The sequence below is a fragment of the Dreissena polymorpha genome, chromosome 9 (assembly GCF_020536995.1).
Source record: "Dreissena polymorpha isolate Duluth1 chromosome 9, UMN_Dpol_1.0, whole genome shotgun sequence".
Taxonomy (NCBI): domain Eukaryota; kingdom Metazoa; phylum Mollusca; class Bivalvia; order Myida; family Dreissenidae; genus Dreissena; species Dreissena polymorpha.
This window is the reverse complement of record NC_068363.1, coordinates 22780245-22852333: the sequence shown is the minus strand read 5'-3', so window position 1 is coordinate 22852333 and position 72089 is coordinate 22780245. Positions and strand designations below refer to the sequence as shown.

Below are 72089 nucleotides of genomic sequence, written 5' to 3'. Positions count from 1 at the left end.
CTGCCTGTTTTGAAAGGAATTACCCTAGTAATGCACGCAATTATGAGAGGATAGCCCTAGAAGGTTAATGACCAAACATTAAACAAGAATAGTCGATTTAATAACCTAATCGAATATTTAATCGACAGACAATACGGTTTGAGCACGGTCCGTTCGACAGTTGTTGCAATGTGCGTACTGATTGCTATCATTTACAATATCGTGTATACGACTGGTCGTCTGTTCTGCTGTTTTTAGATATAAATGTGCATTGGATTTTGGTATATTTAACAATAACTTAGTTTAAGCTTTAACACGCAAGTATAGACGGTTAATTAATAAACATCATTAAATATTGTTCATTGTAAGTTAAATGTTTTAACAACTGAAAAAATCAGATTAGGATAAATGTGAGTTTGGGCGCAAATGGGGGTAGGGGGGATTTGCATCGGTGCTATTTCTTTTATTTGAAATATTAACATAGAGCTAATTTAAAAAGATACATCAATTATTGACTGTTAAATGACGACATTATATAGATACGTTTGCTTTTGCATATGTGATGGTTATATTTAGCAAATCTGTATGACCTACAACAAAGTTTTTAACATTTAAGTGAACATTGGGATGTTTTGGGACTCGAGGTTACTATCAGCAAATCTTAGGTAATGGTATGTAAAAAATAGGGCCGAATTCTGACAATATAAAGTGGAGAATTACAGTCGAACAGCTAGATATAGGTGATGTAATAAATTATTTAGGTACACCAAATGTGCAATATCAAATTACACGGGTTCACTACCAGTCATAGCTGATTATGGAAAGGTCTTAACGCCCTAAATGTGTTAAAGAATAATTAAACAAAATTTTGTATGCCAACTTTTTGATGCATTTGTGATGCATTGATGCATTCCTAAACTAGTAGATGCGAATGAGAGTGATCGACACGTTGACTCAATTAGAAAGGTAACATCTACAATTCGGTATAATACTTCTCTAAATAAAATAGTCATGTTGCAGCTTGTGAGTATATGGGAAAATTTAAAGGTATCAGCCTACATAAACAGATACGTAGGTATAAAAACGTTATGGTGTAAAATAATGTAATAAAATAACATATCCATATCGCATTTTAACGAACATTGTAAGAGTATGAAGGAAAATGAAGAGTTAAAACAACTGGGCTTATAAACGGGAAAACACCGTTGGATACGGAGGGATTTTCATACGTAAGAGACACTATCCCTCCTGTTAAATTCGATATCTTAAATATTGTGTTTAAGTTAACGCTTAAACGGTAGTAGATATTTTGAACACTATTGATTTAATGCAATAAATAATAGAAATTTATTAATGAGGACACTTAATTTAAACGCGCGTTATATTGTGAATCGTATCTAAATATGTTTTTACCGATTTGCGATTTTGTCTAACCAAACTACGATACTCGTCTCATAAATTATCAATTCAAACATAACAGAATAGAACTATCTCATTGCTTCTGCACAAAATACGCTGCAAGTCATTTTTTATAAGATTATTATTCTAATACGATATGCATTGCCTCCCATTCGCTGGAAATAAGTGAAAAAACAACACATCACGATCGAACGCTAATTCAAATGTGATCAATATTTACGTAATTTGTTTATTCTTTATTAGAAGCAACTTGTGATTGCTATGGTAATAACCTATTTGGTTATATAAATTAGTTGTATTGCATTAGATCGCTACGTCTTTGTAATAAGTATCCACATTATTCATTTTTCATTCGGCATTAACATGAATTGCAAAATAGCTATGCACTAAGTAAGAATATATAATACAGTTTATTATGTTTAGTGACTAAATGTCTGATCTATTGGAAAACTTTGTTTCCGAAACAATTTGGCAAACTTTGTCTTGCTAGCTTGTCATTTAGGACATTGTTGTAACCTAAACATTAAGCATACTTTTTCCGGAAAGCTTTTTTGCCAGTGACACTTTTCTTTATGTACTTTTACATTACACATAATCACACTATTTTGTTTAAACTGTTTAAGTTTGTAACGATACAATTAATATATAAGCATTTGTATAATAAGGTAATTTAATGTTACAAAACGTGCGTATTGGTGTGCAAGCCATTTACAATCTATCGCATATATTTTTAGTTCACATCCTTCAATTATATAAGTTCATAATAATGATTAATTTTTAATGCATACTCGTCAACTTCCAACATTAATATTTACTGAATTGCCCCATTCATTATATTAATTCACACTGTTAATCACAATATAAACACATTGAAAGTGAATTTAATTCCGCATTTGAGTATTATTCATAACACAAATATGTACAAACTTATATCTTAATATACACATGTAAGCGGTTGTATATTAACCATGCCCATATATATGTGAAGCTAGGAGGGAGCTCGGCGGCGGACAATGTCCAAGACGGGACAACAGGCGAAGATAAGTTGATGATACGTATTGGTTTTCAAACTTAAATCCATCCTGATTCATAGTTACAAATGTACTGGTTGGTGTCAGCATCTTTATCTCACGTGACTTTTTTAAATACACAATATGAATAAAGAAGAAAAGTTGATATGCTTACTTGAGTAACGCATTTATATTTCCCTTGTTACGTCCTTTTCACACTACTTTAATCATTAAACTAGTGTTTTAATTTAGGAATTTCTTTCATCGTATAATTTTAGTTGTAAGTAACAGGAATCAGACAACTTGTAATTTTTTCTTGAGTTTTAATATTACTTTTTTGATTCATGCGATCAATTATAAACATATTGTAATGCTCGAATGATTTAAAATTGACTTTACTTTTGTATTCGTTCACATTTTGCATTATTTCTAAATGCGTATATACATTTTATAAAGATAACATGAATTAGGTTCCTCGTTATTTAGATTGTTTGAGTCCAATAATTAATGTATGGAACAATTATAAGCATACAATCAATATGATTTTATTTTACATATATCTGTACTAATAGTAATTTAAAAAAAAAATATGAACATTCCTCCAACATCAATTCTCTCTTGAAATTAGCAACTATCGTAGCACATAATTATATTTTATTGTCGAACATCTTTACCTTTTAGGCATATTTTGTGCTGTGTTTTTCGGGTAAGTATTATTAATCAATTTTAATACACAACAATCTGAGCGAAATACATAATTACGCTGCCACACACAATCCCATGATACGATAGGACTGTTTGTATGCATAGTTGTATTTGACTGTTGCGTTAATAAAATAGAATACTGCAGGTAATTGACCGAGTTTAACGGTACGTTTAACCACTTTGCTCTTGGTGTTTACGTTTATTAAGCTTACACAATATAATGTAATCTTACGTTCCGAGACATTGATTTTACGTGAAAAGTTTTACATTTCGCAATGTACGATTCGTAAGACAGGAGCGGCGATTTCGATGAAATATTTTCGCATAATACCAAAACCGCGACGATACGTGGGCTTTCCCCAGTTGTTGACGTTGCTGTGGCATAACGTATACAAGTTACGTTACAGCGAATATTTTTCATTTCGCAAGGTTTAATGTGTCAGAAAATAGCGCTGATTTCGATGAAATAGTGTTGCACAATACCATATCCATATACTTGAAATTTCCTCAGATTTTAACGTTGATGTGGCACAGCGTATAAAAGAGAGGGTAACATTTCAGTCATTAACACATTAACAATGGAAAGCGAACTAAGATTAACAGAAATATGAATTTATGCGTTAAAGCGTTGTTATCGGTAATTTACCTGCTGGAATTCTACCACTGTATACCGTTGACAAGTGGATTAGGTAAGAATATTTTTTTTACTTCTTATATTTATATATCAATTTATATCTGTTTAACACAGATTAGTTTAATAGTTTACTTTATTTTATTTTGTATTTCAATATTTTTACTTTTCAACGACTATGCTAACAAGAATTTACGGTGAAGGAAATCGTTCTGTCTCGGGGTTTTTGTGTCGATAATGTTAACAGTGGATTGCCGCGAATCTGGTAAACCTGGTTCCATTGAATATTATTCCGACAGACAGGAGTAGAACTATTATTATGGATGTGATTGCGTCATCTTTTGGTCTGATGAAAAACTGAATTACTAATTCTGACCATGTAATTTGTGACGAAGTATTGAATTAATATATATTAAAGTAGACGATTTTTGTATGAATTTAAATAGAATATTAACCAAATAATTATATAACAAATTATCAAACAGTAATATCTATATGAATAATAACATCGATATATGCGTTAGGATTAGTTTGACATATCTCTTCCACAATTTTGTTATTATATTTGATTTTATCGCTGAAGTATTTAAATAGTTCACTTATTGATTATAATTTAACACCTCTACATTGTAACGTAAGTGCTAAGTATAACATACAGTGAAGCAAATCATTATGTCGCGGATTGTTTTCGTCGATAATGTTAACTGCGGATTGCCGGGAAAATGGTAACTATTGTTCCAGCGAATATAATTCCGAAATACAGGCGTGTAATAGTAATGTAGGTATGACTTAGGTGTCTGTTGTTTTTGATGAAAAGCTATTTAACTAATTCTGACTATGAAGTTTGTGAAATATTATTGAATGGATGTAAGACGAATTTTGTAATGAATTTGAAAAGAATATTAACTTAAAAAAGGATAGTGTAATAGGCAAACATCAAATGTATTTGTGAATTATGCTTATTTTCTTAAATATATTTAAAAGTATATTAACCAAATAAGTAGATAACAAATTATCAAACAGCAATATCTTTATGAATAATTACACCGATATCTTACACGAACACAGATAATAACTTATTAAATATATTTCTTTCAAATTATAACGTGTCTTATAAGGATCTTATTCTGCAATAATCTCAGAAGAGTTACTGACCCTAATCGCGATATAAAGTAACGATCACGCTCAAAACTATCGAAAATTTCGTAAAATAAAGCCAACCCATACACAAATCATTGTTCATTTTTGCAAAATAAAAAAAAATAACGTTAGATGTTGTCTGGTAACATTGATTTAACGAGATACAAATTGTCGTTTTTATTTGTTTGTGCCACAAATAATTTTATTTTTATTTCTTGAGAAATATCTGAACATTTACGGGCGAACGGGAGATCGGATTTGGTCAGCATCGGAAGCATGACGGCAGCAGATTTCTGGGATCGCTTGTATAAATTATGCAAATGAACGCAACCGAATAAATATGATTTTGACTCGATATCATCCACAAAACGAAAGTGACATCGTATAACGATATTTAGATGCTTAAAAGTTGCCGAATGTTTGTATTTTAACGTGTTTACACCAATGTTACTTGTTTTTAGGGTCTTCCTATTGTGCATGACCAGCGTATGGTACTGTTTGTGGTTGAATTTTTTATATAGCATAATACAGCACGTATGTAGTATTGGTGAGCGTGATCGTGGTTTTAAATGAGCGACAGCCGGTACAACACGTTTCTTGTATTACACATACCGTATCTTATATTGGAGCTGTTTATTGACAAAACCTATATAAGTAAAGACAGTAGGCATAATACATATTTTTTATCATAGTCTGTGAAAAGGTGCAAACAGGTTGTGTGTTGACATAATTATACACACGTATTTTATAAACATTTCAAGTATAATAACTTTACGCTAATTAACTGTATTTTCTTAAAAACCTGTGTTTAGACGTGTAGGTTGTTCATATAAAATTGCTTAATTTTAAAATCGCAAATAACACGCACATCAAAAAATGCACGCGTTTACCTTACACATCTTCAGTAACAATTATTTCAGAATGTCCGCAGTGCATTCACGTGGGATTTAAGCTGATCAACATGCCGTCCGAGGTCTCTAGCATCGTCGATCAAATGTTGGGGACCATTCTGGCTCAGTACAGCAACCCGTCATGCCAAGGGAACACAGTCGCTGCTTAAATGTGCCCCATTTCCTCTGAAAACGACACCCGTGCCTGCGAAAGCTTTACATTTAAATTGAGCGGAATCGGGATGACCGCTGCCGATCTTCCTGGTAGATAGAAGTTTATTTTTTAACTTTATGATTGAGAAACTATATATTGTGTTTTATTTCACAGATGCTAAAACACAAGTATATTTTAAATTTTAAATGAATTTTGCACATTTTTACTCCGTTTTGTACATTATTTTAAGTTTATATATTTGAAAATTTATGGACATGTATAACGTTGTAGCGTACAAAAAACACTTCCTCCTAAATGTTTGAATCGCATTGACTGTATCAGTATTAATATTGTTCATATGTTTTAAGGAATTTAAGAAGCTTTATTAAAATTAATGGTTTGTCCATTGCATAAAAGATGGTATATACTATACATTTTTTTACCAAATGTTTTAATTAAATACCATAATACAGTCCAAATTGTATGTTTGTATGTTATAACAACGACAACAAGAACGAACATTTAAGATTTAATGCAACATAAACGCAGCCAATTAACACCATGTAGTTAACCAATTCAATGTTCACCAACGATGTATTACATTGTTAAAAATATTAATATTGTATCATTTCAGAGGCGGGTATGGAGATATCCGTTGTGTCCAGAGGTTGTGGCATCCATAATGGTGTTGAAACCCCGAAATGCACACCGATTCTTGACATCGTCGGGGCCGGACAGAATGTGGCGATTCTATCACAGCTGTCTCAGTATTCCGCCATGTTTCAGAATGTTACATACAATGGGCAGTGGTGTCAGTCAGCTAATGGCTCAGTGATGCCATAAATTGTGCAATAATCCTATAAACGTTGAATTGGTCTTTTAATTTGCTTTTTCATGATGCATTTGCTTTTCAAGCAATATGAAATAAACTCTTGTTTACAAATATATTCCACTTCTAGTAGATGGTTTTTGTTAGTTCTTTCACGATGCTCTGCAAATGGTTGGGTTGGTAAGTAGCGAGATTGAATCTTTAACTTACGATACTGATATTTTATGTATCCCGTTATGATACCAACATTTACCAATTGCTACACTCCGTTTGATAGTGTTTGGTGTACAGTGTTTATTTTCACGACGATAAATAATATTTAATGGTTGTTTTTTTTCGTTTTCAACTGTTTACGTTTGAATTAAAACAGAAAAATGCATATAACTATATTACATAACTGTTATACCACGTGAATGATGAAGATAATTCAAGGTTCTTAGGTATTTTAAGACTAAGTAACTAAACATATCTCTATTCAATAATGAATTAGTAGTCTGTACGTTCATGACATCATGTGCATGCCACACGGCAACTTTTATTGGAATTAATAATATGATGACACCATATAATAGAATGAACACAGAGGGTTGGCGACTCTGTAATTCGTGAACAGTGACTGCTAAAGCATGCATACATACTTGATAACTATTGACCTTCAAAAATATATTTCCAAATACTTCAACATGACAAACACCTTTATGCAATATAATGTTAAATGAATTTGAATGTAATCGTATTCGAGTGGAATCAATTAAAAATTACATACGCCGTATTGACGTTATACATGTTCCAACCACCGAACATAAATATCAAAAGCAGCCACATAGTATTTGTAATTAATGCTTATATATACTGGTTATGATTTTCTTGTTAATGTGTTTGAGCCCCACCAACTACCATATAGCGTTTGCATTATCAGAACCAGTGACCTTAACGACCTTAAACCTAGTGTAGCAAGTAAAGAAGAATTAGTGAACATACTTAACAATTGAGTCACATACACACCACCATCAAAGCCAACGATAACAGAACACACTTATATACACTTGACGTAATACTGCTACTAGTTCGGGAAATAAACTTCGCAGTTTAATTATTTGTATTGATTATTTGGTCCGTAGTTAATAAATTGCATAAACATTCGCAATGTACTAGTTTTTTTTCAAAGCATCTCGTTCCTATTGTATACCTTTACATTTACTGAACTTTGTAGCATAACAATTCTAATTTAAATCGCGTTGACTACGGTCAGTAAATGATCCTTTTAAAATTAAGTTACTAATGGCTAAACGTCCAAAGATATATGTGCATTCACTTATTGAAGGTGTTTCAGTTGTGTTCTTATAAAATTTTGGAACAACATCACGTCACACAATTCTCAAAACGATACAGGTGTTAATTTGATTAAACTATACAGGTGGTATTGTGGTAAATCTGTGGTTAATATTGTGTTCTGCAAAATTACTGTACACTTTTGCGGTTTTATTTATCTCGGTATTTATGTCCGATGTCGTGCTAAATGGGCTTTATTAATGGAATATAATTCGTTATTATCATCACACACGGAAAATAGTGACATTCTATCTGCGCTGTTCAATTTTATGAAACTTTGCCAATAATTTAGAACATTCGTTTATTCATTGCATTCATTTATTTAGTACTGATTAAATTGATATGTAGTACTTACACAATTACAAGTGAAGATTGATTTAAGTAGATAATATTAAACAGATTTGAATAACATTTTGAGCTGTGTTTGGAACATTGGATTAAGCAATATAACCAAGCAAAATTCCATATGAAGAAACGCGAGTATCTTTCACATACCTTATACAGATTAGCATATTGGAGATTCGCTCAATTATAAGGGAGTTTATGCACAAAACACGAGAACTGTGTCTGACTGCATCAGATGCAAACTTGACAGATGTATACAAGTGCGGAATCATCCGTGCATGCACTATTCACATATGTTGGTTACAACGCACGCAAATCAAACACATTTGCGAGGTTAACACGTCACATGGCTTCAAGGTTTTCTATTCATATATCTTAATTAATTCGCGTACGGCATTTAATTAGCAACTTAAACATGTAGAAAAAATATTTGTATAACAATTAACTTCAACGATATTGAACAATTGTAAATGTTTTGATGCTCACGAATATTAAGCAGATTGAAACTTTTATTCTGACATCTTGTATATGAATAGCTACGTTAATATTTACATACAGTTATATTTATATTTCATTTGAATGTAATAGAAAATTAAGTTGCACCGGGTAGCGAACACTAATGTCAATTATCGGATGATACAACACTTTGGAATATTATATTGGGGATAGGATAAATGCTTCAACGGCAATTTATTTTCACCTAAAAAATCTCTACTGCGTTTTGATGCAAGATCAAAATTTTGGTTATCACGTTTTCTGGGCGACTCGTGAATTGGTATTCTTCCACGCTGTACATTTGGGGACTTTTCTAACTCAACATTTTTCAAACTTGAATATCTCAGTAATGAGCTAAGAGTTCAATTTAAAAATACACATGCCATCATTCGACTAAATTATGTGCAAGATAACGATACAATAATTCATCCGTGACAATGGGCGCTTTTACGCGTGAGCTGGCTGTGGTTTCATCGTTTTACACGTGAACATGGTGAAACGCGATGTTCCTAATCTCGTTTAAATTTCTTCATGTAAGGTGAGTTTACCTTCCCCACTAGCTGAAGCATCCGATCGTCACGGATGAATGATTACATCGTTTGCATGCACATACTGTAGTCAAATAATCACATGTATAGTTATAAATAAAACAATTCACTCATAACTGAGACATTTAAGTTTGAAAAAATGCTGCTTTCGAAAAGTCGACAAGTGTAGTAAGTACAACGCTTTATAATTACAATTGAATATCAATTTCATAATCATCGGTGGGTTTTTACACATGAAAAACATAACATTAAGACAGTTGATATATTGTTGCAAAATACAAGTGCGTGAAAAGACCAGACGGTCCGCACACGCAAAAAAGAATGTGATATCGATAACCAACGTTGTTCTGCTGTTAAATGAAGGCAATGTATTGCAGACACATTACTTTAACGGTATGTGTTATTCACATTTTGTATACAAACATTGCGAATAGTTCTTTCACAACTGAAGCTTATTAATGCATAAAAGTCGTTCAGTTCTAATCCTCTGCCATACCTGTTAAAAAGATAGCGTTGACGAATATCATTATACCTTATACAATGGAAGAATGCATAAAATTCACAGTCAATAAATAAAATATTACTATCGTTTAAGCAATATATACACATTCTTTGTTCTCGGTGAATATTCATACGTTTACCTACTGATATTCTAAGTTTATAAATGGAATATTTAAGTTTTGAAAATTATTTCTTATAAATAGAAGGCATATCCATAACTAAATACCGTTCAACACTAACACGAGATATAATTATGCCAATTCTGGGTATAGCAGTCGATTAGTCTTTGTTTAAACATACCGATACATACATCATTTTTTCCAATTTTCTGAGAGATCCAGGCATACCCAAAACCATGCTCGTATAACAAAGTTTTAACCTTTGTGGCCCAATTACATCTTCAACGGCCATCATGTGGTTTTAACATAATATAATACTGGCGTGGGTATCTGGTATTTGACATTAGCAAATTAAAACCAATATTGTATGCAATTTGCTTCATAAAATACACAAAGTGGTAACGTGTCACATACTTCCAGCGAAACCGAGTTATTAGATGTTCTACATGTACACACACAAATATATCTTTCACAAAAATCATTATGGACAGTTGCAATTGTGTTTACATAGAAATAACCCTATGCCTGCGAGTGGAAGTAATCAGTAGTTTTATAGTTACACGTTTTATCTTTGAGATTAACATCGGCGTTCCCGTTATTAAAATTAATATTTACCTTTACGCATGAAAAAAGTTCTGTATACATAGCCTTGAGGATGCGTAAGAACTTTCCATAAAGATCTTTGTTATGTAATACCTCTTTTTTGAAGGCTTTTTTGAAACGATGTTTAAACAATAGAATCTACCGCCTTGTTTAGATAAGAACTTGTGTGCCATAGCCTTTAAACCACCAGTATGAAACTGGAAAGAGATAGTTGAATTCATGAACAAAAAACATTTTGTGATTTGTGTTACAGTTCGGGGTACAGTGATTCGGGATAAAACTCAAATTGCTGTCGTGGATTTGAAAATGGTTTTGAAATTTTACACATGTGAAGCCATCAGTTCCGAATTAGGCAGAAGCCCAGAAAGTAGCTGGCACCCTGTTGATGCTAATGTCAACATGTCTTTAAATGGTGGCAATTTAGATAGTGTCTCCATTACAACATTGATTTTTCTTGCTATGTAGTAAGCCAAATGTAGCAACATCTTATTATAAATCAGTGTAAAAATGAGGATTTATATACACTGAGGATATACATGTTAAATGCCGTCTTTTGTTAATAGAAAGGAAATTTAAATCGTAAGTAATTCTCCGTTATGAACTACACGCTGCATAATTTCAAGTGTAAACAAATATTTTTACACATTGATCAAAGCCACGAGAATCACCACGATCACACAGCGAACTAAGATAACGGGATTTATTGCACGTTAACATTTATATTAGCGTGTTGATAGTATACAGTTCGTGAATAGTAGTGTCCCCACCGATTTCATTCTTTTGCTATGAATACTACTACGCCTACTACGACGTCGACAAAGAGGAGTTGCTCTGTTCTTTCAACACTCGACACCGTAGGCGACCAGAAAAGAAATCGCATACTTAGTGATTCAATCGCAGAGGAGTACCAATACACCATAGACACAATGCCTCTAGACGCACCTATTGATAAGGAGCTGGTTGAAACCATATCCAGTGCAGTGAAACAATCCGTTACTGAAAAAATGGAAACCATCCTTAAAGAACTGATAGACTCAACAGTAGATGGTGTTGTATCCAGTCTAAGAACCAGAATAACCCTGGTAGAAGAAACAAATGAAATCCTCCATAAGGAAAACAAACTGTTAACATATCATGTCTCTGAGCTACAAAAGAATCGAAGCTGAACAGTACAGCCGTAGAAACAGCCTCAAGATCTCTGGCATTTCCGGAACCCGCTTCAGAAGCTGGAGAGTAAACCGATAAAATTGTGCTAAACCCGCGTAAGGAACATGGTGCAAACGTCTCCATTAATGAAATTGACAGATCTCATAGGTCCGGAAAGCCGGGAGGTGCTAAGCCCCGCCCAATACTTGTGAAATTCATAAGTTACCGGGCTTGTAAAAAGTTGTATCAAGTGAGACGGGAACAGTGCAAAGGGCGTGAAGGGTGTTCGTAAATGAAGACCTCACAAAGGAGCAAACGCACATTCTTTTTAAAGCGCGGTCACTTGTGCGATCTTCTAAACTTGAAAGTGCCTGGTTCCAAGACGGATCTGTTCTGGTAAAGATCGCAAGTCAAGTCGGTTGCAAAATCTACCTAGTCTACAACCAATCTGATCTCGATAACCTCATCAAGATCCAACCCGACTCTGATCACTAGACTATTTTGGTGAGTGTACACTGTGGACCTTTACTGCCCTTCAAATTGTAACGCTGTAACTCCAATACATCTAAATATAAACCTATTAATGTAAATGGCTATAGATTTATTACGGTTTATGAATGCTAATGTTATTAAATTAATAAAACATATGAAGCAAACTCAGTCACAACGAAGAATCTTTAACAGTCGTTTGACCAAACATATACATGCGTATACTATATTTTAAGTTGATCCCGTAAAAATGTTATGTTAGGTGATAAACTTGACAAATATATTAAATATCGTGTTTCCTAATGAGTGTACAATATGCAATAATCAACTTGAGATTATGGCAAACTGAATAACATGTGAAAACTATTTCTCAAAAGGTATTTGCATTTGAAAATAATTGTTCAGTGGTGACTTATATAAAGTATACGTTTATGCGAAATATTGCGAAATAACATAGATTGAACAATATCAGTTGCTGCTGTTAAGTGCCACCTGCATCAGCATAGTACTTGCTGATGTTAACAACCAAGGGAAGTAACTGCAATAGACATATCAGAATTTTATACCGGATTTATTTCCCTGCAACAGATATTTCAAGGCTATTGCCAAAAATTTAAGTATATTAAAGACTGGTACACTAACACATGAACTTAAATGTGGCAACACATAGTACCTGAAATTAAAGGTTGCTATTAGAGGAACATACTCAATTTTCTGAAATAAATGGTACTGTTACAATTAAAAACATTCCTTAAAGCAACCTGTGTCAATATTCTTTTGGAACATCTGCAATTGAACAATACATTAAAATGACTGTAAAATAAGGTTAACACATCAAATGGCGAAAAAACATGAAATACAATGTTATGCAATAGTAGCCCTAATCACCATATATGAATGTTAACATACTGTCTCTGTGTTAGACACTCATCTTAGATGTCTGTAAATAATCAGTAGAAATTAGAATTTCAGACTGAAACAAGATACATGTAGTTCATCTGAAACTTGACAAAGATCAGACCTACAAAATAAGACATCTGAAAAGCATTTAACATCATTTCAAGTTATACAATGAACTGAAAATACATTTTTAACTGGTTGAGACTGTGACATTCTCCTCTGTCACACAAAATAAATGTAACACTGGGGGAAATTCTCTACATGTGCTGTAATTGGGTGAACCCAATCTCCATACCAATATGGTTTTCTCCGTTTTCTCTGTAGTCGTTGTGGAAACACTGGCTATGCAGCATGTGGTCGTTGTGGTAACACCGGCTCTGCCGAGTGCGGTCTTTGGAGTAACACCTGCGTTGGAGCCTGTGGTGTATTATTTCTGCTCGGGTCTGCAATCTGAGACTCGGACCTATGACCTAAGGATAAAGATTGGTTCTGAGTAGACATAATATTACCTGAAAAGTGATACTCAGTATAACTGTGAGATTTAGACCTAGCAAAACGTATTCGAACTAGGTGTGTCCCGCTGAAAATCAAACGCTAGGGTAGACCTACCAGTAGAGTTATTACTGGATTCACCGTCACAAGTAGCAGGTCAGATGCTAGATGGTAACTCTGGTCGGGGTAAATTGACACAAGGCTGTGGTAACGATCTCCTCCTAGGTGGTATGAAATACCTCGGGATTACCTCAATTGTCTCGGAACAGCTGTATGACTCGGACTCGGATGGACAGTTGATTTCCTTTGTAGTGTCGACTTCCGGTGTTGGTTTTTTTTTGTCGTGGAATTGGTGGCTCTGTTGTATCCGGGATAGTAACTTCATATGGGATGGAGTGCAGAGGAAGTAGAAGATTCCTATGTAGGGTTTTCACTGGTCCCTTGCCACTCTCCTTCTTCACTCTGTAGACTGGTATCTTCTGGTTTGGGATGTCCATCACAAGGTATGGTTCTCGCTGCCAGATTCAATTTAGGCGTCACATTCTTGATGAGTACCTTGTCACCAATCTCGAGCATGGAATGGCGTACCTTGTTATACATCTTCTTGTGGAGCCCAGACTTCTCCTCGGAGTTCTGCTTGGCTGTTTGTCCAGTTTTTTCTTCAACTTGGCTGCATAGTTGTCCTTGCTGATGGATGGAGCTGTGGAGTCCTTACCCCAAGGAACGCATCTATGACCAGTCTCGGGTGTCATCCAAAGAGAAGATAGTATGGTGAGAAGCCTGTGGACTCATGTCTTGTGGAGTTGTAGGCGTGAACCATGGGCTTGACATAATCTTTCCAGTTGGACCTCTCGGCTGGATTTAAAGTGCCTAACATCCCTAGTAGTGTAACATTGAAGCGCTCAGTAATTGGATTTCGCATAGGATGGTATGGTGTAGTCCTAGTCTTCTGCACTCCTGCTATGTTTCATAACCCATTTATGACCTTGATCTCGAGTTCCCTGGTCGCTATGTAGTTTTGCTTGAAACTAGTAGTGGGAGAATACATTCTCGAACATGACTCTAGTCTTGGTCTGTGCAGTCTGGTTGCGAGTTGGTATGGCTTGGGCGTAGCGATTGAAGTGGTCTGTGATGATAAGGATGTTCTCGTTTCCAAACTTGGACTTCTCAAGCGAAAGGTTGTCGATGCATATCAGCTCCATGGGATGAGTGTTTGTTAATGGTTCCAGGTGTGCTTGGGTTTTGGTAGGTGATTTCCCCATCAAGCAGTTGGGACAGGTTTGAACCTTCCGCCATTATCCTTCTCCAGGCCTGGCCAGGAAAACCTCTGCTTCACCAACCAAACTGTTCTGTCTTGCCCTTGGTGACCGACATCATCATGGAGTCATTTCATGACCCAATCTCTGTAGCTGTAGGGTAGAACTAGCTGCCACACATCCTGACCGTCTATCTGACACTGTCTGTATATAATACCGTCTTTGATTGTAAAAGACCTCCTATGTCTGATGTACATCTGTATGACCTTGGATTCCTTTCTCAGTATGTTGTCGATGATGTGGTATATCCTGGAAATGGTAGGGTCTGTCTTTTTGTCCTTCTTCCAGTCGACCTCACTTATGCCTGTAGCTTGGTAGGTGGGGTCCTCTGTGTCTGTCCCGAGGTTACCATTGTCCTTAATGACGAAATATTCTGCAAGTGGATGTCCATTTGTCCTGGCTATTGTCTCGGAGCACAGGGCTTTGATGACATTTGTAAACATCACCTCTTCTTCTTGAGCTGTGGTCGTCTGCTAAATCCATCTTCATCACGGTTCAGCACGCTTGCCTTGTACACGGCCTTTAAGTTGTAGTTGCCCAGTGCAGCTAGCCATATATGTCCTGTCGCATCTAACTTGGCTGTTGAAGATACATAGGTTAGCGGGTTGTTGTCGGTTCCCACAATGAATGTGGAACTTTGTGCAGGGTAGTTCCTCTCGCTGGCACGAATACCTCTGCTGGCATAGCTGATGACACGCTCCAAACCGTCCTGTTCCTGATATAGTACGGCGCCAAGACACTCTGTAGACGCATCGACAGAAACGATGAACGGTTTAGAAAATATAGCATATCCAAGCACAGGAGGATTGGTAAGAATATGTTTAATAGTTTCAAAGGCCTTCTGCTGGTCGTCTCCCCATATCCATGGAGTTTCTTCATCTTGGACCTCTTGGAAGCTTTGTTGGTGGGAAGACCAACAAGAAGGTCGTTCCGCGGCTTCACAATCTTTGCATAGTCCTTTACAAAGCGTCTGTAATACCCTGTAAAAACAATGACAATTCTCAAAGACGTTTTTCCTTGTTGAACTGGCCAAGTAGTCAAATATGATGTTTTCTCAGGGTCCGTATGAATTCCGTTAGAGGATACCACATGGCCTAGATAAGAAAATGAAGTGCTAAAAACTCACACTTAGAAGCTTTAAGTTTAAGACCATGGAGATGAAGACGTTCAATGCAATCTTCTAACCTGATGACAGGATCTTAGAAATTCTGTAAAAAAATAAGGACATCATCTAAAAAGATAAGACACTCTCTAAGGTTTAGATCACCCGTATATGTTTCCATCAGTCTCTGAAAAGTACTTGGAGCATTTTTTAAATCAAATGCCATCCGCTCACATAGGTAGAAGCCAAATCCTCCTACTGCAAAGGCTTTCTTTTCTTTGTCTTCCTCTGCTATTTCAACCTGCATGTATCCGCTGCGTAAGTCTAATTTTAAAAGAATTTTAAAAGAATTTTTTAATTAGCAAACGAACTTAGCATATTTCCAACTCTGGGTACATTGTACGCATCTTTGATGGTTCTCTTATTTAGTTTCCTTAGATCTAAACAAAAGCATAAACTGTAATCTTATTTTCTAACTAATACTATATTGCTAAAATATGGTTATCTGCTTTCTTTGATGGCTCCGCAATCAATCAGCTCCCGCAAGTGCTGTCTAACGTCTTCGAACATGGGTGGTGGTATTCTCCTGTAAGGTTGTTTAAAAGGTGTTTCGTTATTAAATTTGATATGGTGCTTAACTAAGTCCGTCTTGCCAATGTCTGTGGATGATTTTGAAAAGATAATCTCCTTATTCCTAACACTTTTTGGGCTCGAACATAATGTTCTTCAATTATGTTCTCTTTATTGACTTTTATACCTAATTCCTGTAAATTTCTTAACAGTTATAGGAGAAGTCACTGATTCAGGTTTCCGTGATTCAACATCTTTGACTTCAGAAATAGAACATATATTTGTGTTAGGTAATAATCTAATAGGTTTACAAGTAATATTGCAAACACGAACACGAGCTCTGGTAGTAGTACCTTCACCTTCAAGGGAAGTAACTGTTGGACATATAGTCAATCCAGATAATTGAGGTTTGTCAGTTGCCTCTGTAAGAACTGTTTTGACACCCCTCTGTTTCCTAACAAAACCTGACATTGTCGAACATTCATTCGAATAAATGACTATCGGAATCTTGTTGGTTGTCTTTACTGAAACAGAGTTTGTACAATTCAAAGCAATGCTGTAAGAATCTTCTGAAAATGTATCCCTGTTACAAAAACGCAAAAACCAATAATACCGTGTACACTCTGTCGGTATTCCGTATCTGGAACAATTAAAATAGGTAGAGTAATGCTGGGTTCTAAAATAGAAGGAATTAAAATATCACCCTCAATGTAACCTAAATATGGTAAACTTGTACCTCACACTCCAACGATATCTAAATTGAAACATTACACACTGCATAATTCTGGTTTCGGTTCAAGCGAATTGTATAATGACTCTGAAACTTAAGTTACGATTGACCCACTATCAACAGTTACATTTGTCGCCATCCCACAAACACCTGATCAGGCCTCATTGGCTTTTCCAACCATCCTGTGTGCTAACAAACTCGTCTGTGCTATAGGGCGATTTCCAATATTGACTTCCCAATTTGTCCAAGAACTGAGGAGTCTACTCTGTTGGGTTATTTTGAGATTTGTTATTATTATGACAACTCTCTCGCTGGCTGTTTCCACCACAGTATCTTACTCGATTTCCACCACGGTAACTACAACGATTTGCACCATGATAATTACCACGATTTGGTGTATATCCACCTTGTCTGTTCTGGTGATTGTCCCTAGAATAAAATTCATTATTACTGGAACCTGCAGCATCGTTTGGATTCTCTTTCATCTGTATTTTAAGAGAAAGCATTTTGTTCATGAGTAACGCCATTTAACTGGAAAGATCATCGAGAGTTTTCTTGTCTACTGTTGTGGACTGTTGAGCTGTATTAACTGTTGCTGAAGTACTACTATAAGGTGACACCTCATGCTCCAATGAACGGACCTCTTTCAATAACCTATGATTATCAAACATAGAGTCATATATAGTTCTGGTCAGTAACTTCTCGTCCCGTAAACCTGTCCAAAATTTTGAACACAACATTTCATTTCTAGCAGCAGAAGTAACATGATCGCTTCATACTGCAACTTTTAGTAAAGCTTCCAGACGACATCCGTGTGCTGTAACATTTTCTGAAACTTTCTGAGACGCATTATAAAATGTCTGCACAACAGATTCATTAGTTGAAACTTCACCAAAAAGAATTTCAAGTTTATCTAATATATGTTTACTTTTTGCATGTTCACCAAGTGAAATAAGAGCACGTCTGGCTGTATCGCGTAAAGACCTGTGGATAACCTGTAAAACAGCATGTTCAGGTAAATTCTCTGAAATCAAACATATGGTTTCAACCGCCATTCATGATATGTCTCATCGCACTTCATAGCTTGTTGATTACCTAAAAAATAATGTAGCTTTGGCGTTTCATTCCTGGGCACCTGTAAATGTGAACCATTTTGAGTATTATTAAAAGAATGTTATGGTGAACTAATTCCACTAATAACCTCTGTTCAGTGTCTTTCTAGGTCCGGCAGGACCATGTGTCCGAAACCCAGGTGTACCTGTCGTTAACGACGGTTTCTGTAAAGAAGCATATTTTTCTTTTGTTAAAACAACATAATCACCACTTTTCTTAAGTGCCCATAAAATCTGCTTCAATTGTGTCTTTGACAAAATGGTATCAGCATCTTCCCCGGATCCATCGGATCCTTTCTTGTCCGCCATTGTTTATACCTTCAATAACTCAAAGAGCACCAACTGTATAACAAAAATACACTACAAAATAAATATAAACAATTAAAAGTACATGTATGAACACTTAGGGCATAGCTGGAATAGGAAACTAATTAAACGTATAATGCTTATGAGATTTGAAGATAGAATTAAATATGACCTAGTCTCCACTATAGAATATTATCCTTGAAGAATTACTCAACAATTCTATAGCAATAATATAATATCCGTGAAACAAAATTCCAAATGCAGTATTTTCCCAGGTATCAATTTTCCTTACAACTCTATAAAAGTACACAAGACTGAACTGTATGAACAATCAGCACGATAATATTAGTTCAGTCACCAACTAACTGCAATAATACCATACTGAAACAACTTTAAAATACTACCAAGATTTAAGACATATTCTTACCAAGCACAACAATTTTACAGAAAATCTGCTATACTATTTATATCAGACCTTCGTTGAAACACTAAATGTAGTATATTAAAAGTACCCTAATCATTATATAATCTAATACCAATAAAATAAGATAATACACTATCTGAATTATACAGCCAATTATTATTCTCGGTGTTAACGCAATAATATTTTCAGGTGCAACAGTCAATTAATGGAGCCGCACAACCGATGTGCTAAACAATACAAACATTATATGGGAAGTGTACGCTGGTCTGATTTAAACGTAGCTATAACACAAATAGAAACACAAATTGACACTACAACACAGAACATATATCACTTACCTCACTCGCTCCTCTTCTCAATCATACATCTCTGAGGTAGGTGCAGAGTAATGTACAGAACGAGTGCTCGATAGTTGGGCAAGAATAAATCAGGCCGAAATACTGGGACACTCAGTTAATCAACATTCCCTAAAGTTTGCGAAAAATTATCAGGCACAAATTTCAAGAAAAATGCTTACAATTTACCCTTAGACACTGTGATTAAAAAAAATGATGTAGTTTTACCTTAAAATACCTTCTAAATCACACTAAAAACAATTCTAGCTAAACCATTAATTTTCCACTTAGAGAATGTTCAACTCAAAATTTTACCACGAAAACGTGTGACAAAACAACAAATTAATTGGCAACATGAAAATTAAATAAAGTACAAACCTCACCGTCACTATACTCAATACTCAATTTAAATCACACAAGCTTATACCGATAATCTACAGGAGTTACCTGCAAATATATATATAAAGTTCAGAAATTCACAGTTCCAAAAGTTACACGTTCCTCTGTCGTTTCTCCGCCGTTCCTCCGGAAGAATTACACGTCGTGATAATCGCTCCAATTAATACCGTAGATAATCAATGAAAAGTGCGCTCACTTAAACAATCACTAGCTAGCTTTCAATTTCAACACACCCTGATGCATCCTGGAATAATAACCATGAATCCAAAATGCCAACGAAGAAAGATATGGCAACGAACCTGACTCCGTGAAATTCCGACCTCTCTCGTCCGAATCTCCAAAAACGGACTTCTACCTTGCGCCGATTTCGGCTCGATCCTGGGTAAGCCCATGGATTTGCATCCTGCTGGTACCCAGATCAAAGTCCCGAAAACGCCACAAAAACTTAATCCTGGTTTCTTCAGGCTCAGGCTTCTTCATAAAATAAACATAGACTTTCAAATACACTTCATTTATTTGCTGCACAACAGAACACGCTCTGTACCTTAGTATAAGTAGCGTATACAAAACGTATTTTGTTTTGTAAAATTGAACAGCCATTTACCATTCTTAATTCATTTATTTGCTTCTTTACAGAAAATGCTCTTTATATCTTTGTAGCGTACAACAAAACCTCTATTTTGTGTTTAACATATATTCTCTCCAAAGAGGAGCATATATACGTAGGCGTATATATTTACCGTATTCTCTTTGAAAATAGTTTATACGCAAGTCTAAACAAAAGGGCCTATCAATTTGCTTTTTAGCAAATGTTTTATGCTAATTATATCTGTTTCATATAGTAAAACGTATTTTGTGTGTGACATATATGCTCTCTTAAGATGAATATGACTATGTTAACTGAAAGCTTTACTTCATTTTGCTAACATAAAGTGTACGTGTACTTTTAACTACAAAATCCTACTAAGCTGCGGATGAGTAAATAATGTTTTCAAATTATATTTTTCAGCATTTCATTACCATACACTGACCCCTTAATTTGGCGTAGTTGTTAAGCTACGTCCATTCCCATTTTTGAAAATATTTGCTGCTCATCATTGTAAAAAGATGTATGCTTACTTATATTTTGCATTTTATACTTCATTACTGTTAAGATCTGTGTCTTAACATATATAGTCTAAACCATGTTCATTCCATTTTTTGAACATATGTGCTGCTCATCATTGGACAAGGATGAATTCTTACTTAAATTTGTGAATTGATTGCTGAATTTATGTTAAGATCTGTGTCTTAACATATATAGTTGTACATCCTTTAGATGCATATCCCGAAACATTGCCTAGTAGTGCGACGCATTCGAGTGATTTCTGTTTACATGGTTATCACTCACCGATCCGAACGGATAGACCGCTTAATACGACATTTACATACATATTTATATTGACATGAAACACTAACATACACACGTAGACATGATTTTGAACCAAACGGACAAGAATGTGTATGAATTGAAATAAATGTATGCAATAAAAAACCTTCCACCAAACTCCGATAACTCATACATGAACTTAATAGAAACCTTTTTTAGATTAGCGGTTGACACTGGCATACACGATATTATTATTACTGGTGATTCTAACTGAAATACAAACGCTTTACTTTAAAGACGTAAATGGACGGATTACGTGCCAAAAACAATCTAAAACAGATCATAAACGACACAGCGCATTTCACAGAACATTCGACATCTGTTTTTGACCTCATATTCGTTAGTAATTCCAATTCAATAATTGCATCTGGTTATGGCGAATAGTTTCTAAACCAAAACATACGGTATCACTGTCCAGTTTTTGGTATAGTTAACCATAATAAACCTGTTCGCAAAACACTACGAAGACATATATTTAGCCAAGGTAATTATGACAAATTGCGTACATTAATCGCAGGCATACAATGGGAACAGCTAGTAGATGAGGATAGTAATATATACACAAAAAATGTCACGCACGCTAAATGATGCTGCATTGAAGTCTATTCCGAATAAAAATGTTTGTATAAGAACACGTGATGCCCCGTGGATGAACCATCTGATTAAGTCCACAATACTTTTTCGAAAGAGGTTGTATCACAAAGCCAAAATGTCTAACTCCGGTATTCATTGGGAACACTTTCGAACTGTACATAATCAAGCTGTTTCTCTTGTCCGAGAAGCCAAAACACAATATTTTGAAAACCTAAGCAGCAAATTTAAATCATATAATGTCAATTCAAAAGATTGGTGGAAATCTTGCGAAATTTTATTTCTCCCCAAGATCATATAATAATATTATTTCTACGTGACGATATAACGAAATATCTTATCACTGATGAAACAGATAAGGCCAATATGCTCAATGAATATTTTGCATCTCAATCTCATATTAACGATAATAATCATGAACTTCCATCAAGCAATATCCCGTGTGTATATACATTGAAATGCATTACTATAATGAAGTATTAGACGTCTTTAAGAGTTTGAAATAGGGGAAAGCCTCTGGTCCTGATGGAATTGACAATCGAATTTTACGCGAATGTATAAAACAATTAAACATCCCGATTCTTAATCTTCTTAATGCTAGTCTATCCAAATGTGAAATACCAGAAATTTTGAAAAAAACAAATGTATGTGCAGTTTTTAAAAAAGGCGACCCATCTTTGCTATCTAACTATCGACCTTTTATCTATGTTAAATACTATTGAAAAGGTTTTTTAGAGGTTACTCTACAAGCACATATTTAACTTCTTATGTGGAAACTCGTTTTTCACCCAATCCCAGTTTAGTTTCATCCCAGGGACTCTGCCGTCAATCAATTAACTTACATCTATGACAAAGTGTGTAATGCCATGGACAATGGCCTCGAAGTAAGAGTTGTCTTCTTTGATATAAGTAATGCTTTCGATAAGTTTTGGCACAAGGGACATGACCTATTTAAGGATAATTAAAAATAAGGTGGTCAAAACCCAGGATATGCTCAGCATAATTACAATCCAAGCAACGTGGGCGATGAAGACCCCGAGCTACTGTAGCATTATTAAAATCCAAGTCAGTTTGGGGGATAGACCCCGAGCTTTTTCAGCATTTGTAAAATCCTAGCCAAACTGGTAGTCAAGACCCTGAGCTATTTCATCGTCATAATTATCCAAGCTCGTTTGGTAGTAAAGACCCCACCCGTTTTCAGCATAATTAAAAATCAATCCAGTGATTTGTTCAAGACCCAAAGCTATATTTTAGAACTTTTTAAAACCCAACTAGTTACGGTATAAAGACCCCGAGCTATTTAAACATAATTAACATCAAAGCATAATTGTTTGTCAAAACCCCAAGATACTTCAGCAGTTATACAATGCAAGTCAATTTGATGGAAAAAACGAGCTATTTTAGCATAATTATTATCCAAACCAGTTGTGTCGGTAGAAACAGAGCTAGTTCAGCTTTATTAAAATCCCAGCAAATTTTGCGGTAAAGACCCCGAGTCATATTTGCATAATAAAAATCCAAATCAGTTTGGTGGTTCATTTGTATAATCAAAGCCAGTTTGTGTGTACTCAACTCTTTTACTACAATGCGGATTATGTACAATTGCACAGCTGATTTTACTAAATGTCCATTACATAGTCAACCAAGAAAGAAAGAATGACAATAAATATGGTCAATATATAATTAAGGCCCGCAATCGTATGTAACCACTCTTTAACTTGTTGGTGGTCAAGAACAACAAGTCATTTTAGGTGTAATTTTCTCAATATCTTATGTGTGCTTTATACCGTCCTGTTCAACTGTTTCTTTGAAAAGATAATGCAGGAGACTCTTCATGACCACCACACCCCTATCACCATCGGTGGAAGACCCATTTCCAACTTGAGATTTACTGCTGACATTAACCTCATCAGTGGCACCATCATAAACCTTCAATATCTCACCCACAAACTATATAAAAAGCAAAAGCTAGAAGGATGTGGTTCAGCACGGAGATGTTGAAGATCATGGTGAACCGCACGATTTACACCGGAAACGACATGAACATAGAAGTAACAAGCTTCAATTACTTGGACCAAACCCTGGTACCAGTATATCTTTAAGCCGAATAAGAAATGCTATGTCAACAGCAGCGATGACCAGACTGAGCAGGTTGTAGACAAGCAGTTCCATTAGCTTCCGCAGCAAGTAAAGGCTCTACAAGTCCGTTTTAGTCTCCATCTCATTCAACGGCTGCAAGACCTAGACACTTCACGCGGACACAACATGTAGGATACAGGCATTTGAACATAGATGTCTCAGAAGAATCATCCGCATCTCATATACGGGGCGCAAGACAGGCGAGTACGTCCGGAACATGACTGCCACGCTAGCTGGTCCACAAGTGCCCCTACTGGAAAAGGTCAAACCACAAAAACTGGCTTGGTTTGGACCAGTCACGGGAAGGATGATGATGACATGGATAAAGAAATAATTTGTAGTATGTTTAATACAGATACGTTCATTGAGAAAAATTTCAACAAAATGTACTCAACGCTCACCTGGTATGCTTTTGACCCGATTATTTTGCCTTTTTCTGCCTTCACTTTGTAAATAAACGAAAGAGTGCGACCAATACAATAGCGTAATGAAAATATTCACAATGACGTCACTATACCTATAATGCTTGCTGTTTAAACGAGGTTAAAATATAGCTAAGTTAAAAGAACGAGCGTTATTTCGTCAATGCAGTTGAATAGGAAAACTACGGTGTATTGTGAGAGAATCAAATGGCAACTCTGCTTGTATATGTTTATGTTTTGTCTAGTATTTAACTCGCTTGACATGCAACCTTTCTTCCTTTTTTCAACCGGCAGAGATGCGATTAATGCATGTAGATATATTATTGTGTTTTTTTTTTCTTCAAATAAAACGTAATGCAAACAACGCACACATTTGATTTGTTGTCCATGGATACAAATTCATTCATTTCGAAATGTTTTATGTTTGAAGGACAAAACATGACGCGTATTTGACATAAGATGTCTGTTCATACGCGCGTTGTGCCATTGATATATACACCTATACTATACTCATGGCACACATGCATTGTACTTAATCTATTTACTCAGAAGAATACCATGCGCCTAAAGAAACTGATGTCAATACGTTTGTTTTTGCCCTTTTTTCATATTTCAGTATTGCTTACTATTGTAGTAAAACGAGTCCTTAAATTCGATAAATTACAAAACGAAAGAGTCACAAAAATATATCGTGATATAATATGTGTCACAAAACAAAGGGTAGTTACGGTATTACTAAAGCACATTTTGCATAGACGCCGCAGTATTTTACTAGTCGAATAAAACTGTGTATTAATGATTGAATCATTGACAGTTTGTATGATACACTATTTCTCGTATTTAACTCGTTTTAATCAGGAACTTACCTGATGTTTTATGTTATAATAAGCTCACAAGTATATCATACAAATATTTGACTGGACTGCAGATGCGCAACAACATGTAATAATACGGAATTCATCTTGCAGTTGTGATATTATTAATCTTATTTTCTGATGTATGATATATGTGAAAAGGTAAATACATATACTATATCATATTAACTTGTCGCACGTTAAATAACTCTATTTTTTATGTTGCTTGTACCTGCTTGAGTAACCTTTGAAAGGTAACTATTACATTGTATCGTTCAATTGGTGAATGCTAATACAAAGTAACCAGAATCAAGTAACAATACCCCATACCGTCAGGACACGGCCAACATGCAAAATATTGAGGCGTTTATAAAATAATTTAGTTTCGTTTGATGTTCACTCAAATGAAAACGACCCTGCTTTGAAGTGAAACAACAACTACACAGTATTTATTTAAACCAAAAAACTAGGTATGCTCGGACATATACTGTGCCAAATATGGATAAAATTATGGGTATGGTGTTCGAACCGAAATCATAAAGCGTTTTAGGATCTTTGTAATGGACGTGATATAAAGGCTTCTCTCGAGAAATAATATAATATATTGGTATATAAGTCACGGTATCCACTATATAGAGGGAAAAACAAAGTAGACGTTCAAGACCATTTTAAGTTTCTTAATTTCATCTGTATGTTTTCTGAAGTCATTCAATGTCAGCAACAGTCCGATTACGTTTCTAGTACGTTAAATCATTTAAAAACCACCACTCCGATTGGAATATCTCGGTAGATCAGTATTGGACAACACATTCATCACACCCCTGTGTCCTGTAGAGTTCAAATATAATATTTATTAGTTAATGTCAAAAGTTCGTTACTTATACAAAACCTCGTGACATAAAAACATAGCAGTAGAGAACAAAACTCCTTGCCACAATCAGAGCAACGGATATAGAGAAAAGAATACAATGCGTAAATGTTAAAATCAACGAAACGCTAAAAGCGATGTGTAACAGTCATGCATATCTATCATGTTTGTTTATGATTCATAAGGGTTAAGCAGAGCCTTTTCCTTTTGCGGAATAATGTGTCCACTTTGTGCGCTCATTTCGAATATTACCGATTATTTCTATTTTTTGGAGTTGTAACCTTTAAACTGTTAACTATGATAAACCTAAGAACAAATTACACTTCTCAAATCCATCCAAACACAGTAGTTGCAGATCAAACACTTATCTAAAATATTGCTCAGTTTGCGTTGGCTCAATTCGCAACAGTAAATTAGGTTAAAAAACAAAAACCCGTGTACCATACTGATTCTGGCCTGGTTTCCGTTTTTGATTATTCAGTATAATAGTCCTCTCATTTTATTTTTGTTTCGAAAATGATGATATTTTCTATAATTGTTGAATACGTTATCTTTATTCACGTTATATACACTCGATCGAAATCACTTGACTATATACGTGATGACATCTGACCATAGACAAGTTCAGATTTGGTTGGCGTGTCATTATGAATAATTGAGGAAAAGTCCACTATGACGCTTGTGTTTGCTTTTTCTATATACATCGTACACTTTATTCAATAGAAGTTCCGAGTACTGAGTTTTACGGCAGATGATGCTTTTATATATCAGTGCACGTGCGAGACAATAGTTCTGTTCGACTTACTGTTGACATAGCAAACTTGAATAATGTTTCAAAATACAACCATAGAGTATGTACGGTAGGGCACATGCTTCACAATGCTATTCGTTTGCGTGCTTGAATAAATTGCTTTGTCATATTATAATCAATTTGGATCAGGTATCATGTAAGACGTAGTTTAAGTTTAAACATAGTGATTGCATTACAATAGCGCATTCCAAATACCCGTAATTAATACTTTAATAATTTAATAAACTGCGTAGAACAGCGGTTGAGGTCGCATTAAAGGTTCTCTTAAGGCATTTAAGTGATTTCGACCAATTGTACTCTTCGGTTTCTTACAAATCAAAAGAAAACTATTAGCTGTTGCGACATTATGTTATTTGTTTAAACTTTATTTGTGAAATACCTTATTTTAAACTAAATTTTTTTTATACCAAATTTGCTTGACTCAAAGTAGTACGATAATATTTGTCGGATTAACACGGTCAGGTTTATTGTATTCTGAAATGCATAGTTTAAATGATTCATTGTATCCGTGGAAAACTCCAACCTTACATATAGCGGATGATACAACATGTAACCATATCCAGCTACCGGTATTTTGCATCTAACTGAGCTATATGCATTGTTATGTGCAATGTTTCAATGGCCCCACTGCTGCAATAGAACTTTGGTGATATCTGAAAAGCGCTGTTGTACATTTTACTCCATTTATAGAGTAACATTTCATCGGAGTACAAGTCCCGTCGGAAAGGGTCAAATAAAGGTTTCAATATGTAGCAAATTTGATTCGATTATTATTTTTAATCTAGGCTGTTAAGAGATGTTTGGAATAACATAAACGACACATTATTCGGAACACTAAAAATCCGCCTTTCTGTTAAAGTGTCGTCATTAGTTTTTTATCCATGCATGGTCAGTTTTTTGAAAATATACACAATGCGTTCGATATAACCACATGGAACATACATTAATTTATTAAAAAGGAAAAAAAAATAACAGACAATATGACCACTAATGTAAAATCTTAAAATGTTTCTGTGTTAATCGAAGTGTGCGAATGGGCATTTCGGTAAATTGATATAACATTAAAAAATTAAGTTACAATGTGTTGCATATGAAGATACAGATTTTAAATAATACCTCGTGTATCTTTTGTTTACCCAAACTGATGTCGAATAAACTGAGGCATAAATAATCACTTCATAATACATATTATTTCATGGCAGTAATAGTCCGTCTTTAATTCAAAACCTAAGTACAAAGTGTCTCTTAATTAAACAGCACTAAAGATTATATTAACAATATAACCAAAATAATTCAAAACGCAATCAAAGTGATCAATATACCATTAGCTAGTTAGTATTGTTTCTATTGGCAGAATACATGATTTGACCCTAGCTTATTCAATAATTATAGCCTTATAAAGATTTACGACCGCGGTAAAAACGTTTATTAAACTTTAAATATACCAATTGTTGTGTGACCGGGCGGGCTTTATATCTGTGGATTACAATTACACCAATTGTTATCTCTTCGTTGCGTATGCATTGATAATTATTGGTGCATGCAATAATATACATGTTCTCGTGTTACTGAAGTGAACATATCAACACCCGGCCTTGTAGTTATATCCAAAAATACACATTGATTTGCATATGACTGGCATTTGTTGATAACCTTTTAAACAGTAGACTCTTGTTTTATCTCTGAGATAATGTCATTAAGATTGCAGACGACAGTAGTGAAACATTCGGAATAATGCTTTTACTTATATGGTTATGTATCATTTGACATTAGTATAATATATATATACTTATCAATATAAGTGACTTTGTAAAATTATCGTTTAATACATTTAATTAATACCTTGCATCAAAACTATTAATTATAGAAATTGTTTTTAAAATAGTTCAAGCTAAAATTCTTAAATAAAAAGTTTTGAGATTTCATTTGATTAATAAGAATGAACATTTCATTAACTGGGTTATTAGTTTCTGAACATTTTTATTGAATTCATTGTAATCTTAATGCTAATTATTTGTAAATATAAATTGATGAAAAGTTTAGAATAACAACATTTATACGGAAATTTAGTCTGCGTCATTAAGTTACATTTAACATGATCTTATGGAGTTAAATTGTTTGTGATTTACAACTTTTACGATTGTTTATAACGGCATTTGTCAATTGAATTCGGACAGTTTATATAGACACATTATACAAAATTACAAACTCAAAAGGGATCAAGATGTCATACATGTCTTCGAAAACTCTTGAATAGGAATCGACGTCCCAACGTTAAAGGAACAGCAGTATGTATTTATTTAATCTATTTATAATAAAACGTGAATACACTTAAAACCATGACGTGTTTTAATTCAGTACACATGGCAGAGGTAGTCGATGAACGACTACTGTATGCAGATAATTGGGCGTGTATTTCAACAAATATATCGTACTGAAACGGAACACTAGAATTTCAAAGAGCGATATGATTTAGCAGAACACTTTATGAGTTTATTTTACAGCGATGAATTTGGTAGACATGTACCACAGTTCAAATTAACATTCTTTACGACGAGTAATTACAATAATTCGCTTTTTGTCTTTTCTAGAAAACTGTAAGATTGTCAGACTTATGATTTGATCTTACATGACACAAAGTTTAAATGATTTCATACGAATTTTTATACGTGTGATATCACACGTATGCAAAGTGCTCGTCTTTGGGCATTCTTGGAATTTATTTTGGACCATATCCAATATACGATTATTTAGCTGCCTCTATAATTGTATTATTAAGCGTAGGAAATTATTAAGTTATACAACGCATTGTGCTATTTTTATGAGGTACAAACATTTATTCAGAGTCAGTCTGGATCAAAATAGCACTGTTTTAACAACATATTCTATACCGCTGCGGCCGGAACGTTTTTGAGGTCAATGAACGTCGCACACGCATAGTGTTACATATATACAATATATAGTATTTGCAATAAATTAACTCTGCGTGTGCATTGTATACAAACGACTCATTTTGACATTTATTTTGGCCATTCGAATATTATTATTTGTGTATGTTTGTATGGTAATCTGAAATAGACATATCATCACCACTCTAGATTCGCGGATGATGTATTGCAAAAATCAATCTCTACTGAATTGAGTGACATTTGTGACTACTTTCAATATAGCCGCGTTTACGAAGTTATTTAACAACCATAAACAAGTATGCATAACAATTGTTTTAAGTTATTATTTTCGCGTTGCATTTTTTTAGTGCATGCATGTGTATTGCATTCTTAATCTTAAGTGTTTACTTAAAAACAAAATCCCGATTCATACTAATCAGAAGGAAAAGAAGTGTATTGTGTTTGCTTTATTTATTTATTTCGTTATTCTAAAATAATCACAAGGCAAAGAGGTGTTGGATATAATTTCCGTCTTTAACGCATTTAATCACGCAAATGAGACATATCTTATATTTTCCTTAAAAGATCGCAACTAATATTATATTTCCATATTCTTGAATTGGTTCAAATGTGTAGTCATTACCCTCAAATTGTGTACAAAAACTTTTTTACATGGCGATTTATTTTTTTGTTGTTTTTGACACTGGTCTAGTGTTTGCTGTTTTTTTCCTAATTATTTAACTTTGATATCGGACATCGAACGCAAAATATATGTTAATTGGATATTTTCATTTACATCGCATTTCATCAATATTGAAAAAAAAACAATGCCATTTTAATTAAGAATTTGCCGAAAGTGTTTTAATAAAAATATTCAACATCTCATTCAAACATTACTATTATTCATACATACAATGATTATAAACAATTGAAAATTGCATGGAATTCACAACACAATATCATATTAAGAATTTGACTTTATACATATTTTCAGTGGATCACATACAAAGAGAGAACAGAGGATCTGAACATAAGGTAAACAGTTGATAGCTGATAGCAAAACAGTATAAATATATATTATATTAATTTGTTGTCTATTAAGTTCCATTCCCATTATAGATTCATCTTACAAAGCAATCTACACGCAGAGTTGTCTTTATTTGCTCCCATTTTGATCCAGCTATGCTGGTCCCCGTCAAATGTCTGCGTGGAGCTTGCTTACAAAATACATCAACCAGTGAAGTTGATGCTTTTAATTTCTTCAAATGATATTCATGCCTTCTTGTTACGTGCCTTAATTGATAGCCACCACAGTAAGAGAGCATAATATCAATATGCTACTTAAAACCGAAATAATATATTTATATAATTTAATTGAAAATTTGTATGAAGCAGCATGAGTCTTGTTCATGGAGTTATCTGTTTATAACTAATGCACAAACAATTGCAACATAACAATGTTTAAAACAATATTTATTGAACTATTATTAAATTGTCCACTGGGAAGTCATATTTGACAAGCGCAGAACATACGATTTGAAAATGTGGAGATTAATTAGCATATACAAATATATTGCAGCAGATCATTTAATTCCCAAATAACACATGAGGCGAATTATATTTTCAACGTCATCTTTATTTGTCTGCAATTAAATGTATAAATGCAGGCAAACATGCATTCAGGAGTTGAGAAAAATGACAACACGATATAATGTGTATTCATTTTTAGAACGTGTTGTAAGCGTTAGAGGTTTTGTGTATAAGTCGTCGTTATACACCAATATTCATAACACAGCATTACGATTGTAAACAAGAAACCATTAACACTAACACCCGCTTTTCACAAGGAATTAGTGTCAAGCTTTTGATTAACTATATTTTTTTCATTGTTCTCATTTTGATGTTTCGTCTTTGACTAATACAATGTTTAACGTGCAATGTATAATTATTATGAATAACAATTTGCAGGTGTTTGACGACCCAGTTCATGGCCATATTTCACTTCACCCGTTGTGTGTGAAGATCATAGACACACCGGAATTCCAGAGACTGCGCTTTATAAAACAACTTGGTCCCGTTTACTTGGTGTATCCAGGGGCCTCGCATAACAGATTCGAACATTCACTCGGGTAATGCTAACTTATTCGACGATATGTAAATCACAGTAATATCATTAATATACACATATTAACGATATTTCTACAAAAACCGGACATACCTTTTACGCTTTGGGATCAGTCTTTCTCAATGCATTATAACTAATGTTTACAGATTCTTCTACCATGTTTAAATGTTAATACCTTCGTACATCTATATTTTATCACAATTAAAACATGTGTATGTTAAAACTCTAAGAAATCCCACACGAAACAAGTCATGGGATATAATTGATACACTGCATATTGTTCAATGAAATTAACATGCGATGATGTACATTAATGTCAATTTTTTCTGTTTCAAACGTCGTATGTACGTTTGTTTTACAGGGTTTGCCATTTATCTGGTCATCTTGTAAAGACTCTTCAGAAACGACAACCGGAGCTTCAAATTTCCGACGAAGAAGTTCTTTGCGTGATGATTGCTGGACTCTGCCACGATTTAGGTATGATTGGTAAACCATTTAAAATTCTGTCTAGGATATGTCATTCCGATATTTTATAACAATTATGAATTCGTCAATCAATCATGTTTCTTTGAGTGAAAAAGTGCATGATGCCATGCACTGTCAGTGTAAATATATTGCAAAAACGTAAACACTATTACGGCGAAGGCTTATATTCAAAGCGGTAGCTCTGAGAAGCATAATCTATATCATTAGTGTCTAAATTAAAAGTTTGAAATACTGTATGAAATTACTTGGAATAAAAAGAGGATGTTGAACAATAACAAGACTATTATGTAACTATTATACTGTGAATATTTAAAAACAAACTTATCATTTTGTCCGATGTGGTAAAATCGTCGAAACACACAATCTGCTGACACACTATTAAGGATCTTGCTTCCAAATTCATGAACAGGTTCCACACAGTGTGAACAAAGGATACAGATTGTGTTATTAGAAAATAAAAAGAAATGAACAGATAGAAGTTTTTATTATGCTAACCCATGGAATCGCATATGTTCATGTAGTCATATTTTATTCATAGGTCATGGGCCTTTTTCCCATTTGTTTGATCAGAGGTTCATTCCCTCCGTGTGTCCTCATGAACATTGGAAGGTAGGTTTATGTATTGTGCTTACAGTTGTAAATCACTCGCTGGTCATTAAAATGTTAACAGAAAATTAGTATTTGCTTTTCTGTGTGTTCGGTACTTTTAAAATCGTTTGTAAAATACGGATGATTGGTTGCTACAAAATTGATCAATCTTAATTGGGAGTTGGACCACATAAACGAAACATATGTACGTTAGATATGATCCAATTGAAACTAAAAATGTGTCCGTATAACACGGTTGCCCCCACATTCCAAGTGTGTTTTACATGTCCACTGTTGGAAAAATGAACATTACGACGCAAGCTAACATTTTGAGTTGCGATATAATAATGAGGCAAGGTTGGACGGAAACGAGAAAATTATTGCTCCCGTTCTGTGAAATTGGGATTACACTAAGTCAAATCTGTTTTAAATTATTAAGTTTGATTTACGCTTTTATTCAGCATTTAATCAATGATCATACTGGTAGTTTATGTATGGCATACTTACATGTATGCGCAAAATTTATTCTTTTTCAACAGCATGAGGACGCCTCGGTAATGATGTTTGATCACATGGTAACAGAAAACAAGTTAGAATGCGAATTTGATTACAATAAAATCAATGCAGATATGAGAACATTCATCAAAGATTTAATTCAATGCAAACCAGAAAAGGTAAAGCTACCCATGGGTTGCCATGTGTTGCATAGTTTTAACAAAAACATATAAAACTCAATTAAACGTTATTATTATTTGAATTAAAAATAAACACATCTATGTTATATTCACGTGCCAATACTATATTAATTATCAAATGACTTTAATATCAAAAATGTTGTTTAAAGTTAAAATTAAAAAAATGTTTTCAATAAAAACGACCAGAAAATAAATAACAACTTTGTTATACAAAAATAATAATTGTGTTTGCTCTTTTATAATTATAAATGGGCCATCCAGAACCGAGATGAAAGGAAGGGATTTTTCTATGAGGTAATGTCAAAATTGATCGTTGTGTTTAGTATGTATCTATAACTTGCCCTTTTTGAAACACATGGATTGTTTTGGAGATGAATATGTTAATGACATGGAAAGTGCCACTTTCACATTACTATAACTGCATACGCGTTAAATTTGCTTGAGTCTGTTTATAACACAAAAGTACCGTTATTGAACATAGTTATTATTTTAATTAATATTTAACGTAGTACCACCAATTGTGTCTTAACCAAAACGCTGCACAATTATGCGTTCCGTTTCTGACAAAAACATGTATATTGTGTGTATATGGTGTTAAAATTAATGTTTATAAAACACAGTAAATGCACGGTTGCTGTAATAGACTGTTCTTAATGTTTGAAGATTATTTGCAACCAACGGAACGGAATCGACACAGATAGGTGTGACTACATCGCAAGAGACTGTTTACTGCTTGGGATTCGAAGCAGCTTTGACCACAAGCGTTGCATGAAATACGTCCGTGTTAGCAAAGCACACAGTCCCGCCACAGAACCGCAGCTTTGCTTTCGAAACAAAGTAAGCATGTGTCACAGGTGTGTTTTATAAGGACAACAAAGTCCTGGCGTAGGTTCTTAATTATATTTGTACCGTATAAAACGGGCCTTTAAAGATATAACATCTATTTAGAAATATATAAAAACACGCTAACATTAACACACAATACAAAGATTTCACATATCAATATCACAATGAACCTTAATGGGACGCGCTGCGGAAAACAATACATATACATACAATACATATACATTAATAATATAAAGAATAATATAACACAGCTTACCACAGCGTCCATTTAATTAAACATTATAACTATCCTTTATAGCAATTATAAAGAGCACTAGATATCTAACCCTCTTAACTTGTGAAATTTCTGAAGGGTTGTGAGGGACGAAGGCATTTGGCGGTGAAGGAAGAAAAGGGTGAACGAACAACCAAATAAGAATCTTTTTCTCAATCTTTCTTTCATTCAAACATAAAACGTAAAGAACAATTGGACGGAAACGTTAATTATTGCTCACACAAAAGCAAGTGCGACAATTGGATAGCCTCTGCCGACTTCGTAGATATACATTGTTAAATGTATATATCCGAAGTATTTGATTCAACCAACAACAGCAGACGACACAATGGCAAACAACCTTTGACAAAGACAAACGAGGGCAAACGGAAAAATCGTCGCATGCGCGATGACAAATATACGTTTGCGTGCACTTTAACTATGGAATGGCGTATTCAAAATCAATATAGATGAAAACTGACATATAGAAAATGTCAAACTGTGACATTCTCCTCTGCTAAAAGAAAAATATCTCCTGACATTTCATTACGCTTCAACTAAAAATACCCACAATATCTACAAAACATACAACTGTATAGTGCCCAGTATGACCTAATGATTAAATAATCAACTTGAGGTTATGACAAACTGAATAACACGTGTAAACTATTTCTATAAAAAATATTTGCATTTGAAAATAGTTTCTTTCAAGGGTGACTAATATCAAGTATACATATTTGCGAAACATTGCGAAATAACATGTCGAAAAGAATTGAACAATACAAGCTGTTGTTGTTAAGGTAGCCACCTTCATCATCTTAGCACTGGCTTATGTTAAAGACAAAGGGAAGAAACTGCAATAGACATATCAGAATTTTATACTGGATTGATTTTCCTGCAACAGATATTTCAAGGTAATTGACCAAAATTTAAGTATATTAAAGACTGGTACACACCCACTTGAAATTAAATGTGATGACACATAGTACCTGAAATTAAACTTGCAAATCACTTATCCTTAAACATATTCATTTTTTGTTTAAATAAATGTAACTGTTACAAGTAAAAACATATCCTATAAACATACTGTGCCAATCTACTTTTGTAACATCTGCAATGGAACAAAACATTAAAAAAAACTATAAAAGAAGGTTAAAACATCATATGGCGAATAATATAACATAAAATACAATATATGCAATAGTAGCCCTAATCAACATGTATGAATGTTAACATACTATCTCTGTGTTAGACACTCTTCTTAGATGTCTGTAAATGATCAGTAGAAATGATAATTTCAAGCTGAAACAAGATTTAAAACTGAATAAAGATCAGACCTATAAAACAAGACATTTGAACATTATTTTACAACTTTTCAAGTTATACAATGAATTGAAATTACATACTTAACTTATTACAACGGTGACATTCTCCTCTGTTACACAAAATAAATGTCACCCTAGGGGAAAAATCTCTACATGAGCTTTAATAGGTTGAACCCAATCTCCATACCGATCTGGCTTTTTCATTGGTCTCTGAGGTCGTTGTGATACCCTCGGCTCTGCAGCATGTGGTCGTTGTGGTAACACCGGCTCTGCATAGTGCGGTCTTGGGAATAACACCGGCGCTGGAGCCTGTGGTGTATGAATTCTGCTCTGGTCTGCAATCTGAGACTCGTACCTATGACCTAAGGATAAAGAATGGTTCCGATTAGACCTACTATTACCTAAAAAGTGATTATCAGTATAACTGTGATTTGAGACCTATAAAAACTTGCGTTATACGAACTAGGTGTGTTCCGCTGAAAATCAAACGCTAGGTTGGACCTACCAGTATAGTTATTACTGGATTTACCGTCACAAGCACGTGAGATGCTAGATGGTAACTCTGGTCGGAGAAAATTGACACAGGGCTGTGGTAACGGTCTTCTCCTAGGTGGAATGATATACTTCGGGCTTGCTTAACTTGTCTCAGAACCGCTGTCGGACTCCGACTCTGATGGAAAGCTAATTTCATTGGTCGTGTCGACCTTCGGTGTTGGTCTCTTCTGTCGTGGTATGGGTGGTTTTGTCATATCCGGGATAGTATCTTTATATGGGATGGAGTGCAATCTTTTCTTCAACTTGGACTCAAAGTTGTCCTTGCTGTTGGATGCAGCTGAAGAGTCCTTCACCCATAAAACAAAGCATCTATGGCCAGTCTCAGTTGCCATCCAAAAAGAAGATAGAGTGGCGAGAAGCCTGTGGACTCATGTCTAGTGGAGTTGTAGGCGTGAACCATGGGCTTGACATAATCCTTCCAGTTGGACTTCCCGGCTGGATTCAAAGTGCCAAGCATCCCAAGTAGTGTCGCATTGAAACGCTCGGTGACTGGATGGTAGGGTGTAGTCATAGTCTGCTTTGTTGCATAACTCCTTGATTACCTTGCTCTCGAAGTTTCTTCCATTGTCGCTATGTAGTCTTACTGGAAACGAGTAGTGGGAGAAGAAATTCTCAAACATGACTGTAGCCGCTGTCTGTGAAGTCTGGTTGCGAGTTGGTATGACTTTGACGTAGCGAGTGAAGTGGTCTGTGATGACGAGGATGTTCTCGTATCCACCCTTTTTCTCAAGCGAAAGGTAGTCTAAGCATACCAGCTTCATGGGATGAGTGCTTGTAAATGGTACCAGGTTTGCTTGGGCTTTGGAAGGTGACTTCCTGCCCAGGCAGTTGGGACAGGTTTGAACCTTCCACACTACATCCTTCTCCAGGCCTGGTCAGAAGAACCGCTGCTTCACCAACAAAAGTGCCCTGTCTCGTCCTTGGTGACCAACATCATCATGGAGTCCTTTCATGGCCCAGGCTCTGTAGCTCTCTGGTAGAACTAGCTGTAACACTTCCTAACCGTCTGTATAAATTACCGTCTTTAATGATAAAAGAGCTCCTATGTCTGAGGTACTTGTGTATGTCCTTGAATTCCTTTCGCAGTTGGTCCCTTCGGTTGTAGAAATGGTAGGGTGTGTTTTGTTCATCCTTCCAGTCGATCTAACTTATGTCTGTAGCTTGGTAAGTAGGATCCTCTGTGTCAGTCCCAAGGTTACCATTGTCTGTAATAACGAACGAATCTGCCAGTGGATGTCCATCTGTCCTGGCTCTGGCCTCGGAGCACAGGGCTTTGATGACATCTGTAAACATCACCTCTTTTTCTTGCTGCTGTGGTGGTCTGCTTAATCCATCTGCATCACGGTTCAACACGCCTGACTTGTACACGGCCCTTGAAGTTGTAATTGCCGAGTGCAGCTAACCATCTGTGTCCCGTCGCATCTATCAATGCTGTTGAAGATACATACGTGAGCGTGTTGTTGTCGGTTCTCACGATGAAGGTGTTTCCATACAGGTAGTCGTGGAACTATTCCGAAATGACACAGAAACTCTAGCTTGTGCGGTGGGTAGTTCCTCTCGCTGGCTGAAGACCCTGGTGGCATAGCTGATGGCACGCTCCAAACCGTCCTGTTCCTGATATAGTAGGACACCAAGACCCTCTGTAGACGCATCGACAAAAACGAGAAATGGTTTAGAAAAATCAGCATATCCAAGTACATCTGGATTGGTAAGGATATGTTTAATAGTCTCAAAGGCCTTCTGCTGGTCACCATATCCATGGAGTTTTCTTCTTCTTGGACTTCTTGGAAGATTTGTTGGTGGGATGACCAACAATAAGATTATTCAGCGGCTTGACAATCTTTGCAAAGTCCTTTACAAAGCGCCTGTAATCCCCTGTTAAGCCAAGGACACATCTCAAGGACTTTACCCCTTGTGGAACTGGCCAAGTAGTCAAAGATGCTGTTTTCTCAGGTTTTGTATGAATTCCCTCAGAGGATACCACATGACCTAGATAAGAAACTAAGTGCTGAAAATCTCACACTTAGAAGCATTAAGTTTAGGACCACGGAGATGAAGACGTTCAAAGCAAGCTTCTAACCTGGTGACATGATCGTGGAAATTCTGTGAAAAAATAAGGTCATCATCTAAAAAGATAAGATACTCTCTAAGGTTTAGATCACCCATACAGGTTTCCAAAGTCTCTGAAAAGTACTGGGTGCATTTGTTAACCCAAATGGCATCCGCTCACATTGGTAGAACCCCAATCTTCCTACTGTAAAAGCTGTCTTTTCTTTGTCTTCCTCTGCTATTTCAACCTGCCTGTACCCGCTGCGTTAGACTAATTTGGAAAAGAATTTTCAATTATCAAGTAAATCTAGCATATCACCAACTCTCGACAGATTGTTTGAATGTTTGATGGTTCTCTTATGCAGTTCCCTTAGATCTAAATAAAAGCGTAAACTGTTATCTTTCTTTCTAACTAATACTAAATTGCAACAATATGGTGAACTGCTTTCTTTGATGGCTCCGCAATCAAGCATCTCTCGCAACCTCTTCGAACATGGATGTTGGTATTATCCTGGTAGGTTGTTTAAAAGGTGTTTCATTATTAAGTTTGATATGGTGCTTGTTTTAGTCCGTCTTGCCAATATATGTGGATGATTTTGAAACGATAGTCTTCCAATTTCCTAACACTTGTTGTGCTCGAACGTACAAATCTTCTGTTAAGTTTACTTTATGTACTTTTATACCAAATTTCTGTAAATTTTCAAAAGCTTTATTAACAGGTGTAGGAGTAGTTACTGGTTCATGTATTCATGAGTCAACAACTTTGACATCTTAAAGAGAACATATATTTGTGCTTGGTAATACTCTAAAAGGTTTACAAGTAATATGGCAAACACAAACAGGAACTCTGGCAGTTGTACCTGCCCCTTCAAGGGAAACAACTCTTAGTCATATAGTCAAGCCAGATACTTGAGGTTTGTCAAATGCCTCTGTAAGAACAGTTTAAAAACCCTTCTGGTTCCAAACAAAACCTGAAATTGTTGAAACTTTATTGGGATGAATGACTATAGAAAACTTGTTGGTTGTCTTCAGTGAAACATAATTTGTACAATTCAAAGCATCTAAGGCAATTCTGTAAGGATATGTAAAATGTATCCCTGTTACAAAAACGCAAAACATTTGTACCTTTAATACCGCGTACACTCTGTCGGATTTCTATATCTGGAACAATCAAAATAGGTACAGAAATGCTTGGTTCTAGAGTAGAAGGAATTAAAATATCACCCTCAATGTAACCTAAATATGGTGAACCTTTACCACACACTCCAACGAAATCAAAATTGAAACATGACATAATGCATAATTCTGGTTTCGGTTCAAGAGAATTATAGAATGACTCTGAAACTAAAGTAACCATTGACCCACTATCAATCAGTCCATTTGTCGCAACACCAAAATAACTGCTGAGCCCTTATTGGCTTTTCCAACCATCCTGTCCGCTAACAGACTCGACTGTGCTTAAGGGCGATTTCCAATATTGACTTCCCCAGTTTGCCCAACAACTGAGGAGACTACGCCTTTGGGTTATGTTGCGATTTGTTAGTATTATAACGACTCTCTTGTTGGCTGTTTCCACCACTGTATCTGCCACGATTTCCACCACGGTAACTTCCACGATTTGCACCATGATAATTACCACGATTTGGTGTATATAAACCTTGTCTGTTCTGGTTATTGTCCCTAGAATAATATTCATTAATGGAACTTGCCGCATCTTTTGGTTTCTCTTTCATCTGTTTTTCAAGAGAAAGCATTTTATTCATGACTGAGTCCATTTTATTGGTAAGATCATCGACAGTGTTCTTGTCTACTGCCGGGGATTGTTTAGCTATGTTAACTGTTGCTGAAATACTACTAGAAGCTGACAACTCGTGCTCCACTGAACGGACCTCTTTCAATAATCTATGGTAATCAAACATAAAATCATATTTATTTTTGGTATGTATCTTCAGCTTCTCGTCATGTAACCCTGTCCAAAACATTGAACGTTACATATTATTTCTATCAACAGAAGAAACATGACCGCTTTCTACTGCAACCTGTAGTAAAGCTTCCAGACAACATTCATACGCGGTAACATTCTCTGAAATTTTCTGAGATGCATTTTAAAAAGTCTGTATAACAGATTCAATAGTTGAAACTTCGCCAAACAGAATCTCAAGTTTGTCTAATATCTGTTGACTGGTTGCATTTTCATTAAGTGAAATAAGAGCACGTCTGGCAGTACGGCGTAAAGACCTGTGGATACTTTGTAAAACAAAATGTTCAGGTAAATTCTCTGAAATAAAACATTTGTTTTCAAACCGCAATACATCATATGTCTCATCGCCCTTTATAGGTTGTTGATCACCTAGAAAATAAGGTAGCTTTGGCGTTTCATACCTGGGCATCTGTAAATGTAAACCATTTTGAGAATTATTAAAAGAATGTGATGGTGAACTAGTCCCTGTAATAAACTCTGTAAGTGTCTTCTATGTGTCCCAAAACCAGGGGTACTTGTTGTTAAGGACGGTTTCTGCAAAGAAGCATATTCTTTTTTAGTTAACACAACATACCACTTTTCTTAAGTGCTCGTAAAACTTGCTCCAACTGCGCCTCTGACAAAGAGTTATCCACATCTGCACCGGATCCATCGGATCCTTTCTTGTCTGCCATTGTTTATACCTTAAATGATTCAAAGAGTATAAACTGTAAAACACAAAGTACATTACAGAATAGCTGACATGAAAACAATATTACTGTTGCTGAAATTTGGAGATATAATTTAATAAGACCTGGTCACCATTACAGAATGAACTCCTTGAAGAATTCCTCAACATTTTATAGATCTATAGGAATTATATAATATTCTTGAAACAAAATTCCACATAAATAAATGCAGTCTTTTCTCAGGTATCAATATTCCTAACTTACAACGCTATAAAAGTACACAAGACACACTGACTGACTGAACTGTATCAACAATTAGCATAATAATATCACGGACCCACTGACTTGGTGTTTAGTCACCAACTAATTGCAATAATACCTTAATGAAGCAACTTTAAAATACTATTAAATTTTAAGACGTGTGTATGGGATTCTTACCAAGAAAATCTGCTTTAATATTTATATCAGACCTTCGATGCAACACTATATATTATCACGCGATTATATGTTCAGGCCCAAAAGCCAAATAATGGAGCCGCACAACCGATGTGCTAAACAATACAGATAATATATATAATTATACGCTCGTCTGATCTAAACATAGCTTTAACACAATTAGAAACACAAATTGACACCACAACACAGACAATATATCACTTACCTCACTCGCTCCACTTCTCAATCATACATCTACGGTGTAGGTGCAGTGCAAAGAATGTGTGCAAAAGTTATGTACAGAAAGAGTTATAGATAGTTGGGCAAGAATAAATCAGGCCGAAATACTGGGACGACTCAGTAATTAAACACTCAAGTTTGCAAAATTTTTAGGCAAAAATGTTTAAGAAAACTGCTCAAAATTTACCCTTGGACACTGTAATTTCAAAACTACCAAAAACTAATTTAGTTTTTCCTTAAAAAACATTCTAAATCACACTTTTTACTAGATAACTAATAATTTTCCACTAAGAAAATGTTCAACTCAAAAAGTTACCACGAAAACATGTGACCAAACAACGATTTAAGTGACAACATATAAAATACACAGAGAACACAACTCACAGTAACTGTATTCTATAATAGTCAATTTCAATGACAGCGGTTTATAACGATAATCTACAGGAGGCACCTGCATATATCTATAAATTTCAGTAATTTAGAGTTCCAAAAGATACCCTTTCTCAGCCGTTCTTCCGAATGAATTACGCGTCGTAAAAATCGCTCCAGTTGTTTCCGTAGTTATTCAAATACCAGTGCGTGCACTTAAAAAAAATTCACTTGCTAGCTTTCAGATTCAACAAAATCTGAATCATCCTGAAATAATCTATATGGATTCGAAAACCAACGGAGAAAGGTATGTTACGTTTGAACAAACCTGACCCTGTGCAATCCCGATTTCGCTCTTCCTTATCTCCAAATTCGGATTTCTAGCTCATGTCAATTTCGGCTCAATCCTGCGTACGCCCATGGATCTGCATCACGATTGCACCTAGATCATAGTCCCCCCCCACCCCCCCAAAAAACGCTACAAAAACCTTTTCATGGTTTCTGTATCCTCAGCCTTTAGGCTTCCTCCAGACCGACGTCTGTCCGACCCGATCCTCGGCGGCGGCGATCTTGCCGTCCCTGACACTATGGCCCAACGGAAACCCAAATGGCCACCAATGTCACAGGTGTGTTTTATAAGGGCAAACAAAGTCCTGGCGTAGGTTTTTAATTATATTTGTACCGTATAAAACGGGCCTATAAAGATATAACATCTATTTAGAAATAAATGAAAACAATCTAACATTAACACACAATACAAATATTTCACATATCAATATCGAAATGAAACTTAATGAAACGCTCTGCGGAAAACACTACACATACATACAATACATATACATTAATAATATAAAGAATGCCATAAAATAACTGACCACATATTCCGATTAATTAATAATTATAACCACCCTTTATGATAATTATAAAGAGCACTAGATATCTAACCCTCTTAACTTGTGAAAGATCTGAAGGGTTGTGAGGGACGAATGAATTTAGCGGTGAAGGAATAAAAGGGTGGACGAACAACCAAATAATAATCTTTCTCTCAATCTGTCTTTCATTCAAACATAAAACATAAAGAACGATTGAACGGAAACGTTAAACAGTGCTAACACGAAAGCACGTGCGGCAGTTGGATAGCCTCGGCCGGCTTCGTAGATATACATTGTTAAATGTATAAATCCGAAGTATTCCGATTCAACCAACAACAACAGACGACACAATGGCAAACCACCTTTGACAAAGACAAACGAGGACAAACGGAAAAGTCGGCGCATGCGCGATGACAAACGTTCGCGTGTACACGTAACTATGGAATGGCGCATGCAAAATTAATATAGATAAAAACAGACATATAAAACATATCAAACTGTGACACATATAATTGTAAATAATGTATTTAATTAAAACGCGTCGATTTTTACCATTGACTAAATAGTTTTGTATTTTATGTCTTAATATCTTTCACTATCAAGTTGATTTGATAATTTTAAATAAGTATTAAGTTATATACTTTTCAATGCAAAACGTTTAATCTAATGTGTTGAATCTAATTTGTGATTCGCACGAATAATGGTTGAAGGTTTTTGGTTCGTGTTTCAGGAGAGTGGCGACTTCTATGACATGTTTTATTTGAGAGCGAAGCTTCACCGCCATGCATATCAGCATAAAACAGTGTATATCATAGGTGAAATGTACGTGATTTTTTTATATTTACTTACGTATTATCGCAGTTAATTTATATAAGATTAAACCAGTATAACTACCAATGGTGTAACTCACATAATCAATATAAAACGTTTTTTGCACATTATTATTTACCTGGTATGGTTAGTTGCGCACTAGGGAGAGCATATTTAAAGAGTATAAAACGCGAACTAAAACGCTAAGCAAATTGCAATCAGAGGTAATACACTCATGTATCATCGCTATTCTCTAGAACCACCAATAGACAGCTCCTAGCCTTTGATATCTGACGTTACGCTTGGCATGAGAGCCAATCATAAGCTTTGTTTGTATTGTTTATAAATAACAAAAACATGTTACTAATGTGCATGGTCATCGAACGAGTGTGCATATGATCCGCAAACCAGCTCAGACGCGTTATCAGGTTTGAGTTTGAAACAATAATACAGGTGTATTTATAACAAAAATGCAGTCAGTTATTTGAATATAGATGACGACAAATCATAGTTAAAACATATTTACGTTAGTAATATACATGTTAGAAATGCAATTCAAATATACAAACTAATAATGTCAGAATGCAAGATATGTAGACACTATATTGCTTAACCTTAAAGGTGCCGTTTAAAATTTTGGTAAAATGACAAAATTAAAAAAAAGTTGTTTCAGATTCACATATTTTCATTTTTGTTATGATACTTTTAAGGGAAAAGTGATACTGACCATTTACCATGCTCTTAAATATCCATTATATGCATCTTTTGACGATTTGAAAACCTGGAAATTATAAAGCGTCGTGCGACGCGAAACGATTGAATAATTTGGAGAGTTCTGATGTTGTAGTTATATTTTGGGAAACTACGGTATTGCTTATATAGGTAAAAAATACATCCGCTCATTTTTACTTTATTTTAGTGTATTCTTGTTTTTAAGCATTTAATGACAAGCTTCAGTTCATGCCAATTCTGTGAAAAGGTCCCTTTAAAGTGGCCTTTTAACAGATTTTGGCGTGTATTGAAGCATGTCATTAAATGCTTTATATTGATAAATTTAAACATTGGACCTAAAAATCCCCAGTAAAACAATACCATTTAAAACATAGGAAAAAAGCAACCCTCAACAGGGCTCGAACCACTGACCCCTGGAGTCCTGGATTTAAAAGCCTCCAGCCTAGACCACGCGACAATCCATGCTCATGCAATGTTTTATTAACCTATATAAGCAATCCTCGTAGTTTCCAAAAAATATAACGACAACAACAGAACTTTCCAAGTTATTCAATCGTTTCGCGTTGCAACGCTTTATAATTTTAAGGTTTTCAAATCTTTAAAAGATGTATATCATGGATATTTTAGAGCATGGTAAATGTTCAGTATTACTATATCCTGACAAATATCATAACTGAAACGAAAATGTGCGAATCTGAAACATTTTTTTTTAATTTTGTCGATTTACCAAAACGTGAAAAGGCCCCTTTAAGACTGCAAAGTACAATTAGACAGAAATGAGCAAAAAGGTCGAGACTTAAAATAGTTTTGTCTTCTATCAGTAATACGTGCTGCTGATATTGTGTAAATAGCTTAACTTGAAACAACACTATAAATAAATGCAAAAAATGCAAACCGTATATAACATTATAAGGTATTAGTACGCAGCTAACAGGCAGCACAAAGATGCAAGTCAATAACAGTAATTGTTTACGCGATTTTTTCGAAACAAAAACCCATTCAATGTCAACATTGAAACAGATTCAAACCAACTTTAATATGTACCTCATCTGGGTTTACATTTTGTTTTGATGCAACAGTATAATACTTAAGCGCCCCTATACCAAATAACTTCAGCATGTTCAATTGTAAATGTAAAGCTTAAAATAATGCAGCATCATGAACACATTAAAACAATTAGAAATATTACGAAAGCTGTTTTTTGTTTGAATGCCCCTTTTTCCCGAAATATGACGACGGGAACCGTCTTTGCTTGTTTCAATTTTATACAGCAGCTTCAAAGGATACTTTAATTTCCCAATGTGAAATAAAAGAAACTCTATTAATAGAGGAGACTGCTGTTTGATTATGGAACATCAGATAATTAGTGGTATCTGACACGAAAAAGTTTATTAATAATAGATTTCGACTATGGTATCATGTTACAACACTTTGACATGCGTCTTTTTTAGGATTGTACAGGCTTTACTTAAAGCTGATGAACATCTTCAATTCGAAGGAAAAGACGGGTAAGAAGAATTCGGCTGTACATTTACTTTATATCACGCACGTTTTGTTGTTGTCACGTTATAACTGTGTGCATAATAGACACATAGTTCCAGTTAGGTAATCTTCTCAATTTATTTTGCAGAGTTTTCTGCCCTGTATCGAATAACAGCTAGTTTTTTTAATCCGATTGGCACAAGCAAACTAGTATTTGCTACTGACTTTCTTGTAAATTTAATGAAAAACAAAGAAGTTGGTTTAAGAAGGTGACTACATTATTCAAACAAGAGAATGTAACTATGAAAATACAGTGTTTGAGTTGTTGCGCCTTTTCGTTCACATGGTACTTGGAAAGTAATTCAAAGATCTTAATATCCTCATATCATACATATTAATAACATGATTTGTGATGTTATAAGTATTATTTAAAGTTGTTTGTTTTATAGACAATTGAAAAAAATGAGCCAAGCTGTTGATGATATGAAAGTATTGAGCAAACTAACAGATGATGTTTTTAATGTAATACTGAACTCGACGAAACCGGAATTACGAGAATCCAGAGAAATCTTGCGCAACGTTTTGTCACGCGAATTACCAAAGTTTGTTCGCGAGAAACCGTTGCCGGGAAATTATGCTGACGACAAAGTAACATAATTATTTTTATGCTCAAATATCGAACAGTGTTTTAGAATTAACTATTTGCAAATGCAAAGTTAGTTGCAAAACAGCAAATAAAAGAAAATTAACTAGAACAAAACACTGACAATATCTTATTTGTAACTTAAATTAGATAATTTACTATACATATTATTGTAAGCACATTGAACATCGACTTGTTAAAAACACTTGCATCAATTACCATTAACATGAGCCATACTATTCCCAAGTTTAAATCGGGATAGATTCAACACTTTTTATTGATGACATATAGTTTTTACAAATATGACTCAGTTCTTTATACAATGAGCTGGCAAAAGTAACATGTTATTTTAAACACAAATATATATTTTAGGAATCAATAGAGAAGATAAAGCAAAACATGAACATCCCGAGAACGGAATACATCATTCAGGTAAATACTTAGATGCTTAATGTTCAGCATTTGATCACAATGGTTAGTACGCTGATGCAAAACATAACCAATAGTAATTCTCCACATGGAACCCGCTGCATAAAAAAGGTAGCACATGACTCTGTGGTATTTTCTGGCAAAATGTCAGCATTCAAACATTCAAACAAATATTTGACGTAAACATACCACCTTGATATCGTATTTCAGAATATAATGTTCTAGACGTTGTTAATGTACGCCGCGATATGACAGTCTGAGGGTCGTTGTTAATAATTTCGTGCATCTTTCTTAACATGGAAAGTGCATCCGGACAAAACAAGTTTTGTTTTTAAGTATTCAATACTATTCGTTTCAGTATTTATATATCAACGTTTGAAACAATAAGATAACTTGTGCACCATCGTGTCAGATTATAATATCAACGAACTATCAGATAACAAGTTAACTAACGTGTTTCTTTATGACAATTAACACATGAAACGTTGGCTTTATGATAATAATAATTTGATAATTGGAACGGTAATTATTTGATGGTGCAAGGGACATAAATCCCCAGACGCTTTATAAAATACTTGAGTTGTGTTCTTGTATGACAGAAACTCACTTAGGCTCTAACTCCTATAAATCATGAGTTACTAAAGTGGTTAACTAATTATATGTTCACAACTTCTTTAACGAAAGGGGCATACTAATAGTTTGTAACACCAGTATCAAACATGTTTTCTAAGCTTTTTAAGGCATTGACATCAACCATAAAAAATGATACAATTGTAACGTTATTGTAAACCATAGTTCATAGGTAAACGAAGACACATGTATTAAATATAAATTGCTTTATACAACCACATAGAGAGCTCAAATCAAACATTGTCATAACTTTATTAGCTTTTAAGGTGTAACATGACGGCGTGCATTATTTAAAGGCTTAACATTATTAAAAGGCTTAATACAAATATGTTTGAGCGATGAAATAAACAATTTCAAAGGTTTTGCTTAAAGCATCTACAAACAAATGGAAGTAATCCAATATTCCCCAAACCCAATATTGACAAAACGATGTTAATTGGGTAGGTTAAAACGTAAACAGTTGATGAGACTCAATAACATCAGGCAACATAAAGACAAAATATTATTTGATTTTGGTAAACACAGCTTACCTTTGTAATGAATCACGCTCCATTAATATAATACCACTCGATAACTTTAAGTATAGGCTTATTTTGTAAGGTGTTTGTTCTCAATCGGGTAGAAACAAATCATGAAACTGTTTGAAGAATTTGCTGAAGTTAAATTCATGTGAATAAACGCAAATTAAATTTATTAGAAAACGTATCGAGTCACTTATCATATGTAACAAAGCCATGCGTTGCAGGTGGCAAACCTTGATTTTGGAATGAAGACGGAAAACCCAATAAACACCCAAGAAACCGACCCAATCAACAATCAACAAGCGGACCCAATCAACAATCAAGAAACCAGCCCGATCCAAAAAATGCTTTTCTACCGAAAACATAATTTTGATGTTGCACAAACGGAAGAGGTTACACTTTAATATTTGTGCATACTGTTTTGCTTATGTAAATAACTAAAATAACTGTAAATATGTGTTGTTCCGCTACCTTATTGGGACGTAGAATACTAGCTAATACAATAATAATGTTATATTTAGACACAGCTTTTTCCACCAGTGCGTAATAAGGAGAAACTAGTGCGTGTCTTCTCTACAAAAAAATATCCTGAATCATGTGAACATGTTGACCAGAAATTTTGTGAGGCAATGGAAAAAATGGTATGTTTGTTCCCGAATATGTTTGAGTAATACATTACATGCTAAAAATAACAACACGTGTACATAGTGCAAGTTATCTGTTTAAATATATTTAAATCCAGTTAGTTAAAACTAAGAAAGTTTAAGCGCGATTACATCGATAGGCATAGTGCTTATTGAAACGTTTTCTAGTACGTTCCTTGGATAGACCAAGTACTTGTTGTCTTTTAGGGAAAACTTAATAACGCCCTCTCAGTGAGGATCGAGCCCGTTACCTCCCGGTCGCTAGGCGGACATCATTGCCACTACGCTAATGCGAAATTTTCTTTAAATTATAAAATGATTTATATGGCACTATATTTGTTTAAACGGCTCTGTATTTTTAAATCTTATATTAAGAAAATGTTTATTAGCATATACGATGACTAGTTAATATCACGCAAATTTTATTAACGTTTTAATTTTACGATTAGGCTAGAGAGAGACCTGCCGACGAAGGACCCGGTGAGAGATCAGTCGAGGTAAATGTCCAATAAACGTTTATTTAGGTAATTTCGAATGAATGCAGGTGTTGTAGACGACGGTGCATCGGCTTGATTCTGTGTCAAATATCAAACGGTGTTTCGGACAACTGGAAGTCGAACACCGATATCGACACACCGTCCTTGAATGCCCGTTATGTTCAAATCCGAATAAGCTTATTTGTTCCCGACATAGATGTAAAACTGTTCTTCACTGAGAAAAAGATACTTAAAGGCCCTATATACATGAGATGTATAAACAGGCAACACTTTTAATCAAACATTTTTTTTAGTTTTTACAGAGGAATCAACAGGAAGTCATTGTTCCAAACATCGCTGTTATTTCCGATCGAGGTAGGGTTGAAGACTCTATGAGGCGGTTATGAATGTATTAAAATTCTTTCCCAGTACTTAGTCTGTGAAAAACACAACATTAAGTTCATGAAAAAATGTTTTCTCTTTGCTTGTTATTTCGGAGGTATTGTGTGTATCGAAGCTTCAATATCATGAGATTTGGAGTAAGTTGCCTAAAATACTCCTGTGTCATTAAAGACTTTATACAAATTCAAAATGTTAATGATTAATGTGGATGTTATTTATAAGATGTGTGTATGTGTTTAGTTCAATGTTTTTACATACATTTGTTTAAACGGTAGCTCTGTTTGAGGGAATCTATATTGTTGTTTTAAAATCAAGTGTGCATGCCTATTAAACATCATTCGTCTGAAATATGTCTTACATGGCAACGTTTTGTTTTGCAGGATTTGTTTCACAAGTACACTTTAAGGTAAAACATCATAACAGCAGGAACTATTATGACTGGTGGTGGAATTAATCTTAGCCCCGTATTCAACATCAGTTTGTAAACCCTATTCGAATGTTTCCTTAAAAATAGGAATATTCCTGAACTTGGAATTCGGCACCTCTGACTTCATCATTAGTTGTGTTATATATTTTGTTATTGACATTAACATTAGGCAAGGCCCTATATATCCAATCGCTTGACGTATTTGTATTGGTTTTAAGTGTATTTTTTATTCTGGAGCCTAAGAATTGGTTGGTGAATACTTGCCGGGATAAATAAAAAATATAACGACGAATTAGTTTCTTTGCATTTAAAAGGTTTCAATAGCATTGCAGAAATTATTGTAAGGAATTCAAATTTTATTGTATACTTCGCGATCAACCGTTTTTCAACAAAGTTGAAAATCCTAGCTAATAGATGGATGCATGTTTTCGGTCGTTCGAAACGCGTCAATATAGTTTCCGGTCAATAAATTGTGTATGCATATACCAATTTTGAGCGACAACGCATGATGTGGTATTTGAGTCGTGTTGGGTTATGTTAGAGGTCACAGTTGCTAAAAAGAGGGAAACTGTTTCAACTAAATCACTTTAGTTTGTAAAATATATTGTACTGACATTTCGTTAGAAATATTAACATTTTAAGACAGATCGGTCAATGTAAATTTCGCGTTATATAGAAAATCAGCAAGCAGGATTTGTTTGGTGAATACATTCAGTTGTCATTGACCAATCGGAATGTATCAAGTGTGAATTATGTTCAAGTATTTCTATAAATAGAAAATAGGTATACTATCAATAATTTGAGATATAATGGAATGATTGTTTTGACATTTTGTATACACGTTTATTATATGCAGGTCTACCATTAAAGTACCTTTTTTGTAAATTTGATTAAGGTCAAAGCGACTGTTACTAAAAAAGAAAGAAAAATACGTTCCTGCTTTATAAGTTTATTACTTGTTGTTTTAACTTGATAATGACATAAAATATATTGTGTAATGTTTGTGTTTTAAGCGTTAATATATTGCCTGAGATTTCATTAGGGACAAGTTGTGTCAATGTGGACATCATTGCCAATACGCTAATGCGAAATTTTCTTTAAATTATAAAATGATTTATATGGCACTATATTTGTTTAAACGGCTCTGTATTTTTAAATCTTATATTAAGAAAATGTTTATTAGCATATACGATGACTAGTTAATATCACGCAAATTTTATTAACGTTTTAATTTTACGATTAGGCTAGAGAGAGACCTGCCGACGAAGGACCCGGTGAGAGATCAGTCGAGGTAAATGTCCAATAAACGTGTATTAAGGTAATTTCGAATGAATGCAGGTGTTGTAGACGACGGTGCATCGGCTTGATTCTGTGTCAAATATCAAACGGTGTTTCGGACAACTGGAAGTCGAACACCGATATCGACACACCGTCCTTGAATGCCCGTTATGTTCAAATCCGAATAAGCTTATTTGTTCCCGACATAGATGTAAAACTGTTCTTCACTGAGAAAAAGATACTTAAAGGCCCTATATACATGAGATGTATAAACAGGCAACACTTTTAATCAAACATTTTTTTTGGTTTTTACAGAGGAATCAACAGGAAGTCATTGTTCTAAACATCTCTGTTATTTCCGATCGAGGTAGGGTTGAAGACTCTATGAGGCGGTTATGAATGTATTAAAATTCTTTCCCAATACTTAGTCTGTGAAAAACACAACATTAAGTTCATGAAAGAATGTTTTCTCTTTGCTTGTTATTTCGGAGGTATTGTGTGTATCGAAGCTTCAATATCATGAGATTTGGAGTAAGTTGCCTAAAATACTCCTGTGTCATTAAACACTTTATACAAATTCAAAATGTTAATGATTAATGTGGATGTTATTTATAAGATGTGTGTATGTGTTTAGTTCAATGTTTTTACATACATTTGTTTAAACGGTAGCTCTGTTTGAGGGAATCTATATTGTTGTTTTAAAATCAAGTGTGCATGCCTATTAAACATCATTCGTCTGAAATATGTCTTACATGGCAACGTTTTGTTTTGCAGGATTTGTTTCACAAGTACACTTTAAGGTAAAACATCATAACAGCAGGAACTATTATGACTGGTGGTGGAATTAATCTTAGCCCCGTATTCAACATCAGTTTGTAAACCCTATTCGAATGTTTCCTTAAAAAAGGAATATTCCTGAACTTGGAATTCGGCACCTCTGACTTCATCATTAGTTGTGTTATATATTTTGTTATTGACATTAACATTAGGCAAGACCCTATATATCCAATCGCTTGACGTATTTGTATTGGTTTTAAGTGTATTTTTTATTCTGGAGCCTAAGAATTGGTTGGTGAATACTTGCCGGGATAAATAAAAAATATAACGACGAATTAGTTTCTTTGCATTTAAAAGGTTTCAATAGCATTGCAGAAATTATTGTAAGGAATTCAAATTTTATTGTATACCCAACCGTTTTTCAACAAAGTTGAAAATCCTAGCTAATAGATGGATGCATGTTTTCGGTCGTTCGAAACGCGTCAATATAGTTTCCGGTCAATAAATTGTGTACGCATATACCAATTTTGAGCGACAACGCATGATGTGGTATTTGAGTCGTGTTGGGTTATGTTAGAGGTCACAGTTGCTAAAAAGAGGGAAACTGTTTCAACTAAATCACTTTAGTTTGGATATATATATTGTACTGACATTTCGTTAGAAATATTAACATTTTAAGACAGATCGGTCAATGTAAATTTCGCGTTATATAGAAAATCAGCAAGCAGGATTTGTTCGGTGAATACATTCAGTTGTCATTGACCAATCGGAATGTATCAAGTGTGAATTATGTTCAAGTATTTCTATAAATAGAAAATAGGTATACTATCAATAATTTGAGATATAATGGAATGATTGTTTTGACATTTTGTATACACGTTTATTATATGCAGGTCTACCATTAAAGTACCTTTTTTGTAAATTTGATTAAGGTCAATGCGACTGTTACTAAAAAAGAAAGAAAAATACGTTCCTGCTTTATAAGTTTATTACTTGTTGTTTTAACTTGATAATGACATAAAATATATTGTGTAATGTTTGTGTTTTAAGCGTTAATATATTGCCTGAGATTTCATTAGGGACAAGTTGTGTCAATATTTAGTTCAATGTTTTCTTAAGTTAGAACAAACACTTGTTACGCTTAATGTCTAAATGTTCATAGATGTATAGATGTAATACTTAACACTTTCTTTGCACGACGTAGATATGTGGCATATGCGATTAAGAAATGTGATTTTCTTGAGGCAACAAAATACTTTCAGGCACATGCATATAATTGATTTCTGCTTTCTTTGCAATATTTACAGAACAAATTGGCAAACAAATCTTTAATGGCACAATGTATTAGTATACGTGTTTATAATCATAATATATTGGATCTGAAACCAGTTTTAATTTTGATTTGTAGGTGTTCAACGACCCAGTTCATGGTCACATTTCAATGCATCCTCTCTGTGTGCTTATCATAGACACCCCGGAATTTCAGAGACTTCGTCACATTAAACAGATAAACGCAGCATATTTTGTTTTCCCGGGAGCCTCGCACAATCGCTTTGAACATTCACTTGGGTAATGCATAATATAGAAAGTATATTCAAGTTGTTTAGTATGCATACTAAGCCTGATTAAAAACCAACTCTCCAAATGTCATCTTTAATTTGACACCAATCAATTTCTTTTTTTGCTTATTCGTTTTTTTTCAAATTCGTTAAAAACTAAAGATTATTTGCAAATGCCTATGCAGATTTCATTCACTGATGCAATGTATGTTTGTTAACTTAACAAGCATTAAGCATTTCTTTTCTATCATAAAGAGTAATATTAAATCAATTCACACACTTTCTAACACGGGAAAATACACTACATATATATATTTTACACAATATGCGTTGGTTTTGTGTAAATTATTAAATAATGCATATTTGTAACGTCTATAAAAGCGTGTGCTACCTGGCTGGCCGAGTTGTAAGGAAACTCAAGAAACAGAAGCAACCCAATCTAGACATAAATGACAAAGATATACTGTGCGTACAAATAGCAGGACTTTGCAATGATTTGGGTACTTCATCTTCTTTCTTTTGTTTTATTAAAAATAGCATTAAATACGATTGTGCTGTATTTCAATGAATTGTTTTATCATATATAGCGTTTGTTAACATGGCGAGTTTTATCATCGTTCTTATACATTGTTATGTGTTATACAATATAAAGTACATTTTAAATAAATTCCTACACATGCAACACGTTTATTTGCAAAGATGCATTTGATACGTTTTGCAGGTCACGGGCCCTTTTCGTACTTGTTTGAGCATCGTTTCCTTCCACAAATGCAGCCAAACTGCAAATGGACGGTATGCGTAGTTGTTTTATACAAATACAGTTCTCCATATTAAAACTGCCAATCGTGTTAAGATTTAATTTAAACATAGCAATGCTTAATTTATACTTTTATTTGTGTTATTGCACAGCACAAGGAGGCGTCTGTAATGATGTTCAGCCGTTTGATCGAGAAGAACAATTTGATAGATAAATTCAAATTGTACGGTCTTGAAAACGAGGATATCACCTTCATTAAGGAATTACTGAATGTAAAAGCTGAAGAACAGGTAAATAACTGTAGATTTTGTCTAAAAAGATGAAACAACATAAAATGATGGCAAACTAGTATAATGACTTGTGCAGCAATGACGGTTATGTTCTGAATGGAATGATGTTTTTTTTTAAACATAATCTGTTAAAACCCCTGCTAAACCTCTCAAATCAATAAAGGCCGGTAAAAGCTAGATCACAGTTGAAGTTCCAAGGTGAAATAAACGAAATCAACAACTAGCTTGTTTTAATCCGGAGCAAATATTTGTCCACCACGAATCGATAATATTATGTTAGAAAAAAAGGTGATTGTATGCGTATTATAAGCACGCCCATGTTAACTATATCCGAGTTCATTTGTCAAACATTAAGGAAAAATTAATATATAGACATAAGCCCTAAGCACTGTTTGAGAACATCATTTTGCTCTGCCTTCATTATTTAAACAATCACATCAAGATCACAATAATTACATGACTTGTATTAAGCTCAATCAAAGATCCAATATCAAGTTTAAAGTCACAATTCTATGACTAATGTTTAATACATGATATAAACAACTATCAATCTTTCACAGCATGTACCAATTCCTATAAAGGTTTATATAAAAGACAATCATTGTCAGAAACGTGCGGCAGGCAACAATCAGGTCCCTTTGTAAATAATCATAGAAATAGCTTATACATTACGTAGTAGAAGTGACAGTACATTGTTCAGTTTGTGATGAGCCTAACTCATGAAAGCATGGACTGTTTCCAGAAAAACATGTCAGCATTGATATAATTTATTGTACGTACTTTCAAGTGCAACATCAGTGTCCAATTTAAAGGTCTATGTTAAAGATCAGAAAAACGTTAATAAATATAGGTATAAAAACTTCTCATTACTTTTCTTTTAATTTGACTATTATTTACTGGTTACAAGGATCCAGAATGGAAATACACTGGAAGAGATGAATCCAAGAGATTTCTGTTTGAGGTATGTGACACTTTTAGTCGTGTATCCACTTGACATAAAGTTGCAGAATATTCGAAATGGTAAGTGTATGGTTTTCATACGTGGTGCATTAGAAAACGAAATGTAAAAGTGTAATTGATATTAGCGAAAACATTAATGGAGCTATTTTATAAAATAATGATACGAGTTCGGGTTGCATTTTTTGCAAATAAATATGTTATTAATTCGTATACTGTTACTGTTTAAATGATAATAAAAACAACGCGATTGATTGCATTTTGCCATACCCAGTAGGAAAACGGTCGTGCAACATTATTATACACAAAGGTGTACACAATTTAGTTATATAACAATTAGTTTCTTAAACGTTAACAATAATGTATATATTAATATATAAACAGCTGAAATATCAATCCAGTATATTACACATATTAATACATCAGTAAGTTGATTGTCAATCATGAATTGTAACTATTGTTATCGATAAATTGGTAAAAACGGAGTGGTTGCGTTTTAGATTTGTCTTCAAGAAGTATCAGATTCGAATCAAGTTGAAGGAACACAATTTCGTTTTATTTTTTTTAGTTATTTTCGTTATAATGATGAAGTATATTTAAATGATTGGTAAATTAAAATATTACTTTATATTAAATGTTTTGATTACATGCATCTGTTAAAAAGTAAAATCATTAAAAGTGAATGCAATTTTATTTTAAATGTTGGATCACATGATTAAATAAAACGTATGTCACAAATTAACGCTTTTAAAATATATTATTTATTTGATTGTCCATTAGATTGTGACAAACGTTCGCAACGGCATTGACGCTGAAACATGGGATTCCTGCGCGCGAGATTGCTTGATGCTCGGAATGAGCAGCAGATTTGACCACATGCGGTGCATCAAATATGTCCGCGCGATCAAAGTAAAAAACAAATATCAGATTTGTTTTCGCGACAAGGTAAGTCAGTGGTAAAGAATATTTACTCTACCGATCAGAGCTCTTTAATTTCTGTGGGAATGTGCCGATTGCAATATGCATTAACACGGAATTGTATTCTTCAAATTTAAAACGACAATGTAAAAAAACTTTAACATAAATGTATCGAAATAACCATATGTAAGCAATAAGTGTCGAGGTCAACGTATCTGTTAAATCTCACCCTAGTTGATTATTGCTTTGGAAGTCCCATTGCACAGAAGTATCCTTAACGCGTATTTCACCAGTTAACCTATAAACAATATTTCACTTCGTATAAGTTTATAGACATAATAATATTTATTGCAACGTAGAACTTGGTTGTGCTGTATCTTCGTCTTCAAGTGATGGGGTTTATTATAATCGAATACACTTGTAATTACTCAACACCTGCACTATTTAAAACTTTTTAGGGGAATGGGTCTGGGTCCCTTTGCTTTGGAAAATTCGCGTCATTTTGACTCAATTTGTGAAAAATTATGTTTATTATAATTCTTTAAATTGGGAATAAAAGATATATTAATATTGTATTCACTGATGTTTTACTTAAGGAGCTGGATTAGAAATCAATTAAATGCTGAGACTTATTGAAACAAAATGTTATTTTAATTCTTAATTTGGGAATGTTCAGGTCCCAGTTGGGAACAAAATATACTTTTATCCATTAGAAGCCGTTCTTTCTACGGGACTTACATTTGAACGAAAAACCCACACTGAAACTAGAACGTCAAACGGTGTTTGGATGTCAGGATGTAACAGTAAAACGATGACAATTGTACTGAGTTGTTAAATACTCTCACTTTATATCCGTCTTAATTTTGAGATGACTTTCATCTTATGTCGTTATAGGAAAAACGTGATTTTGACGAGCTGTTTTTCATTCTGGCAAAACTAAAAGACATGGCTTATCAGCATAAAACAACATTCATCGCAGGTGAAATGTACGTATGCAAGTTTTGCTTACTTTGTTTTAAAACAAAAAACGTGGCCACGCACACGCACACACACACACACACATATATATATGTGTGTGTGTGTGTGTGTGTGTGTGTGTGTGTGTGTGTGTGTGTGTGTGTGTGTGTGTGTGTGTGTGTGTGTGTGTGTGTGTGTGTGTGTGTGTGTGTGTGTGTGTGTGTGTGTGTGTGTGTGTGTGTGTGTGTGTGTGTGTGTGTGTATGTGTGTGTGTGTGTGTGTGTGTGTGTGTGTGTGTGTGTGTGTGTGTGTGTGTGTGTGTGTGTGTGTGTGTGTGTGTGTGTGTGTGTGTGTGTGTGTGTGTGTGTGTGTGTGTGTGTGTGTGTGTGTGTGTGTGTGTGTGTGTGTGTGTGTGTGTGTGTGTGTGTGTGTGTGTGTGTGTGTGTGTGTGTGTGTGTGTGTGTTTCAACAGGTCAATGACATCATATCACTGCCATTGTAAAAACGTAATGATAATGAAAATAATATAATTACTCTCTTGCTTTTATGCGTTTATGTCACAATAATGGTAATGGGATATGCCTACGCCATAATGCGATGATTTATTATTTTACATTCTTTTTAAAGGATTGTCGAAGCTTTAGTGAAAGTCAACGCTCTAATTTTGTTGAAAGGGACAAATAGGTACGTGCCATATGGCATCCAATTCATATTGTCATCTCTTTGGAAAAACAATACTATTAAAGTATTAACAATAAAGGACAATTCAGTATGACTAGCATATTGCCAATTTGTGTTAACTTTAGTGATAAATTTAGTCATTCAAGATTTGATATATACATTTATTATTAAAACAACAAATGCATATGCACCTTTGTAAAGCATACATCTCGATTACTAATAATCCGAAGACTTAAACACGTTCAAGAAATTATATTCTTCTTTAATGTTTTAGATTTGAGTGTACAATAGTCGGAGCTAAAGGAGACATGGACGCCTTTTGCGCTTTGACAGACGATATAATTACTCAAATACTGAACTATCCCTTTCCCAAACGGAAAGAACTTGAAGATTTGAGAAAGACACAAGAACCTAACCAACAAAGGCTCGAGGTCTTGCGAGAAGAGGAACAAACATGGTCAGAAGCAAGATCGCTTTTGGAAAAAGTTTTGAAACGAAAATTTTATAAGTTTGTTGCCGAGATAAAACTGCCAAGGCTCGCAAAGGTAAAAGTTTGTTTGTTATAATAGTGTGTATACATTGTTGAAATCAAATTGTTTTGTTATTATTTATAAGTAATTATTGCAACCGAAGGTATTATCTTGAGTATCAATTATAATTAAGACGAACACTTTTTATTAATGATGAATATACCTTACTTTGCCTCACCCCGTTACCGTCTTATGTAGAAGCTTTGTAAAATTGTTAATACGATATAAAAAAGCAAATATGCTTTGAAGCAGAATCACTGTAATTTATTTTGACAATGGTATTGCATTAATACAATGATTTTTTTTTATTTCTGAAATCGATTCACATGTTTTTTAAATCAATACATATATTTGTGTTGTTTTTTATATCAAAATTTAGTTTCAAAGCATACTTGAAAGAACGATTGCTGAATCCGGTGTTCAACAGAATGACATTGTTTGTCAGGTAGTTGACAATATTCATTTGTTTTAAAGTAAAACCATGTCAGTGTTAACACGATTTTGTTTTATGCCATGACTCATCTACTTAATGGGTTTTCAAAATAAAAGTTTTATTTTTTATAATTTTATGCACAGTATATGTTTCTTTTAAACAAATTGAACTATTCAACATTATACGTGCCATACAACTGGTGACCATACTTTTATTCAGTTTGTGTTGCTTAGTTTTGCAACATCGCAATAAAGCATATTCGTTTCTTTTGAGAGAAATCGTTCAAAACATATAACTAATAAATACATCCACTGAAAAACAAACGTGTAAAAGTTTTCGTTCGTGTTCGTATAAATGTCAACATCAGTTTTGGTTTTATTGTTTTTAGTTCGTAGAGCTAGATTATGCACCAAAGGTGTGTAAAACAGTTGCTTTCTATAGCAAACACAGGCCGGATTTTGCTACAGTTGAACAGGTATATTGGTACACTCATTTTTATACGAAGTAAATTATATATTACAATAATTACAACTTCTGTTACATTCATATCAATGATGCATTCTGACTGGATAATTTCTTCACGTGACAGGTTTTTCATTTTCCGATGAATCCACTGCGTAGGCAAATTTAAACATGAATATTCATGCAGCTTCTTTCTGGTCATAAACAAGTTGCCAAAATGACGTTATGTTTTGCACTAAACTTAATGGCGTTGTTTTTATTGGTCAATAGCGAAATGACGTTATATTTTTTGAACGAACTTCAGCAATATACCCGTTTGACGGTGATGAAACCAAAACTGATAATAGATTCATACGCTAGATTAAAAAGGACTTGTGTGGCCCTAACAACGATATAATTTAAGCTTTAAGATCATTTTGTGTTGTAATTATAAGAATTGAATGCATTTTTCTGCATTTCATCGTTAGTGTTTACGCAAATTAGGCGTAATTTTCCCGACAGTTCATACACCGATGAAATCCCGAAAAATGCTACTCAATTCTTAAATAATATAAACGTCGAGCTTGAAAACCCCCCAGATTTTTACAATTGTGATGTATCAATCAAGATATAATCGCTCGTTTAGACGTTTGAAACCTAAACCATTAACATTTTATTCAAGTATTCGTGCATTTTGTAAAACAAACACACTCATGACGTAACTATAAGCAAAATAATGTAATTTTACTGCAAACGATTGGTCTATTCAATTGCATGGACAACAACATAAAGGATTCTTATGCTGGCTTAATAATGAGTGTTACATAATTGCGGAACGTAGGAAATGGCAACTTATCTAGGATCGAGTTATACATACAATTTAGCAATATAATTGTAACAATTGTATTCTACATTTCAGGTAAGAGGTTCTCAGTCGTATTTAAAAGAGACAATTGTTCGCGTGTTTTGCAAGGAAGACAGGCACTTCCATCTACTAAAGGAGAAGCTCGACTTACTTACAGATATGGTAAATATGATACTTCCCAATCCAATAATTACAAACTAAAACATTTTAAACATTAAAAGTAAACAGACATCTAACACTGTATTGAAATCAACACTGTTTTACGTATTAATTGAATTATATCATATATCTCATATCATATCTCTAGAAAGTTATACATATATATATATATATATATATATATATATATATATATATATATATATATATATATATATTTATTAAGTAACACAAACCCATGGTTTTTTTTACAGACGATGTAAATAAATAAAATATATATATCAAAATTTATATATTTAAACAATTAATCATGAATTCAATTTAATTGCAACGCTTTAGGCTTCTTTTGGAAAATATGTGATTTGTTATAAGATTATGAAGAGAATGCGACCCTGCATATATTGTTAACGTATAATTTATTACGATTGGGCACAACTGAGTATAATTATTTGCATAATCGACCGTTCTCGGAACTCGGCAAAGCCAAGATACAAACAAGTTTTGACTAATATGTGCTCTTGCAATACACGAATATTTACTTAGTTTCAACATATTTAGATGTATGTGTACCTAACATAAATAAGAGGGAAACCAGAATTCACTGAGTTTTTAAAAGCAGCATTCATTTATGTATAGTACATCAATAGTTGTGTATGTATTCGGCATAATAAAATGCATTGAAAGTGCTAAAAAAATCGTTCATTTAATTATTTTAACGGCAATGCACATGCTTTTGTTTTAAGTCTACTAAATACAGTAACTTATTAAACAGATAGATGAGTACAATATGTTTTGAGTACATGGTATGTATATACTAGCAAAACACTGATACCAGATTTGGGTTGAACAGTGTCCATATCTGACTGTCCTCAACATCATACTCGGACACAGACACAAGTCAGGATTAAGTAATTCATTGCAAACCACAAAAATCTGTGTCTCTTTAAGTTATCTTACTTAACTCAGTGCAACCCTTACGTAACATTTTTCAGATGAATACTCTCCAGTTGAGCTTTGCTGATACGGCACTTGTACGTATTCTATAATTGTCTTTTATCTTTTTAACTCAATCCATCTGAATGTATGCTATAACTATTTGAGCTCTTTATTCCATTCCACCTGTACATATGCTACAGTTTTTTCTTCTTTTGAACTCATCCCACCCACACATACTCAGATTGATGTTATCTAAAACGTGTTCTTTCTTTGTTTATTCTTTATGAGCGTATTGTATGATGCTTTTCTTAAGTCATTTCAACCGACAATGAAACGATGTGCTACATAATCGTAAGCGAAAAACATTTTTTTTACACAAAAGTATATACGCTGATAATGCATTATGTCACATCAATACTTGTTTTAACGCTTGTATTATGTCTTTTATAATTTTAATAACGATACAAATATCGTTGCGCATAAGACATATTAATTTGTATGTCATTTATATCCGAATAACAAATACTATAATCATGATGAAGATAGTATAAAGATACGTTGTACATATAAGTTGAAAAACTTCGCTACTTTTAGGACAGTCGAATAGATAGTAATGCTCATGTTTTCAGGAACAACAGTAACCGTACAAGACACGTTCAGACTGTGGATACAAAACACAATTAACAAAGACATACAGCTTGTATACATTCTTTATCACTGCAATATTTTCTGAATATATTTATATAAATTTAACAGCGGAGAATAGCATTCCGGTATTCTAAAATATTGAGTGTTCGTCATTTGTCATAGCTCTTATAAAATATTCTAATCACATCGGTGTTTACATGTGTTTATTATGGTCAAATTGTTGATGTGGTACTGCTTGTAGGTTTAATAGTTTCATTTTTTTTGTTATTGCGATTTTGTGCTATATATTTTTAATTGTATATGAACGTCCTGAAACTAAGAAAATATTCATTTATTCATGCGTCATAGTTAATTGTTCTTTGAAATATAAAACATTACATCCATATATTGACATTAACTTTTGCTATTCAGAGTATTGATGCAATGTTGTTAATTGCAGCTGGTTTGTTTTGCTATTGCAATTGTTCTTTATTGCTTTTCGTATTAGTTCTAGTATTCACAGTGATGTTGATGCTAGCTTCTGAACTTATCAAAGCGTATAACAGTGTGTATTATTCTTTGAAGATAGCACATAACATTTATCTCAACACATTTAAACACTTTTATCATGATATTTGTTTGCTGATGATTATCGTAGTTGTTCTTAACATTGATTTAATTGATGTTGTTAATTTTGTATCGTTTGTTGTTGATCTGATAGTTGTTTGCTACTTAAAGAATGGATAATTCATTCAACTATTACTTTAAATTAAATTTAATCACACGCATTCCACTCAATATAACATTTAAAAGATTTACTATTCACAATGTATTCGTCATTTCCTTAAACCCACAATCTAAGCGTTTCTCTTTTGCTATAGCTGTTTTTGTAAATGTATATTACTGTATTTGTAATGTTTGTTGTATTGTTTTACATTTAATGCAAACGATAATAATGTATAAACATTTATTGATTGAATTACTTCAAAATATAATGAAACGTACTCGCCACAGTCAAATACCCGAGTATGGGTTTTTGTATGTCTTGTGAATATGATTTACAGACATGGCGAAAGACCGTCACAATTTACAGGCCAGACTGGCCTTCCAGGATAACAAAAATCAATTTTAGCGTTTGACTGGGGATTATATAGAGCCATTAGTCTCGACATGGCAAAGTTAATTCACAAAGGACAAACATAAGCCTGAAAATCTATTTGGAATAAATGAAGCGTATTATTTTCAGTTTGTTGATATATTTGCGCTTTATACATATATACGTGAGTGTTGTCGATGTTTTTAGCTAAGAGTAATTAATATATTAAATAAGTTAACCTGTAAATATCCATTTCACCAACATGCCATTACAGGTAACTGTATAGTGTGGCAAACATAATAAAGCAGAATATGCATATGAATCTGATTAAGCACAGATCCATTTACATATAAATCGAATCATGTTTGTCTTTTTTTCATTTTCGAACGATAATCCTATAACAGTTAAGTGTATTTGTCCTCGCGAGTACTGAGTAGACTGCATTCCAATTTTCAAACACTTGTTCTGTGACATTCAGAACATTTCCAAAAAAAGAGTTTTATTTGTATCTAAAACGTATGCTTCGTTGTAGAATAACACGCGCTTTTAATTAATCCATACTAATTATATGACGTCCGTCGTTAATTCGATTTTAATTTGTCCTTTTCGCTTCGTTTTTTCTTTTTATTGTCCGCCATCTTGGGTCACGTTAACAACACATGTGAAACGAACGTTAATCGTATAGGTCCGATTACTTTTGCGAACAGAAAGTTAAGAATGATGTCGTTCGACGAGACGCTCCGTTGACGTTTTGAATCACTTTTAAAATGTATCGATACAGTTTGTTACGAAAGTCAACGTATTATGTCCGAAAATATCATGACTCTGTAATCACGAAATAATGTAGTTGTGAAAACTGCAAGAGGGTTACACTCTTTTAAAGCAAAATCGCTGGCCAATAAGGCCGACGATTTTTCATTTCACTGTCGGCCTTTTTAAAATATTTCGTAGGCAATCGCCAACGGGCCAACGGGCTTTCGCCATGTCTGGATTTATATGTTACTTCACCCATATAGCACTTTTGATTACACACGCGTTGTATATGCAAATATTTCTACGAATAACAAGCTCGATATTTCTTGGGGTTCGCATATTTTAATTGTATGTAATACTTATAAATTTAAATCTTTTTATTTTTGATATGGAGTGTTTAAGGGACTATGTTGACCGATTGAGCTTGGAACAAGCGACTTGAAGTATTTATATCGGGGTAGTTCTCGTAGTATTGACGTTTTGAGAATTAACAAAGAGTGGTTATCTTACAGTTATCTCCAATGAATGTTGTTTTCCTGGCCGACTATAACAACATATAAGTAAGCCTTTTAAGTTACTACGATAATATGCTTCGGGCGAATTCAATTTACAGTATAGGTGCAAAAAGACGTTTATTGCAGTTGCATGTATTTGTGGATTTTAGTGTTGAATATGTATTTAAATAAGCTGTTACAACAAAGGTTTGAGTACATTATCGACTAAAACACAAAAATTACCATCATTATGAACAATCTAACTAATTATGTATCAAACAAAGAATGGTGAATTCATTCGTTTAATTATAGATGTTTTACATCATTTGGCCTTCATGGTATATACATTGCAAATGCTATTCTCAAATTCCCTTGTTCGCTGGTTTGATCTCGTTCATCGCTTATAAATGCATTTTGAGGTTGCATTCCGGCTTTCTTTTGCCAGTGTTTGTAAAATGCTGAAATAAACTTTATTATCTTACTTCGCATATTAATGTATATTTGAATACGTCTACTTTTTAGCTTCTCTAGTGGAAGGTGTCAAATAAAAAAAAAAAAACATGAAGAGACGATCAGTAGGTAATACGACCAACTGTTATCCATATTACGTTTTTTTATATGCGGATCAAGAATACACCATTTGCTTTCCTAAAGTAACTGATTAGTACACTACTTTGTAAAATAAATTCTAACGTGATTGTGTATTGTTTTCGTTATTTATGTTCCTTTTAGTCCTCTTTATTGAATACATTATAATTAACTGGTCCAGCATGTGACAGTTTAAGGTATATTATACACTGAACATTTAGTATAATGCAACTTGTGTGAATTGTACTCTGTTTTAGGCATGTTTCCCTAGGTTGCGAACAGTCTGAGGTCAGATAATCCAATCAGCAATCATTCTCAAGCATGAATTACTATAGAAAAAAATAACATCTCAATATTAACTTCAAAGGATTTTTTTCTCTTTGTATTTAAACCTATTCAAAACATATAATGTATCAACCACGTAATATTTGTAAACCGAGTCCATTACAGGAATATATAAATAAGCTCATTAACAAATTACATGCTGGTGATAATATAATTTACAATATATATTATGAAAGCGGAAAACAATACTTTTAATTGTTAGAAGGTTGCAACATCTTTAAAAATGGAATAAAATACTTATAATTAACGTTATTATAAAATAAGTGACTTTAAACATGAATATAAATTATGTACAACATTGACTGGTATTTAAGATATTTTTTCAAAACACAAATATGAAAATTATTAGAGAAAAGCTGGAACAAACTGATTTATAAGCTACTAAGCTAGTGGTTTAAGATAATTTAATTAAATCAAATACGTCACCAACAAGTCTGTGTGCATAAATCGAACTTATCAAAATCATTGGCAAAATATCATGTCTCTTTCACGTGAGATAGTAAACGACTGTTCGTATCCGTGTTATTCAACGTGAAAAATCGATGAAACACTCACGTCCTTATTAAGGTAAAATGAATGACATTGGGATTTTATTCAATATGAAGGTTTTGTGATTACGAAATCTGCTATGTTGTATTTATAACTAAGACCGGTTTTATTAAAAACATCGAAAGTCGCGTCAATGTTTTGATTGTCAATGGGAACTCATTTTCCCGTATGTCCATTGCGCACTGAATTTTATTTGATTTTGCAACTAGGATATTGACATCAGAGTTAAGATAATCTGTTTATTTATTCAACCAGCAAGTTCTTTTTGTTCTAAATTAATTGCTTGTTTACTTTTCCATTCGTCTCTGAACGGTGCTGGATGTCGTTATATTTGACGTGTCTACGAGCGAAGCAGTAGCGAAAACCCAAACACAAAGGAGCATCGGCATTATTCAAATTATTACTTTCGCAATATTGATTGTCAACGAAGACAATGCATTGAAACAGGCACACATTCATTAGTATGAAAACATCACCAAACATTGATACAGTATACCTCTGCTAATATTATTTAATGTGAGTTTAATACAATTTGCCAAATTTGAATGAAAAAAAGTTTAACCAACAAGAAAACAAGACATCTTTAACTACAGGTTTTTCTTGTCGCAATCCAAGTATTTAATTAATGATGTATAAAAATGCTACTTATAAGCCAACATACACTTTAAATAAAACTGGAGAATTTTGTTGCACTTTTTCTACTTAAAGTGGATAAAAGGTCAAGTTTTCTTTTTTGGCGTAGCTGTTTAACATCACATTTGACCTTTCAACAAACTTGTAAGTGTCTAATAAAATTCAAATAAAATATCCCGCGAATAGATCAGAATGAATACACTTCATTTATTCCATTTTCTGATTTGAGCATAATTCCCAAGAACATCGGCAACACGACCGCTTCTTTGTTACGATTCTAAATGCGTGTTCAGCATGATTCTACTTTATCTCTTATAAAAAGGCTTTAGGGATAGAACAGTTTCACACTCAACTCACAACATCAATACAGTTTGTGCGTGCCCATTTACATTTAGAAGATTGTGATTGCCATAGCGTTTTTACTTAAAGGCTGCGTTCTCATATTTACAACCGTATTGCATTCTGTGATGACGTATATTTTAGATCATAAACATGTTGTTGTTCCTTATCCTGATTTCGTTTTGACCAAAATATGTTTAGTTGTTTTCGAAACACCGAAACAAACATGTAAAAGTATAAAGCTTCAAACAAACCGTCTTTCCATCAGTGGAATCGTGACCTCACATCCATGCATCGCATTTCATCTCAATTATAAAGTTCAGTTTGCGGTCAGTACAAGACTCATTATATAAACTCTATCGCGTTGACCCGACAAACATGACCAGAAATATATGTATTACATACATTCGGCGATATAGTTATGCATGTCAATAAAAGATTTTTTCAATAATTCCATGATAAGTACTAGTTTTGAGTATTAAGAATTATTCCACCATAGCGACCAATTTATTAAGCATGAGCGCGATGATTCATGATACTATAAACAATCGAATCAAATAACTATGTCCAAAAAAAAACACTACAACATGTGTGTTCAAAGAACGCGCGTATGTATATTTCAAGTATGTACGGTTGATTCGTGTGTGGCCATTGACTCATATATTTTCATTTAATTTCCATTCTTCTTGTGTATTTCTGTTCTATATCTATAGATATATGGTAAATGATATATAATAATGCGAAATAAACCACGAAATCCGGCGCAATGGTATTGATTTGCATGTTATTCTGCTAAGAACTGTGCAGACAAAGGCATTTGCTGTCCGATTGATATAACTCTTTATTTTTCATCAATCACTGCCACAATCAACGCCACATATCTTTTTAAAAGACATTTCTTGTTAAATTGTGTTACAAAATACCATGATATTTAACAAAACACAAAAGAAAAAGCATAAATATGATCAATATTGTAGCTGAAAGTACAAAGAACATGGAACTACCGGTACCTTCAATCATAGAATAACAGTTACAACTTGGTTATCACTCACATGGCAAATCTTTGTAGAATGTATGATATGCAGATGGTATTGTGTTGCTTGCACACAATTTCACTAGACTGTTATATTTAGCATGAGGAATGGTCTGCTTGTAACCAGGAATGAGAAGTCCTTTGTAACGTGAACTATTGATGACCAAGATCATGAAAATATAATCAATACTATCACAATCATGTATGATGTCTTAGTTTCTAGCTATGATGAACCTTTTCTTGCCTTGATATATTACACTTATCCCTATAATGCACCAAATAACTTTGGATATCAATACTATTTCGGGGCAATAAATGAACATGTGTATTTAATTTTCTTAAAAAACACCAATTAAACTGGAATACCATTCTGATATATATTAAAGACATGTATGGCATCATTATATATCATTTTATGCAAAAAAGTCATTTTTGAAAAAAAATGTCATTTATCACTGTTTCGCTCTAAGGTGACAAAATGTAATATATGCACACGTATGCCGCAAGCGCACTAAATTAGCATGAACCAACAAGGGGAGGCAACTCGTGTCGTCGAATTTCGGACATTAAACAAAAAATGTTTCTTTTTTACTTCCCTTTACATGGATCTGAATAACATTTCATGCTGCATGCAAGCTATTTATATCACAACAATTGTAAACTTATAAGTTCGGATTATGTGTTATCGCAGTTATTGACAGTGTGCCTGACTGAAATCAATGCGCAAAACCTCCGTCAGCTAATGGGGGAAATGCCGTTTTGAAGCGTCCACCCCCTATGCGATATGGAGCCATTATGAGCCACTTCGCTTTGAGACTGTCTATGTAGCACTATCTAATATTTATTCATGTCTTTATAAAAATACATCTAGTGTGGAACATATTAATGTATCTGGTTTATTTTCTTCAAAGAATACTTAACTTAAATTGACGCTCCTAAAAAGTGGTAATAATAATCATGTCATTAAATAAAACAGGTTACATACTAACAATAAGCTAAAGCTATTTGTATTATCAATATGTTCAATTGTTGCAAGAACAAAACAGTAAATGCCTCGTTGATATGCGCTTTGAACTGCTGTTGCATTGTGTTAATTGAGCTTGCAATATAACTGTATCTATTGAGGCTTGAAGCAAGGCATTGCACATGTTTTATAGGAGCTAGTTCATGGTGTAATCGTAGATATCGAGTCATGTTACGAAGTCCTGGTATTTTGTCCACTCAGATATAGATAATTACTCATATCAATATTTGGTTCTTAATTATTTCGCTTCAATAATGTTTCGTTCAAAATAAGAAACTAGTAACAACAAAGATTCAATTTATTTTGAATACAAAGCACTAAATTTTAAATATAACTTTCGTTTCGCTAGGATTTTTGCACTATCCGTGTAACGTTCAAACAATAATCATGTTGCTACAACAGTTCCAATTATGTCTTAACAATACATTTTTCTTGTGACAGGTCTGTACGCTATATCTAATCACTCGTCATTTGATGACTTAACTGCGCAAGTGCGTCGTCAAGAACGACAATGCGTTACTGATGAAATCGCTGAATATGCAATCGAATTTGTGTAAAGTTTTCGGATGAAGGTGCTTCCAAGTTTCATTGATAGACTTAAAGAACATGCCTTGTGGTAAACACGCTAAATATGTCAACATTTCGCAGTTGTTGTTGATTGAATGCTACCTGTTGTACAAGCGTTCCCTGATTATAGAAGGAACAGCTAAATTTTCAAGCGTCACAGGCATCGTTACGTAATGTCGGTCAGCTATATATAGATACGGGGCTCGACGGATGTATATATATATATATATGTGTGTGTGTCGTACTATATGAAAACCGGGGCTAATACAAGTGCTAATACAAGTGCGTAAAGTACCGTTCCAGATTAGCATGTGCTGTTCAAACCAGCTTAAAACGTGACGACATGTACCTCATAGACTGGATATTTGTTTAGAATAGACTTCATCCTTACTAAAATTCCATAAAGGCAGAAAGTGTACTCCCTGATTAGCTTCATTAGACTTTGCCTACACATGCTTATCTGGGATGAAACTCAAAGCACGTGCATTCAACATGGCTTTCCCAGAGCGCTGCTCGTTTACAACATTGAAGATTGGCCTCTTGTTTTATACTTACAAGTATATGTTTAAATGTGTATTCCTATATTGCAAATGTTATAGGCAAGTGTATTGTGTTTTAGAATTTCTTTTACAAACATTCAATTGTGGATATTGAAATTATGACCGGGTCAACAACATATAGCTGGCCGAGCTGCGTCACTGCATAGTATATGTGCGTCATGCTACTAACGTAGTGTGTTTGGTTATAAAGACAACTTTGTGACACAAAATACTGATATTTGAAGATGGTAAAGCATTGGAAAATTACATGTGAGCCCTTCTTTGTGAAAATGGGATTTAATGCATGTGCGTAAAGTGTCGTCCAAGATTAGCCTTTGCAGTCTGCGTGTATTATATTTTCTGTTTAGAGAATGTCTCTTCTTAGTGAAAATCTACTTTACACAGAATTGTCGTCCATGATTAGCCTGTGCGGAGTACACAGGCTAATCTGGGACGACATTTTGTGCACATGCATTAAAACTCCTTTTCAAAGAACATGGCTAATACGATTAGTTAATAATACACTTGACAGTTAACTTTATCTGTTATTAAACATTAACGCTGTTCAGTGTTGGGGTCATAATTATTATATCCGTACAGGCTTCAAAGCGGCATTTACTGCTGTGACAACACAAAAGAACACCGGCGAGAATCAAATTTGTCCTTTCGAAACCTTGATTTTCAACTAAGACAATGCGTATGAATTACGAAGAGGTTACATAGCTACCTGCAATTAAATCTGTTTGTTTGTATCAACTTTTTACTCAAATGAAGGTACTTCCATGCGGCAATCGTGCTCACTGGAAAGATGAGCTCTTAAGTCCACTCAGCTGGAGGGAACTGGGGGACCGTTTTTTCAGGGAGTCAGACGGTGATCATTCATATGAGTCGTGGATAGCACCTCTTGGTTCTGAACCTCTTAAACGCGAACACGAACATTATTGGAGACACGTACAGATCGATGTCATGCGGTTTTTTTCAATTCAACAATTATTGTTTTAATGTTTAACATGACTTTGTTTAATACTCTAATGTATTATCTATGTAAATTAATCGAGGTTTTTATGTTATCTCCAATACAGTATCTTTGTGTTTTTTTTAAATAATCTGTATATGTATTATTTAAATACTTGTAAGTCATGAATACTTAAAAGTGTGCAATACCCTTTTTTGTTTTGTTTGTTTTAAACGAAATATTGTTTGTAACATATAATCATATTTCACTTTGTTCAAGACACAATGCACACATCAAAGAAGT

At 34.1% G+C, this 72089-nt stretch overlaps 5 protein-coding genes across 7 annotated transcripts; 4 read left to right on the top strand and 1 right to left on the bottom strand.

The window, feature by feature from the left end:
* Window positions 1-15485: 15485 nt before the first annotated feature.
* Window positions 15486-24213, bottom strand: LOC127845911 (uncharacterized). The gene is made up of 5 exons (XM_052377090.1): window positions 24130-24213; window positions 23829-23970; window positions 17069-17239; window positions 16380-16469; window positions 15486-15988 (listed from the first exon to the last, which is right to left on the bottom strand). The coding sequence occupies exons 1-5, from the start codon at window positions 24211-24213 to the stop codon at window positions 15486-15488; spliced, it is 990 nt and encodes a 329-aa protein (XP_052233050.1).
* Window positions 24214-24333: 120 nt separating this feature from the next.
* Window positions 24334-35879, top strand: LOC127845910 (deoxynucleoside triphosphate triphosphohydrolase SAMHD1-like). Its single transcript, XM_052377088.1, has 9 exons — window positions 24334-24520; window positions 31018-31058; window positions 31992-32152; window positions 32510-32625; window positions 33173-33243; window positions 33762-33896; window positions 34179-34211; window positions 34581-34754; window positions 35817-35879. The coding sequence occupies exons 1-9, from the start codon at window positions 24334-24336 to the stop codon at window positions 35877-35879; spliced, it is 981 nt and encodes a 326-aa protein (XP_052233048.1).
* Window positions 35880-46500: 10621 nt separating this feature from the next.
* Window positions 46501-51264, top strand: LOC127845430 (deoxynucleoside triphosphate triphosphohydrolase SAMHD1-like). The gene is made up of 8 exons (XM_052376335.1): window positions 46501-46560; window positions 46984-47182; window positions 47550-47609; window positions 48982-49149; window positions 49279-49398; window positions 49851-49898; window positions 50201-50252; window positions 50660-51264. Exons 2-8 carry the CDS (start codon window positions 46997-46999, stop codon window positions 50731-50733), a joined length of 708 nt encoding a protein of 235 aa, XP_052232295.1. The 5' UTR covers window positions 46501-46560; window positions 46984-46996; the 3' UTR covers window positions 50734-51264.
* A 1239-nt stretch (window positions 51265-52503) lies between these two features.
* On the top strand, window positions 52504-58974 carry LOC127845909 (deoxynucleoside triphosphate triphosphohydrolase SAMHD1-like). Its single transcript, XM_052377087.1, has 9 exons — window positions 52504-52515; window positions 54170-54330; window positions 54702-54820; window positions 55042-55112; window positions 55230-55367; window positions 56275-56328; window positions 57105-57269; window positions 58137-58228; window positions 58827-58974. Exons 1-9 carry the CDS (start codon window positions 52504-52506, stop codon window positions 58972-58974), a joined length of 960 nt encoding a protein of 319 aa, XP_052233047.1.
* A 189-nt stretch (window positions 58975-59163) lies between these two features.
* LOC127845431 (uncharacterized) lies at window positions 59164-63306 on the top strand. Of its 3 annotated transcripts, XR_008033210.1 has the most exons (5): window positions 59164-59425; window positions 59790-60318; window positions 61204-61311; window positions 62301-62339; window positions 62874-63306. XR_008033210.1 is itself a non-coding variant. In XM_052376337.1 (4 exons), exons 1-4 carry the CDS (start codon window positions 59189-59191, stop codon window positions 62883-62885), a joined length of 396 nt encoding a protein of 131 aa, XP_052232297.1. In that variant the 5' UTR covers window positions 59164-59188; the 3' UTR covers window positions 62886-63306. The 3 variants fall into 3 exon arrangements, 2 of the variants coding, with proteins under 2 accessions (XP_052232297.1, XP_052232296.1); XM_052376337.1 differs by lacking the exon at window positions 59790-60318; XM_052376336.1 differs by lacking the exons at window positions 59790-60318; window positions 62874-63306 and adding an exon at window positions 62558-62755.
* The last annotated feature ends 8783 nt before the right edge of the window (window positions 63307-72089 follow it).

What these genes read in the sequence shown, in the direction of transcription:
- LOC127845911 (XM_052377090.1), bottom strand. Translation starts at nt 24,213, where the DNA reads ATGGAACTGCTTGTCTACAACCTGCTCAGTCTGGTCATCGCTGCTGTT. An exon ending in TACTTCCCTTGAAGGTGAAG is followed by an intron (nt 16,470 to 17,068) that starts GTACTACTACCA and finishes TTTTAAAATTAG; the next exon opens with ACTTACGCAGCGGATACATG. An exon ending in AGGATTTGGCTTCTACCTAT is followed by an intron (nt 15,989 to 16,379) that starts GTGAGCGGATGG and finishes GACTATGCAAAG; the next exon opens with ATTGTGAAGCCGCGGAACGA.
- LOC127845909 (XM_052377087.1), top strand. An exon ending in AGGACTTTGCAATGATTTGG is followed by an intron (nt 54,821 to 55,041) that starts GTACTTCATCTT and finishes TACGTTTTGCAG; the next exon opens with GTCACGGGCCCTTTTCGTAC. An exon ending in CCAAGAGATTTCTGTTTGAG is followed by an intron (nt 56,329 to 57,104) that starts GTATGTGACACT and finishes ATTGTCCATTAG; the next exon opens with ATTGTGACAAACGTTCGCAA.
- LOC127845910 (XM_052377088.1), top strand. Translation starts at nt 24,334, where the DNA reads ATGTCTCAGAAGAATCATCCGCATCTCATATACGGGGCGCAAGACAGG. An exon ending in TGGACTCTGCCACGATTTAG is followed by an intron (nt 32,626 to 33,172) that starts GTATGATTGGTA and finishes TTTTATTCATAG; the next exon opens with GTCATGGGCCTTTTTCCCAT. An exon ending in GTCCTCATGAACATTGGAAG is followed by an intron (nt 33,244 to 33,761) that starts GTAGGTTTATGT and finishes CTTTTTCAACAG; the next exon opens with CATGAGGACGCCTCGGTAAT.
- LOC127845430 (XM_052376335.1), top strand. Translation starts at nt 46,997, where the DNA reads ATGAGCCAAGCTGTTGATGATATGAAAGTATTGAGCAAACTAACAGAT. An exon ending in GAACGGAATACATCATTCAG is followed by an intron (nt 47,610 to 48,981) that starts GTAAATACTTAG and finishes CATGCGTTGCAG; the next exon opens with GTGGCAAACCTTGATTTTGG. An exon ending in GTGAGGCAATGGAAAAAATG is followed by an intron (nt 49,399 to 49,850) that starts GTATGTTTGTTC and finishes TTTTACGATTAG; the next exon opens with GCTAGAGAGAGACCTGCCGA.
- LOC127845431 (XM_052376336.1), top strand. Translation starts at nt 59,189, where the DNA reads ATGGACGCCTTTTGCGCTTTGACAGACGATATAATTACTCAAATACTG. An exon ending in AACTGCCAAGGCTCGCAAAG is followed by an intron (nt 59,426 to 61,203) that starts GTAAAAGTTTGT and finishes TCTACATTTCAG; the next exon opens with GTAAGAGGTTCTCAGTCGTA. An exon ending in TCGACTTACTTACAGATATG is followed by an intron (nt 61,312 to 62,300) that starts GTAAATATGATA and finishes AACATTTTTCAG; the next exon opens with ATGAATACTCTCCAGTTGAG.